We start from the raw sequence: 70,995 nt of genomic DNA on the forward strand, positions 1-70,995 counted from the left end.
GGTTGTAGACAGGCAGAGGTTGGTCTCTTCTCCCAGGCAGCCAGCACCAGAACAAGAGGACACAGTCTCAGGCTGCGCCAGGGGAAGTTCAGGCTGGAGGTCAGGAGGAAGTTTTACACGGAGAGAGTGATTGCCCATTGGAATGGGCTGCCTGGGGAGGTGGTGGAGTCGCCGTCACTGGAGGTGTTCAGGAGGAGACTTTACAGGGTGCTTGGTGCCATGGGTTAGTTGATTGGGTGGTGTTGGGTGATAGGTTGGACGTGATGATCTTGAAGGTCTCTTCCAACCTGGTTTATTCTATTCTACTCTAATATTTGGAAACCTTTTGGATGTGTCTGGAGCAGTGAACCTGAATATACGTGGTACAATGTGCATCAGTCCTCCAGATCTACAATAGCTTCTTCCTGGGGACTCCCCACTGCCAGCTCATTTCTGGGTCAGGCTTGGTATTCCAAGACCTGCAGCTGTTTTCCACCCATCAGGTTTCTCTGGAATATCTTCTAGTTTAAGCTGGTGTTAACTGTTGCTCTGGCATGCTGAATGCTTTCCTTCAACATTTATCACAGTATTACAGTATAACTTAGGTTGGAAAGGACCTCGAGGATCATCGAGTCCAACCTATCAACACAGACCCCATGACTAGACCATGGCACCAAGTGCCACGTCCAATCTCCTCTTGAACGTCTCCAGGGACGGTGACCCCACCACCTCCCTGGGCAGCACATTCCAATGACAAACGACTCACTCGGTGAAGAACTTTCTCCTCACCTCGAGTCTAAACCTCCCCTGGCACAGCTTGAGACTGTGTCCCCTTGTTCTGGTGCTGGTTGCCTGGGAGAAGAGACCAACCCCTTCCTGGCTACAACCACTTTCCAGGTAGTTGTAGAGGGCAATGAGGTCACCCCTGAGCCTCCTCTTCTCCAGGCTAAACAATCCCAGCTCCCTCAGCCTCTCCTCATAGGGCTTGTGTTCAAGGCCTCTCCCCAGCCTTGTTGCCCTTCTCTGGACACGTTAAAGTGTCTCAATGTCCTTCTTAAACTGAAGGGCCCAGAACTGGACACAGTACTCAAGGTGTGGCCTAACCAGTGCTGAGCACAGGGGCACAATGACTTCCCTGCTCCTGCTGGCCACACTATTCCTAATGCAGACCAGGATACCATTGGCCCTCTTGGCCACCTGGACACACTGCTGGCTCATATTCAGGTGGCTGTTGATCAGCACCCCCAGGTCCCTCTCTGTTTGGGAGCTCTCCAGCCACTCTGACCCCAGCCTATAGCTCTGCATGGGATTGCCGTAGCCAAAGTGCAGCACCCAGCACTTGGACTTGTTGAATGCCATCCCATTGGACTCTGCCCATCTGTCCAGTCGGTCGAGGTCCCTCTGCAGAGCCTTTCAACCCTCTAACTGACTAACATCTGCCCCTAACTTGGTGTCTTCTGCAAACTTGCTGAAGACTGACTCAACCCCCTCATCCAGATCATCAATGAAGATGTTAAACAGGACGGGGCCCAACACTGATCCCTGGGGGATGCCACTGGTGACCGGCTGCCAGCTGGATGTGGCACCATTCACCACCACTCTCTGGGCTCGGCCCTCCAGCCAGTTCCTAACCCAGCTCAGAGTGTTGTGGTCCAAGCCACAAGCTGACAGCTTAGACAGCAGTTTGTTGTGGGGGACGGTGTCAAAGGCCTTGCTGCAGTCCAGGCAGACCACATCCACAGGCCTCCCCACGTCCACCAGATGGGTCACCTGATCATAGAAGGAGATCAGGTTGAAGAGGCAGGACCTGTCCTTCCTAAATCCATGTTGGCTGGACCTGAGCCCTTGGCCATCCCTCAGGTGCGCAGTTATTGCCGCCAGGATAATCTGCTCCATCACTTTCCCTGGCACTGAGGTCAGGCTGACTGGCCTGCTCACAGTCACTTTCTTCAAATTGTTTCTCAGCCTGTCCACTTTTTCTTGTAGGCCAACTTCTTTTTTCCCTTTTTTATTTTTTCCCTTCAGAATGTGTGGCAGAACATGCGCTTTCCATAAACTGTTTAAATCTCCTGGCAGTACTAATGCAAGTCCAGGATGGCGCAGGCAGTACAAGGGCTTGGTGCTGTACCAGAGCAGCAGCTCAACCATGTGCTTAAGACAAACCCTCCTTGTTTTGGCTTCTTGACCAGTAATAGATTCCAAAGCATAAGTTTGATTCTACATCAAATTTCTACAGGTGAACATCACCAAACCTGGACAACATTTGGATACTGGTTCTTCTTTGGATCCAGCTGCTTCCATCTCAGTAGAGAATTCTCCCAGACCATGGGAACACAAAATGGAAAACTTTGAGATGTAAGTGCACATCAGGCCAACCATCCCATCATTTCTTTGTAATTCTGTATTTAGTGAGGAGCCACGTGCCCTTCCCGAGAGTTTAACTGTCCCTGGACACACCATTCCATTCAACAATATTTACATCCCACATGGCCTCTGTCAGGGTCACCTGTGTCTCCTGGCTAATCACAGAATTGTCAGGGCTGGAAGGGACCTCAGGGATCATCTAGTTCCAGCCCCCCTGCCATGAGCAGAGACACTTTATACTAGATTACTAGATTATCTGAAAACAGTCTCCTCAAGGGATTTTTTTTCTTATTATTATGACAGCCTATTCCTTAGCTGTGAAATCAGTTCCTGGACTACTTCACCAAACAAAACATTATTTTCCACACCATTCAGGGAGGGCAGCAAGGGGAGCATATAAACACAAATATAGATATATGTGTAAGCAAACATCTGTAAAAAGAGACCCACCTTGTGGCAAAATCTGACTGCTAAGGCTTGTCAAAGGCCATTTCAGATCTTTCTGAGCTTAATTGCTCTTGTCTGTACCAAGAGGTGGTTTCATTAATACCTTCAGATCCTGCATTGCTACTGAATGGCTGCTGTTGTTGCCTTGATGCATCACAAATGTTTTGTTACTCTATATACTTGTCTACCCAGCTCTACAGTCTACTCCTTGTCTGCTGCTTCCATCCTTGTCAGCTGCAAAGGGGGTTTCTACCTTTAAATTGTGACCAGTTCTCAGCTCTGGCAGCTGTGGTTCCATTCCTTGATCACAGCCTGGTTTTATTTTGCAGGTGTCTCCAATTCTCTGGTTCATCTAATAGTATGCTAACAGACATCATGATTAGTGGGCAGGTATTCAGGTTAGCTGTTGCTCAGAGGCGCTGGTGATGCCTTTGGTTGGGTCACATTGCTGGGTCTCTGCAGACTTCCAAGTACAGCTATTTATACTCTTGCTTTTGTTCATTTTTCCTGGCCGTTCTGACTGCTAGCTTTCCGAGAAGTGGCTATAAGGTAGTGCAGTGTTACATTCTCTCTGTGTCACTGACATGAACAGAAACCAACTAGAAAGTTTTCCAAGTGTCTGAATCCCAGGATTCCCTTATTTTAGGCAGCTGAGTGCCATTTGTTTCTTTCTTTGTTTTGTTGTGGTTTTTCTGTTGTTGAGGTTTGGGTTTTTTTCTTTTTGTTTGTTGGTTTGTTTGGTTCTTGGTTTTGTTTGTTTTTCAGTTGTTTGGGTTTTTTTTAATTAATATTCTGCTTACTCTGTAGTTAAGTCACATAATGACAGATTTCCTTCCACAGCTTTCCCCCTCCCCGTTATCCTAGCCTCTTATGCAATATAACCCAGCAAGTGGGAATGCCCTGGAGAGCTATGGCAGCAATCTACCACTGTGGGAGAAATGATTTGCTGTAGGAGCAACAGACCTCCAGTAGAAATGAATCCACATGCTTGAGTGACGATAGCTGAAGATATTTTCAGCTGTTTTTTTCTCACATTACCTCTTTGCTGTTTTGCCGTCAGGGGGAAGCCAGCCAGTCAGAGCCACAGCATCCTCTTAAGGCTGTTATGAAAACAGCAAATGCCACCACTGGTTTTGCACTGGGAGCAAATTAAGTGTTCAGTAAACAGAATGGTCCTACCTCAGGCAAGGTTTATATTATATTGGGAGGTAAATGCCTTTCCCTCACTGTCTTTCATCAGTTCACAGCACACGGAACAGGGAAGCTGGTAACAATTTACCTAACACCTTTCATCTTCAGGCATCCCAAAGGCTTTGCTGGGATCATTTTCCTACTGTTAAACCACCATAATCTCTAGCACCTGGTCACACTACACAGGAAATTGAACACTAACCAAAATCCCATGCCCAGATTACATTTGAAGGTATTTAGCTATATCCTGAGCAGATTTTAGCAGTTAGCAAAAGTTTACAAACTTAGAGAAATAAACTTGAACAACCCAAGAGAGCTGTCTTACCCACAAACTTCAGAATTGCTCTTGAGACACCTACACCTTGGAATATAGAATGGTCTGGGTTGGAAGGGACCTCCAAAGGTCATCTAGTCCAACCCCCTCTGCAGTAAGCAGGGACATCCTCAACTCAATCAGGCTGCCCAGAGCCCTGTCAAGCTTCACCTTGAATATTTCCAGGGATGGGGCCCCAACCATCTCCCTGGGCAACCCGTTCCAGTGTTCCGCTACCCTCATAGTAAAGAACTTGTTCCTAACATTCAAATCAAATGCACATCCAATCTTCACAGACCATACTTACCTAGGCTGCCAGTACACTATTTCATACTGCATCTTTTTTGGATGAAGCACAGTATAAGCACAGAGTTCAAGTAATCCTAGTGAAGACAGTAGCCTCTTCCTTGAAGAGAGAGAATCACAGAATCAATAAGGTTGGAAAAGACCTCAGAGATCATCAAGTCCAACCTCTCACCCAACACCTCAGGACTAACTATACCATGGCACCAAGTGCCCTTCTCTGGACATGTTCAAGTGTCTCAATGTCCTTCTTAAATTGAGTGGCCCAGAATTTCTAGTGCATTTGTTTCATACACTGATTTCTCTCTGGAAATGCAGTGACTGAAGGATGAAGTGCCTTTCATCTGACTGGAAAAAAGTGCTGACTCAAAACTGCACATGGAGTTTTGGGCTTTAGTGCAAGATCTGCAAGAGAAAACGTAGAAGCAGGTCTTCCATGGCTACATTCCAGCAGTTCCAATCCTTTGTTGCTCAGCTCACAATGGAAGACCTCCATTTACACCTCCATCAACTCCACACTTGTCCGGCAAGCTGCTGTTCTGCTCAAGGATGTCTCCCTTACTTATACCACAGTCAGCTGTACTCTGGGGTTTGCCCTGCAGGGCAATAGATCCTCCATTTGAGTTAAGTTTTTCTGGGCTTTTCACACAAGACGGACAGCAGCCTTTTTTGTGTAGGAATATTGATACTCCTATGACTGTTAAAAGCATTAGAACCACATAGAATGCGGTAAGATCAGGTCTGCGGGCTCCTTCTTCAGCTTGCAAGCACAGATCCAGACTGATTTGAGCACTCTTTTCTTGTCCAGACAAAACACTGAAACATGTAAATACTGTGGAAGGAGGGAGATTCTTAGAGATGGGAACTTCTGAGCCCTGACCAGGTAGTGTCTCACTACCAATCATGCACGTGCAATCCACAGGCAGATGGGAATCTGTTGTACATGTTATCTTAGCATTATCAGTGCTGTTGCAATTAATTTCAAGTTCTAAATGGAACTCTGCAACAATTCAGTTTTCTTTCCTTCAATTTTTTTTCCCTTTACTTTACAGGGGGAAGGGAGGAGGCTTTTTGGCCTTACCCTTCCAACCCTACGACAGTACAGTGCTTGACTCGTGAGATCCCTTAGTATCCGTCCACTCCAACATATATGTGCCTGAATCATTCTTTTCCAGCTGAGATGCAGTGACAGTCCCATTTTCCATGTTCAGTGACATTCTGTTCTCAAAAGGAGGATAATATTGCTCCACATTGCTTGAGCTGTCCCATTCAGCCAGTTTATCCTTGCCTTTCTTCAAAATAATTTCAGACATTTCTCCTTGGTGTTTTGCTTCAAAAGTACGACATCCTCCTATGAAGGCGAATTGCTGCTCACAGCAGAAGGAACAGCCAAAATACTGAAGTGAAGTACAAAGACAATGGGGACTATAAAGTTAGGTTTACCTTCATAAGGTTGCCATTGATCATTATTCTTCTGGATTTGTTTCTATCTTAGTGAAACTCAATGTTAGCAACTGCAAAGGGGCGATGAAGATGTAAACACGGGAAACAAATTACAAGATGGATTAGCATTAGTGAGAAAAGGAGGAAAAAGAGATAAAAGCATTCATTTGAGCAAGGAAGAAACAGCCTGTGCAGCATGACAGGCTCAAATCAGCTTAGGTCAACAGAGCTAGTAAAAGGAAGGGAAACAATAGTTCATATTCAAGTGGATTAGCAGGGATATCTTTTCAGGTATTTGGACCCATCTGTTTATCCTCTTTCTTATGTGGTATCTTTAGAGCTAGGTATTTGCCACTATTTTGCTACAGCTGAGCTGGCTATTACAGAGGGATCAGTGTGCTGTGCTGCTCCAAGCCAGCAAGATCAAATTCCTGCTAGAAGCCTGAAGGATGCAAAGTGTTCTGGAAAAAAAAAGGCCACCTGCAATATTTGAAACAGAGGGGTAAGAGGTGTCTGCATTGGGAACTCAGGAGGATTCCACAAGGCTCAAACTCATCCCTCTGCTACTTGACAAGTATTAAACCTATCCTCTTTAAACTGGGAAGAAAAAATAAAAAAGAAAAGAAAAAAAGAAAGAAAGAAAAAAAAAAGAAAGGGGAAAAAAGCATCAGTAACATGCTGACTAGCAGCAAAACGCATCACTGCAGCAGCCTCTGGAAATCGGTTAAGTGTCTTCGCTGGGGCTTCTGGCTCAGGCTGTACCAAGCTGAAATTTAAAGCACTGCTGCCATCTGCAGGGCTTATCCTTGAGGTCACCTCAGATGCGGTGAGTCTGTGGGAATCCAAATGCTCTCTGGAAACTGCCTCACAGAGCATTACGTGGTGGACTATATGTCACATTCCGCCATGGCTTTTTAATGGTGTCCTGTGAAAGGAAAGGGGCAATGAATACAAAGTAGAACACAGGAAGTTCTACCTCAGCATGAAGAGAGGTTTTTCTACTGTAAGGGTGACAAAGCCCTGGGACAGGCTGCCCAGAGAGGTTGTGAAGTCTCCTCTAGTGACTTTCAAGACCCATCTGGATGCATTCCTGTGTGACCTGCTCTAAGTGCTCCTGTTTTGGCAGGGGGGTTAGACTCCATGATTTCCAGAGGTCACTCAAACCCTTGTCCTTCTATGATTCTGTGACTCTGCTTTTGCTTACACCACCCTTACCTGAACACAAAAAAGCAAAATACTTTCAATGTTAAGCTTCAAAGACGTCAAAGGTAAGTTTGGTCTACACTTGGCAATTTCAGCACAATTGCCCTTTTTAGCCTACACCCTTCCTGTGAGATTGTTTCTGGTACTGCATGAGATCATACCAGCCTATGAAGATAAACTTTATCAAAACATAAATTACCTGAACTCCTGTCTGGCATTTGGACTTGTTAAATTTTATTCCATAATCACTTCTCAATGCTCCAATCTATCTAGATCCCTCTGCAAGGGATCTTTCTCTTGTCCCTTGAGTCAAGATGATTCTCCTCTAAGTGTGGGATCATCAGCCAACCTGCTAACGGTCCAGTCCAACCCTGTATCCAGATCATGGATCAAACTATCAAATAGGGCTGGCCCTAGGATTAGCACATGAGGAACACATCTGCAGAATTAACTGAAGCTTATTAAAGCCTATTAATATTTATTGTTGTAGGTAATAAAGCTGCTGCTCATGGTCAACGTTTACAGCACCTGTACTGCATTCCTGTTAGCCACTTTGGTCTTGATTATCTCAAAGCACTTGATGAACTTAAGCTTCCCAGCACCTTGAAATGAAGGAGGTTTAAAATGTACAGCCAAGGACACAGTTCTGCTAAGACTAAATGCCTAAATACCACCACTTGAATTTGCACTGACTTCAATAAGTGTTAAATGTTTTTGTCACTAACGTGAAAGGAACCAGAAGTCAAGCTAGTGTTTAAAAAACCCATTTCTGTTCACTCATATGAATACAGACAAATATACATCCAGAAATGCCTCATTTTGAGCAATACATACCCAGATTAAAGGGAGGTTGATTGTCATCTTTAGAAAGCATATGGAAAAAATCTCCCATCTTGAGTACCTTTCATCACAGTATTCCAAAGTGCTTCTCTGGATAAAGAGATTTCACTGGAATGAAGATACCTGCAGTGTACTGTAACAAATCCTTCCCTGTCCACAAGAACTTTTCATGATAGTCTAAAAGATGAAGAGAAAAGGCTGTCCTTAATTGAAACTGCTGAAACTGCAGGGAAAATCTAGGGCAGCAAAATTCCTAGAGCTGAGTAAACAAGGGGAGAGAATCCACTAATATTCATTAGAATGAAAAAAAAAAACCCACCATGCCTTACTTTAATTTGCACAACTAAATTTAAATGTGAAAGCTTAAATAGGCACAAAATAGATGTGAAAATTATTATTCACATTTTATATTCTAAATGGGAAATGTGTGGATAAGCTGCACAAGTCTCAATGACAGTGCAGAACCCACAGGACTTGGGCACCCTACCATTCCAGCACCAAATTAATGCCCTCATTTGCATCACCCATATCCACCACGAACTGCTCATAAAATATTCACTCAGGGAAAACATTTCCTTACAGGCTCAGGCAACAAAGTTATGTGAGCATTTTGTGAAGAAGGAATTATCCATCACCCATCAGAAATAGCCTTTTGTGATTACCAACTAAGATTAGTGAGAGTAACAAAAGGTTTCATGGAACCAACTACCAGCATCTCATTGCACACCTGATTGCAGTGGAAACATGCAGATTTTAGAAGTCCTTTAACCTGTGAGTCTACCTAATTTTACACAGCTGAGGTGGACCTATTGCTACCACCCTGGGATAGTTTCATAGTTTCATTCAGGGTTGGAAGGGACCACAAGGATCATCTAGTTCCAACCCCCCTGCCATGGGCAGGGACACCCCACATTAGATCAGGCTGGACAGAGCCTCATCCAGCCTGCTCTTAAACACCCCCAGGGACGGGGCCTCGACCACCTCCCTGGACAACCCATTCCAGGGTTTCACCACTCTCATGGTGAAGAACCTCCTCCTCACATCCAGCCTGAATCTCCCCACCTCCAGCTTCATTCCATTCCCCCTAGTCCTATCACTGCCTGATATCCTGAGAAGTCCTTCCCCAGCCTTCCTGTAGGCCCCCTTCAGATACTGGAAGGCGACAATTAGGTCTCCTCGGAGCCTTCTCTTCTGCAGACTGAACAGCCCCAACTCCTTCAGTCTGTCCTCATAGGAGAGGTGCTCCAGCCCTCTGATCATCCTTGTGGCCCTTCTCTGGACACGCTCCAGCACCTCCACATCCCTCTTGTAATAGGGGCTCCAGAACTGGACACAGTACTCCAGGTGGGGTCTCACCAGGGCTGAGTAGAGGGGGAGGATCACCTCCCTCGACCTGCTGGCCACACTTCTCCTGATACAGCCCAGGATCTGATTGGCTTTGCGGGCTGCAAGTGCACACTGAGAGCTCCTGTTGAGCTTTTTGTCCACCAGCGCCCCCAAGTCTCTCTCCTCAGGGCTACCCTCCAGCCAGTCACTGCCCAGCCTGTATTAGCACTCTCCTAAATACTGTTCTAGGGGGAGAAGAACTGCATGTCCTGCAAGGAAGAGTTGGTTTTAAGCATTACTAGCAGGTGCATTCTGTGGAACATGTTGAACTGGAGTGCTGCCCATTGGCTGAGAGCTGTGTATGGCTTAGGTACAGCTCCAAATTTGTGCTAAAAATTGCACATATTTGAGCTAAAAATAATAATGTCTTCTTCTGGAATTAAGTCAATGAGGAGCCTGAATCTTACTGTGCTGGTGTTACATCTGTCAAAATATCTTGCCAAGTCCTGTGAAGAGAGGCAGGATTAAAAACAGATCACATTTGATGGGCTACTTATTTTGGTTTTAAAACATACCGACAACATTACTGCTGGTGAAAATCAAAACTAGGTTTTATACAGGAAGGGGTAGTTTAAGCTTTCTTGCACATCTGCATTCCTACCAACAGCTATTTTAGTTCCATGACCTTAAAAGTATTACATTTGGAAGTTCAAATGTAACCACAACACCCATTCTTTCTCACTTTGGGTCATTCTACATTGCACTGCTACAAACAAGTCATATTTCAGATTACAGAAACATGTCTCAAGCCTCACCTGCAATAGCTTGCATGGTTTGAGGCTTGTGGTCTCATGCAGCTTTGTGTGTTCATGTGAACAGCTTCTCCTTTTATTCATCTTACAAAATATAATCCTGTGTTTACAGTGTTGAATGTGGGTTTCCGCAAGTCCAGTCCATCAGCCACCTCTAACTTCACACCTGTACTCAACAGGTCAACATCATCATCCCATTTTACTGTAATCAGTAACTTATGAATGTGATAAATTACACCTAATATGTCAGGAAATCTAATTAGCAACATTCATAAGTACATCTGACAGGTGGATCTATACAAGCTAGTGAAGGAAAAAGAATAGGACAATAAATATCCACTGATATTTAGAAGCTGAGGGCTTTCAGGCAGTTTTGCATTGTTTTCTGCTACAAAATGACTTCTGAATTTCCATAATAAGATGATCATGCATCTTCCTAAAATGCCTAAGATTCATAGCTCCTTTTGGCTAAACCAAATAGATAAGCATCTCCAAGACTGCCATATACAAGAAGGACAATTAACTATATTGCAAATGGAAGCTTAAAAAGTCAACAGAAGATAATTGTAAACATGAATCTCCCTGAATGCATGCTCTCTTCAACTGCATTTCTTTCAATTTAAAAAGATTATACACAGGCAAGTATGACTGAATTCAATCATTACAATCCCATAACACAGTAATGTAAAAGGAAACAGCTATACATTAAAATCATGAGAAAAGATGCTCTAGAAGACAACTGTGTAACAGTTATAGAAATCATCAAAATACATCAAGGCAAAGGACTGGAAAGAAAAGCAAAAGCTTCTTCTGTCAAGTGGCTTAATATACAAGAGTCAAAACAAGATTGATAGCCACACAAAATGCCATCAGGACAAGGTAGCAGAACATCACAGAAGGATCAGGCATGGCCTGATGATGTTCACAGGTTAGCTTTCAATACTGGTATAGCACTCAGCTGTCATAAAAAATAACTCCTGTCATATAGCTACTGCTTAAAACAAAACCTCACAGCTCTGGTCTGTAATGCAGGCTGCACTTTGAGAGAGATGGAAAGCATTAGAATTAATCAAACAGCCACCTAAGCATTCTTGTGTCAAAAGCTCTTATTTCGCTGCTAGAATAGCACTTCCATTAATCAATGTAGCACTTGCTGTCTGGTCACCCTGGTACCCAGCTGCAGAACCAGCCTAAGCCTCTCCCAAACCACCCTGCTATCTCAGGAACAACCACCCCAGCACCATTTATCCCCTTCTCACAGGTCCTTGACTGCACTAACAGACTTGAATTGTCCTGATCAGCCTGACCTGGGACCTGAAAACCTTCTGCTTATGGCCCCTTACTTAGCTCAAACTAACACCTTCAGGCACTGGCTAAGCTCTCATGTGCTGTAACAGCTGTGCCTCTCTTTGACTATGAACTCTATTCTGAGCTGTGATTGACTTGCCGGCTTGATCTCAGACCTGCCTTGTCACTGTGAACTTGTTTGTGACAGTGTCTGACTATAGTTGTGGCGACCATACTTGATCCTGGTGTGCTGACTTGCATTCCTGGCTTGATCATGGCATCTGCCTCATCACCATGACCCTGTCTAATGCCATGGGCTCTTGGTTGAGCTTGGCCAACATTTCTAGTCTGTTCTCCTTGTATCATCCAAGTACCATGGGTCTGGACCCTGTCAGCACAAGGCTGCACTCTGCTGCCTTCACAATCAGCTCAGGGAGTTGGAACAGTCTAGAACTTTCTCTGTCTCTCTAGGTGCCAAGTCAGAACTTTAAGGAATGAGCAAGTTACACTTTGCTAGAGCAAAAATGAGCCTCAAAGCCCAGTGATTAAATGTGAAAGGCTGGAGTTGGACTGAAAGTCTCAGTGAAATATAGGATTTTTTCCACAAATGCATCATTTTGCCTTAAAACTTTAGTTTCCCAAACGTGCAAGGGCTACTGCCCCTCGCCCCTCCCTGACTAAGATGGCACCGAGAGGGGCTAGAGGACGTCGAGGTGTGCTATTAATGGCAAGGGGACGATAGTGGGTTGACCGCAAGGGCCAAGTCTCAGCCCAGGATTTGAGCGTAGGAGGGGAGCTGCCCCTAAGGGGATGGCCAGCATGCAGCGACCCTCCCATGAGGGAGAAGGGAGAAAGGCCATGCAGTGGCAGCACCCGAACTCCATCTGGTTGGGGAGGCTTGCGTCGGGTTTCGCGCTCGCTGTGAGACGTCTGTGGGACTGAGAGCCGATAGGGAGGCTGGAGTGGTGGAAGAAGGAAGAAAAAGGAGAGCGTGAGATTGTGTGGGTGAGGATGGGAAGGTTTGGGGTTTGGGGTGAGGATGGGAAGGTTTGGGGTTTGGGGTGAGGACTGATCAGTGTGAGGGTGGATGGAGTCCTTTACGGCCCGCAGAAGCCCAGAGAAGCAGAGAAGTATCCGTCTGGAAAAGGATTAAAATCTGCCTAACCTCCCCCCCATCACGCAATGGTTTTTTTTTGCCGCTTCCAGTGTGAATTGTTTAGATACGGGGTTAAAATTGGGTACCATATGGTTAATGTTACAGAAGTTAAGGATCAGAGGCTCGTGTCAGGAGGGGAATTAAAGTTGATTTTTGAAGGAGGTTTTATGTGGTTGGGAACGAAGCTGTCAGTGACTTGGGCACAAGAGGGTCATCAGAAGCTATTAATGGCTCGGGTGCAAGAAAACCATCAGAAAGAGCAGACTGCTTTAGAGGAGAATATTGTGATGTGTACGTGTGTAATGCATGTGCTGGTAAAGAACAGAAACCTGCCAAGGCACAGGTGGCATGCAGAATGCCATCATGCTGGTGTGAATGGAAAAAGGTTGCAAAGATGATGGCTATTCTTAGGCCTATCCTAAAGCCAGCTAAATGGGGTTTTGCATAAGTGGCCATCAGTGTGGAAGTATTGTTTGCTGGTGTATTGGCATGCCTATAGCTGGTTAATTTTTACTTGTATCTTTTTAGGCAAATAACACTCTATCCATAAATAGACAGCTGTTCTCTCTCCACAAATAGCACTTTATATGATTTTATTATTCAAGGTGACATTGAATGTGTGCATTGGTCCATATTCCTCCTATTATCATCTCCTCATACCCCCTAGAAAACAAGAAAAGGATTTTACTTCTTGTCTGCTGCTAGTACCCAGGAAGCCAAATATTCAGGTTATTCAAAACAATAAATGCAGAAAGGAATAAAAACAATACTCTCCAGAAGAATCTTTTGTATACAGGATGGCTCTTCCATGTTCACAGCTTTTTAAGAACCCACTTGTCATTGTTGTCATTGTCAGTTTCACTGGACTTGCCTTTTAATTATTGGGCCACAGTTAAGATACTGCACAATTACAGTACCTTGACTGAACAGTAAAAGTAATATATGTCAAATATAACGGAATTAGGTCAGTAACTTCAAAATGTATGATTTTCTGCATGCTTGCCCCAGGAGTTTATAAATAAAAATGAAGTTTACACTCATAAAATACTTCTCAGCTGTAGGTTGTGGATTGCTTCTGGATTAGAGCACTTGCTGGTCACATAATTCTAGTTGTGTTTCCAGGTGTAAGCACGCAGGCGAAGTTTCTTTAAGTGATTTCAGGAGCAGCAGTCACTCAAAAATAGTGACTCGTGCTTAATCTGCAATATGTTCTGCCAAATTGAATGCTTCTGTCTCCTATTATCAATGCTGAAATGAATTAAGAATAAGAGAATTAAAATGTTCGGGGTTTCTCTAAGAAAGGAAAACATACTCAAACAAAACAACAATAAAAAACAACAACACAAAAAGGGTATTCCTTCTAATACTGGCTTTCAGGCAACATCTGTTTTGCCCATTAATGCTTAATTTTGATTTCCACTGTCAAGTGTCACACTCATCTGTCCATCAGGTATTCATTAAAGCTGTAGCGTGACGTTATTGTTTAATGAAGTTCTGGACATGCTTTGAGCTGTAGCTATTTTCCTAGATTCTCCTGGCAGAGGAGAGTTTTTTTTTCACCTCCAGTACTGTGTCCAGTTCTGGGCCCCTCAGTTTAGGAAGGAGGTTGACTTGCTGGAGCGAGTCCAGAGAAGAGCAACAAAGTTGGTGAGGGGTTTGGAACACAGCCCTGTGAGGAAAGACTGAGGGAGCTGAGGTTGCTCAGCCTGGAGAAGAGGAGACTCAGGGGTGACCTTATCACTCTCTACAACTACCTGAAGGGAGGTTGTAGACAGGCGGATAATGGTCTCTTCTCCCAGGCAGCCAGTACCAGAACAAGAGGACACAGTCTCAGGCTGTGCCAGGGGAGGTTCAGGTTGGATATTAGGAAGAAGTTCTATACAGAGAGAGCGATTGCCCATTGGAATGGGCTGCCTGGGGAGGTGGTGGAGTCGCCGTCATTGGAGGTGTTCAGGAGGAGACTTGATGGGGTGCTTGGTGCCATGGGTTAGCTGTTTGGGTGGGTTGGATTGGTTGATGGGTTGGACGCGATGATCTTGAAGGTCTCTTCCAACCTGGTTTGGTTTATTCTAAATAAAGGTTTATTCTGATACCAATTGCTCTGAAGCTAGAATGAAAGGCAGAAAGGCAGAGTAAAGACTTAAAATGTTTTCTAGAGAGAAAAAAAAAAAAAAAGAAAAGAAAGAAAAAAAAAGTTTATTCTCCACGTAATCATTATAAAGGAATTTTCTTCCCTGGCATAGGAGGAAGCCTGCAAGGCAGTAAAAGAACCTCCTCTTGATGACCATTCTAAATTTTTTTTCAGATGTATTGCCCTGCATCAGTATGTACCAGCGAGAAAAAAAATCAAGGAGAAGATTACAGAGAAAGTGGAGTATAACCTCAAAGGAAAATGCAATCTGTATATGTAGAATTGATCTTAATTTGTGCTGTGAAATCCAGATTGTTACGGTTCTCTTTTTATTTAGGGCTCTATACCAGAGCTGTTTACAGGGCTTCTTTATCCCTTGGGCAGTTAGATGGATTAGAATAGTGTTTGTTCTTCCCTAGTTCAGTTAGCTTTAAGAGGTTTATCGAAAGGTTAGCCTTTGATCTGTAGGACAGAACTTTCTGGGTTCTGTGGAATTACTCTGCATATTGATGCTAAGGTACAGAGCGCTCCACTACCTTTCCAGAAAGCAGTATTTCAGTTTTCCCTTTCAAGCACTGTGCCTTAACCCAGGTGGCAGCTGCTTAAGAACAATTGGCTTTCAATAAGGTAACAATTTCCACAGAAATGGATAGTTCAATGAAGACGTTAGCTTAACTGAATGGAAAGGAGAATTGCAAATAGTGCTGTTGCTGAGAGGGCTTGGCCCATCTACTCCTGGGGAAAGGGCCGAGGGGATCTCGATAGCTGATTGGGACCGCTGCTTCGGGACCGCTCCGCTTGGATTGTGAACTTTCTGCTCGGCTTTTCGCCTTGCTTTCGGGGTTTCGCGGGTGGGGAGGACTCCTGGTAGGCAGGGGCTCCGGCAGGATCGTGCTCTCAGGAGCGTGCGTGGGAGCGGGAGCCTGACGTCAGCTGCGGGAGGTTTAAATACCGCCCGGCCTGTGCGTGCGGCACCATTTTGGTTTGAGAGCCTATTGGCTGCTTAAAAACAAAAACCAACAAAATAATATATATATATATATTTTGTTTTGTTTTGTTTTCACTCAAACGTTGCACCATGGTCGTCCCTCAGATGAGGGGTAGAAAAACAGCATCTACCTAGACAGAGTTGCTTCACCAGCATGCTGGAGTCCAGGCTGCCAGCTGCAGAGAGTGCTTCAACCTGGCACTTGGAATAGAGGGAGAGGGAGAGGACACCTGTGTCAGGTGTGACCAGGTGAACTTTCTCCTCAGCCTGGTGGCAGAGCTGAAGGACGAAGTGGCTGAGCTGAAGGAGGAGGTATCTAGGCTAAGAACAATAAGGGAAAGTGAAAAGGAGTTAGGTTTGTGGGAGAAAGCTCTGCAGATCTCCCCTGCTGAGGGAAGGGTCCCTGGAAACTCAGAGGGATGGATACAGGTCCCTGCCAGGGGTGGCAAGAGAAATCCACCCTGGCCCTCTCCTCCTCCTCCACTGCCCTTCCATAATAAGTATGAGGCCCTGCAGGCTGAGGGCAGTGGGGATGAGAGGGCTCAGGAGCAGCCATCCAGAGGGGAGCCTGAGGCCAAGCGGTCCCCACCAACTATAACAACCAGTTCCAGGAAGAAGCCTAAGGCCAAGCGGTCCCCACCAGCTATAACGACCAGCTCCACAAAGAGAAGGAGAAGGGTTATAGTTGTTGGGGACTCTCTCCTGGGGGCTACTGAGGGACCCATATGTCGTCCCAACCCATCCCACAGGGAGGCCTGCTCCCTACCAGGGGCACGGGTTAGGGACATCACAAGGAGACTCCCTAAATTAATCCAGCCCACTGACTATTACCCTCTGCTGGTAATACAGGCTGGGAGTGATGAGATTGACAAGAAGGGCACCAGGGCAATTAAAAAAGAATTCAAGGCCCTCGGACAATGGATTGATGGGGCAGGAGCTCAAGTGGTGTTCTGCTCAGTTCCCTCAGTGGCAGGGGTGTACACTGAGAGGAATGGGAAAACCCACACCATCAACAATTGGCTCAGGGGATGGTGCCAGCAGCGGAACTTTGGTTTCTTCCATCATGGGGCAACTTTTATTGCACCCAACCTGCTGGGTCCTGAGGGGGTGCATTTATCTAGAAGGGGTAAGAGAGTCCTTGCACTAGAGTTGTCAGGGCTCGTTAGGAGGGCTTTAAACTAGGTCTGAAGGGGGTGGGTGAGGATATTGGTCTCTCTGCAGAGGAAAGAGTAGGGCACAAATTAGGGTCAATTGAGAAGTCGAGAGCCCAGCTGAAGTGCATGTACACCAATGCACACAGCATGGACAATGAGCAAGAGAAGCTGGAAGTCCTGGTCCTCCAGGGTGACTATGATGTAGTCACCATCTCAGAAACATGGTGGGATAACACACATGATTGGAGTGCTGCACTGGAGGGTTACAGGCTCTTTAGGAGAGACAGGTGAAAGAGAAGAGGAGGAGGGGTGGCTCTGTATATTAGGGAGTCACTCTCTGCCACACAACTTGAGGTGGAAAAAGAAGGGATTGAGAGCCTGTGGGTTAAAATCAGAGGGCAGCCTAACAAATCCGACATCCTGGTTGGAGTCTGTTGCAGACCACCCAACCAGGATGAGGAGGCTGATGAATTATTCTACAAACAACTGGAGGCTGTCTCAAGATCATCAGATCTTGTCCTTGTGGGCGACTTCAACCTGCCAGATATCTGCTGGGAACTTAATTCAGCAGAGAGGAGGCAGTCCAGAAGATTCCTGGAGTGAATGGAGGACTGCTTCCTGATGCAGCTGTTAAGTGAGCCTGCCAGGGGTCAGGCTCTGCTTGACCTGCTGTTCTGCAATAGTGAAGGGCTGGTGGGAGATGTGATCGTGGGAGGCTGCCTAGGGTGCAGTGACCACGAGACAGTGAAGTTTTCAATATGCAGGGAGATAGGGAGGAGCACCAACAGAACCTTCACCTTGGACTGCAGGAGGGCAAACTTCAGCCTGTTTAAGAAACTTCTTTGTAAAGTTCCCTGGGTAGCAGCCCTCGTGAACTGAGGGGTCCAGGAGGGTTGGACCTACTTCAAAGAGGAGCTCTTGAAGGCACAGGAACTGGCAGTTCCCATGTGCCAAAAGACGAGCCGGCGGGGAAGGCGACCGGCCTGGATGAGCAAGCAGCTCCTGGAGGATTTAAGGGGCAAAAAAGAGGCTGTATCACTTTTGGAAGGAGGGGAAGGCTTTTCAAGGTATGTTCAAGGAAGTTGTTAGATTATGTAGGAAAAAAAATAGAGAGGCAAAGGCCCAGTTGGAACTGAAGCTGGCCACCTCTGTGAGAGACAAGAAAAAGCCTTGTAACAAATATATTAACACTAAAAAGAAGGGCAAGAAGAACCTGCACTCCTTATTGGACCTGGAGTGGAACACTGTGACTAAAGACGAGGAAAAGGCTGAGGTCCTGAACACCTTCTTTGCCTCAATTTTTAACAGCAAGGCAGGAGGAGTTCAGGAGGAGTGGCCTCCTGAGCTGGGTGACGGGGTCAGGGAGTAGTGTAATGCCTCAGTAATCCATGAGGAATTAGTTCAGGACCTGCTGAGCCACTTGGACACTCACAAGTCCATGGGACCAGATGGGATCCATCCTAGGGTGCTGAGGGAGCTGGCAGATGAGCTGCCAAGCCACTCCATCATTTTCCTCCAGTCCAGGCTCACTGGAGAGGTCCCAGATGACTGGAAACTGGCCAACGTGGTCCCCATCCACAAGAAGGGTCAGATGGAGGAACCTGGAAACTCCAGGCCAGTCAGCCTGACCTCAGTGCCAGGGAAAGTGATGGAGCAGATTATCCTGGCGGCAGTAACTGCACACCTGAAGTATGGCCAAGGGCTCAGGTCCAGCCAGCATGGATTTAGGAGGGGCAGGTCTTGCCTCTCCAACCTGATCTCCTTCTAAGATCAGGTGACCCATCTGGTGGATGTGGGGAGGCCTGTGGATGTGGTCTACCTGGACTGCAGCAAGGCCTTTGGCACCGTCCCCCACAGCAAACTGCTGTCTAAGCTGTCAGCTCGTGGCTTGGACCACTACACTCTGTGCTGGGTTAGGAACTGGCTGGAGGGCCAAGTCCAGAGAGTGGTGGTGAATGGTGCCACATCCAGCTGGTGGCCAGGCACCAGTGGTGTGCCCCAGGGATCGATACTGGGCTCTGTCCTCTTTAACATTTTTATTGATGATCTGGATGAGGGGATTGAGTCAGTCATCAGCAAGTTTGCAGATAATACCAAGTTAGGAGCAGATGTTAGTCAGTTAGAGGGTGGAAAGGCTCTGCAGAGGGACCTTGACCGACTGGGCAGATGGGCAGAGTCCAATGGGATGGCATTCAACAAGTCCAAGTGCCGAGTGCTGCACTTTGGCCACGGCAATCCCATGCAGAGCTACAGGCTGGGGTCAGAGTGGCTGGAGAGCTCTCAAACATAGAGGGACCTGGGGGTGCTGATTGACACCCACCTAAACATTAGCCAGCAGTGTGCCCAGGTGGCCAAGAAGGCCAATGGTATCCTGGCCTGCATTAGGAATAGTGTGGCCAGCAGGAGCAGGGAAGTCATTGTGCCCTGTACTCCGCATTGGTTAGGCCACACCTTGAGTCCTGTGTCCAGTTCTGGGCCTCTCAGTTTAAGAAGGACATCGAGACACTTGAATGTGTCCAGAGAAGGGCAACAAGGCTGGGGAGAGGCCTTGAGCACAGCCCTGTGAGGAGAGGCTGAGGGAGCTGGGATTGTTTAGCCTGGAGAAGAGGAGGCTCTGGGGTGACCTCATTGCCCTCTACAACTACCTGAGGGGTGGTTGTAGCCGGGAAGGGGTTGGTCTCTTCTGCCAGGCAACCAGCACCAGAACAAGGGGACACAGTCTCAAGCTGTGCCAGGGGAGGTTTAGACTCGAGGTTAGGAGAAAGTTCTTCACCGAGCGAGTCATTCGTCATTGGAATGTGCTGCCCAGGGAAGTGGTGGAGTCACCTTCCCCTGGAGGTGTTCAAGAGGAGATTGGACGTGGCACTTGGTGCCATGGTCTAGTTGTGAGGTCTGTGAAGACAGGTTGGACTCGATGATCCTCAAGGTCTCTTCCAACCCTAGTTATACTGTGATACTGTGATCTGGTTGAGGCTGATCCCCTCACTCTGGGGAGTCCTATGTGTGTTTAAGGCCTGATCTGAACACAGCTCTGTGTCCTGCAACCAGCAGAGCTGGCACTGGGGAGCCAGAACTTCTCTTCATGCATCCCCCTACTCTGTGAAGACCCCAGAAATAGCTCAGTGGAAAGGAGGGTGGGAGTGAACCAAGGGCAAGGCAGTGAAATAGAGCACTCCAGGTGGGAAAGGAATTGAGGGTGTAGATGACGGATCCCCAGCTCTCTGTATAAAGAGCACAACTCTGAACACAAAGACCCCAGTGAGGGGTTCTGGGCCACTCACTTTAGGAGGGGTGCTGGAGCAGGTCCAGAGGAGAGCAATGAGACTGGTGAGGGGGCTGGAGGGAAAGTCTGATGAGGAAAGGCTGAGGGAGCTGGGGGTGTTCATCCTGGAGAAGAGGAGATTGAGGAGGGACCTTATCACTCTCTACAACTATCTAAAAGGAAGCTGTAGTCAGGTGGGAGTCAGGCTCTTCTCCCAGGCAACCAGTGACAGGACAAGAGGGCATGGTATGAAGCTGTGCCAGGGGAGGTTTAGGTTGGATCTTAAGAAGCACTTCCTCACAGAAAGCCTGATTAGGCACTGGGATGGGCTGCCTGGGAAGGTGGTGGAGTAGCCATCACTGGAGGTCTTAAAGAAAAGATTGGATGTGGCACTTGGTGGCAGGATTTAGTGGATATAGTGGTGTTAGGTCATAGGCTGGACTTGATGATCTCAGAGGTCTTTTCCAGCCTCAATAATTCTGTGATTCTGTGATTCAAGGTGACAATACAATTGTCCTATGTCTGCATGGTGCCTGGTAAAGAAGAGTCCAGACCATGAGTGGGAACCATTGCTGAAACAAGTGTGGGAAATTACAGCTTTGTGCCTCCCCAAAGAAGAGCCTCTAGTGTTGAAACAACCTGTTTGTCATTGCTGGAAGGTTATGTCTGTTTTCCTGCTGGCCTATCAGGAAAAAGGAATGGCACATGCAGTAGCTGCAAACTGGCTTGCACGTGAGTGCAGGATCTTCCACTGACAGGTGTCTATGCTGTTGCCTGAATGGAGTCTAGACCCTCTGGTCATGCCCTAAACAATGCATTCCTCTGTGATCCTCCTAGGTGCAGTATCATGGGAGCAGTGTCATGGGAGTGGTGTGCCTTGTTATCGATACAGGCTGTTCTGGTAGCCCTTGTTCAGCTGCTTCTTCCCATGCTTTCTCACACGTGCATGTTTCCATCCCTGCAGCATTCCTGCCAATCTTTTTATTTCTGTTAAGAATCTCTCCAGAGGGGCTGGCTTGGCTGGATTGCACTGGATGTAGTTTGGGGCAAGAGCTGGTTTCCTAAAAGAGGTGTTCTGTCACATCCCTGGGGGCTTTGTGTAGGTGAACGTCTCCATGTGCCCAGAGTAGATCTTACCCAGCACCAAAAGTCCCAGCTTCACCCCTCTGGGGCAGCATCTCAGAAACAGAAACCTGCCTCCCAGTATGCTGGGTGCTCTGTCTTGCTGGAAGTTTCCACACTAGGATTGCTTGAGGGAGATACTCACTGATGATGACATGGATTGTCCGGAATACCCCTGGCTGTTGTTTATATCGCTGCTCTCCCTTGCCCAGCAGGCATTTTCTATGGCAAGATGGTGTCTGTGGAGGTGATGTTCTGCATTATCTGCTGCTGCTTCTGGAGATAAAGTGTGTTTGGATCCACAGCTGGACCCACTCAGTAGTAAGTAGTCTTATGAAGCCATTCCTAGGCTGAGTTACTCAGTAGTAGTCCTGTGGCCCTGTCTGTAGCCTAATGCATGTTGGTGAGAGAAAGATTATGTTGTGCTGTAGGATAATAGGTGGAGATGTTATCCCTCTGAGCAGAGTGGCTTCTCCCCTCAGATTGAAATTGGGGTGGTCTCATCTCGGATTGAAATGGCCACAGCAAGGGGATGTGAAACTCCTTAGGCTTGAAAGCATTTCCAGACACAGCCAGGTTGCCCAGTCTTGCTGCCCCTGTACACTCCTATGTACTACCCAGGCTAGGTGGGTTTGGTCCTGGGCTGCTTGGTATCTGTGGAGAGTTGTCCTGGAGAAAGAGAGTGGCCATGTGTTCAGGCTGAAACTTAATGCAGTCTTTACCCCTGTCCAGCTTTACCTCTATCCTGTGCAACAGGGATCAGAGCAACAGAGGCCTAAACTCTGCTGGTTGCTTCTTGGCAGGGAAGTGGCAGACGAGTTAGAAAGGAAATTAAAGTCTTAACATGCACTAACTCTGGGGTTTTTTTCAACACAGATTAATTTCCCTTACAAAGAAAATCTCCTAATTATTTTAGCAATACATGGATAGTCACAGCTTAGTAAATTCTTAGGCATTACCAGCATTATTTTAGAGCTCTTTTCACAAAGCTCATCTATTGAAATCACTGTCCTTCCTTCAAGGATATGATCCTAGATCACCTGGAACCAGTTTATCATCACTCTCTGGAAAAGCTGAATCCCATCTGAAATTTCTCTCCAAAAAAACCTGTCTTGGATGTTGGTCTTCATAGATCCATCACCAGATTCTAGCTTTGCAGTATTATTTCCTCCTGTTTTGTTTTGCAAGAGATCAGGCATCACAACAGTCAAATATTTTTCTCTCAACTCAGTATCTAAGACCTTTTCATGCTCTAGACTGTGAAGATCATGAAATGAATTTGTGAAGTTTGGAGGTGGTCTCCTCAGCCGACTAACCAAACCCATGACGACATCAGTGGTATACTTAAGAGAGACATACTCCTGTGGCTAAGTCAGGGTGGGGGGGACTAAGAAGTGATAGTGCAGTGGTCATGTGTATGGAAGAGACAGCACTGGTTAGGCCACACCTGGAGTACTGTGTCCAGTTCTGGGCCCCACAATATAAGATGGACATTGAGACTCTTGAAGGTGTCCAGAGAAGGGCAACAAAGCTGGGCAGGGGTCTGGAGCACAGCCCTGTGAGGAAAGGCTGAGGGAGCTGGGGTTGCTTAGCCTGGAGAAGAGGAGGCTCAGGGGAGATCTTCTTGCTCTCTACAACTACCTGAAGGGAGGTTGTAGCCAGGTGGGGGTTGGTCTCTTCTCCCAGGCAACCAGCACCAGAACAAGAGGACACAGTCTCAAGCTGTACCAGGGGAGGCTTAGGCTTGAGGTGAGGAGAAAGTTCTTCACAGAGAGAGTTGTTAGCCATTGGAATGTGCTGCCCAGGGAGGTGGTGGAGTCCCCATCCCTGGAGATGTTCAAGAGGGGATTGGACGTGGCACCTGGTGCCATGGTTTAGTAGTCATGAGGTGTTGGGTGACAGATTGGAATTGATGACCTTGAGGTCTTTTCCAACCTTATTGATTCTGTGATGATTCTACGAAAACAGAAATGGAAACCATGGAAACCTTTTGTTTTTTAATATGAAGCTTTTTATTCAGTTGTTAAATAGAAAGAGGCAATAACTTAACTGTGCAGGCAAAAAGAGGAGCACATTCAATGTAGAGAATTCATACATTTATATGGCTTGGGCAGTAAACCTTCAGGGAGATGAAAACTTTGATTCTTATTAGAACTAAATTTTGTACCAATCCAAGCCAGGATATGAGCAAAGTAGGAAACACATCATTTTGATCTTCACAGAATTGGTTCTTCTTCATCAAGTCAGTTGCGGGTGCTGGGTTTTCTTTGGATCCTCACTGCAAGTGAAAGTAGAGAATATTTAGCTGTCAGAGCTCCTGAAGAAACTGTAGTATCTCTAAAATATGTAAATGTTAAATGACATTTTATCTGACAACTGAGATTGCTTTGTAGTTGCTAACATAACTAGTTAACAACGGATCATTAACACAAACTGGTACAGAGATGTAAGGCTCTTTCCTTCCATAGCTGCAGTGGACAGGATATATACTACACTGAGGCAATGCAAAATTGCTGCTTGGGTATAGAGTTAAGTCACTGGACTTTGTTGGATTTATTTAAACTCTGTGCTTGTTTTTGTCCCATGGCAAGTACGATGTCCTGTAGCTGATGAATACTGACTGGGAATCTTGTGGTAACTTGTGTGGTTGTCGCCTCAGTTATTGATTAAATAGGACTGAAGGGAATGTATTTTGAGTAATCATGAGGATCCTGACCATTGAAATGCTGGCATAGAGCTGAGTGACCTGGTTCACCCTCTGAACTGTGTCTTGACAAACCACATCTTTTCCAGAGGAGCAGTCCCTTTAAGCATCAGCACAGCAGAAATAAGTCCAAATGCAGCATCACTAGCAGCCACATTAAACTGCTGCTATCCTCAGTAGCCTATGCTTTGCCATGGCATATATCTGAGAGGCAAGGCAAACAGAATCACCTGGCTAATGCCCTTGTCCTGAGCATGGCCCCACCTGTCTGCATGAATAAATGATCTCGCTGCAGATCTGATCCTTTATGTTGAAAGGTAGGAAGAGATGGAGTCTTGTGTAGAGGAGGAGTTCCTCAAACTGTGGTTTTTCCTCTGTGAAGAGGAGGGTTGATGTGACACAGATTGTTTTTCTGAGCCACTCTTGTTCTCAGACCTACCGGAAGTAAAGGTGGCTTTGAAACCAGAAGCTGTTTTGGCGCCATCTGTGACGAACTCTACAAGCATGAGATTGCTTGAAGCAACTAGCTCCTTGGGTATGTTTGATCCACAGGTCTTGTCCATGAGAACTGGAGAAGACTTGCTAGATCCATCATAAACTTTAACATAATCACCCTGACAGTCTGTGGTTTTCTGCAGATCAAAGGCCTGAAATTGCAGAGAAATCTGGAAGGGAAGAGGAAAATCAGCCTTTAAGACATATGTATATGACTTTTTTCATGGAGCATTCTTTAAGAGAGACTGAATCCAAGCTGCAGCCCGTCCCAAACTAGAACTGTTTGCGCAGCCTTGCTTGAGGGGTTCAGATCTAAGTGGCCTGTGACTAAATGCTCCCAATCTCAGGTTTCTTTGACTTGATTTTGCAAACCTGAAGTCCAACACAGGGAGGTTTTCCAATTCACAGCTCTGCAGCTGTCTTTGCCCATATCTGGCTTAAGGACATGAAGTAGGGACTGATCAGAAATCTCTCCCATGGAAAAGATCTTATCTGGCAACTGGCATGCAAAGTGCTTTACATAGAAAGAAGTAAGTTGAGCCATATCCTAGGAGCAATGTTAGCCTGTGTTTACCTTTTTGGACCGGGTTCGGAGGAGCCAGACGCAGTTGGTGTTATCTGAGTAATTACTTGGGTAGTTGGCAGAGCTTAGTGAACCAGATGCTGCATCGAGAATAGTGCTGCAGCGATCTGAGGAAGAAACAAGGTTTGATTCAGCAGCCAGGCTTACAGAAGCTCCCACTCATATGATTGCAGTCTCTTGAGAATGGGCTGGTCTTGATTCACTGATCTGCTAGCATCTGTGCCAGAGTACTGGTACATCTTGGTAAGCATGAAGAGCAGTGTTGTCCTCTTTTTTGCATGATGCATAAAGGAGGCAAGAGGTTTCAGTTCATTGCAAATGGTGACAAGTGTTTGTGACTGAGATGGGAAAATCAAGTGGTGTTTGAAGAGTGAGGTGCAAATGTGATGTCACTGTGGTGTTTTAGGCTGAAGAGGACTTGGGCTTTCCTCTGTGCAAGGGCTAATAGTGATTCATCCTATTTTTTTCCCTGTTGACCAAATAAACCCCTTGCAATTGTATGGTAGAGCTTCTTCTAGCAGAGGTTAAAGAGTTAAAAATAAATACAAATTTAGAACATTAGCTTCAACGTTTGAAAACAGGACAAGGCATCAGGAGACTTCCAGCTCAGAAGAGCCTACAGCTGGTTTGGCTTAGGCCTTAAGTACAAACTGCAATGAGGAACAGGGATGTCCAGCTCTGTGGAGTTTATAGTTGTCTTCTGAGCTGTAAGAAATCAGATTACTGCAGTGAAGTGTACAACATGGTATGCAGCTAGGCCTGTTGCACAGCAGCCATTTGGGCCAATGGTGAATGTGTTTGGTTTAGCCTGGAAGCAGAAAACATTTTCTCACAGAGCACAATGTGCCTCCAGCTTCACCTTTGCATTCTCTCCCACAGTAACCCTAGCAGCACCATGAATTTAGGAGAATAATCTCACAGTTTTGGGTTAGAAACTACTGCCTTCAGAGTGTGTCCAAAGTTCCCTGTGAAGGATCTGAGTAGAACACAGAAGGATGACTTTGAGATACTTACGGCAGCTGTAAAGTTTGTTGATTTTAGCCACATCCAAGTTGCTCAGTCCCTGCCTTTGTCCAATGTGGACTGATTGGTCAGGAATTGGGACAATAGTTGCTTTTCCAGTGGTATTAGAGAATGTATATCTGCACACACACACACAAAAATGATGTTCTTTCAATACAATAATTTCTTTTAGGGTTTAATGTTATGCTTTCAATGGAGAACAGGAGTAGCACTTGAGTTTTGGCTAACAGTGCTGTTCAGATAGGTTTGATTAAGATCATAGAATGGTCTGGGTTGTAAGGGGTCTCCAAAGGTCATGTAGTCCAACCCCCTCTGCAGTAAGCAGTTGACATTGTCAACTAGATCAGGTTGCCCAGAGACCTGTCGAGCCTCACCTTGAGCATCTCCAGGGCTGGGACCCCAACCACCCTGGGCAATCTGCTCCAGTGTTCCACTACCCTCATGGTAAAGATCTTGTTCCGAACATCGAATCTAAACCTACTTTTCTCTAGTTTGAAGCCACTACCCTTCATCCTATCACTACAGGCCTTTGTAAAACAGTCTTTCTCCATCCTTGTAGGCCCCTTCAGGTACTAGAAGTGGACTCAATCTCAAGATGCCTTCTGCATCCGAGCTCCAAGTGGAAGGCTAAAGGATAATGAGTTAACCTTAGGGAGCACCTTGTCTGAACTACCTTGGTGTTTTTCTCAGAAGGGGAAAGAGGGAAGCTGGGAATTAGGGAGCTAGAGAAACTGATTCTAACATGGGATTTGAGTTCCAACACAAGCCTTATGTGCTGCTACTTACGGGCCATAGTGCATTACTGAGGAATAGTCATATGGAAGATCCAGGTTTTTGGAGTTTTCAAATTTCTTGAAGTCTGGTCTGTCTTCTGCAATATATAACATTGTACTTAGAACATGTTTCCTGTCTTCTCCCTTCAGGGAAGAAGTAAGAGCTGGCAACAGCAGGATGTTTCTACACTGAGGAGTTCAGAGGTACTTACGTGGACTGATGTAATCCCACATGATCTTCACGTAGTTATCCCTGTCGCTTCGAGAATGTTCATGCAAAAAGCCCAGAGCATGTTCTAGTTCATGCTGAATCACTCCCTTCCATGTGCACCCTCCTTTCATCACAGACACAATCTGTCCACCTCCTACTTTCCCATAGTTGGACCAGCAGCTGAGGGAGATATTGCACACCAAGAGAAGACTTAGGGGATATTTATTGCCAGGAAGGCAAAGGAGCAGTACAGAGGACCTTGCTTCACATATCTTGTGGAAGTAGGAGGTCTCCTTCCTGCCTACTCTGGTTGAGTCTACAGAAGGGCAAAAGTGACTATATCATAAAGAACCACAAACAATATTGTTATGACTAAAGCTTCCTGGCATGGAAACTCCTGATTCTGTCTTTACTCAAACAGTGACTTTGACTCTCTAGAAATAATCTCTTCCTTCCTCCCCCCCACCCCCCCAATACTGAACACTGTAGCAGAGCTGGATCTACAATGAATAGCACTTTTGATGCAATAGGTTTTGAACATTTTTCTCAAAGGCTTTAATTCTGCCCTTGACAGCCAGTGTGATGCAGAGAACTGCTTATTTCACAAGTTGAACTTGGGTTTGCCTGCCCAAGTAAGACTCACAGTTATCTGTGAATACAAGACCTTAGATAAATCTTCCACCTTAATGGTGCTTTTCTTGCATCACTTTGGTGTCTTTGCTGATTCTCTGATGTCATTCCTGAGTCCTGGCACTAGCAAGGTACCCAAGGCACTGTGATAAAGTTTCACCTCCAAATGCATTCTGCTTCCCACTCTGAGGTCTCAGAGAATGAATGAAGAACAGAAAAGCAGCGTAGAGAGAGCTCATTGATTTATCATTCAACTCACCCATCAGCAGATTGAATGTTGAGGTAGTCACGCTCTTCGTTGCGCTTCACAAAACTTATGCAAGTCAGTGCTTCAAATTCTGCCATGGCATCCTGGATCCCTTTGATGTGGCTCTCCTCTGGAAAATAAAGGGTTCATTTTGGGGGTCACACAAGGACAATGGCAGCTGTCGTTAAAATCTCTCATACGTGCTCAAAACCAGGGTAAATGAGGGATAGCAACATTAGTCTAGGCTCTGTCACTCATGTCAATTCATTGCAGAGCTTTTGCTCAGTAATGACTTTCATTTAAGATATCAATAGCCTGGCACAAGGTCCCTTTTATCCAGATATTTGTCCAAATGGATTCAAATGGGAGCATTCTTTTTCTTCAACTTCCTGTTTTAAGGTGAAGTGGTGATTGGTGATGCATCTTCTGACTGGACACTGGAGACAGCTACGGGAAGTTAACTTGCTAATTAAGTCCATTGGAACCACACTGCTATAGACAAGACAAAGGCAGGGAATCTGTCAGGTACCAGTAAAGGGAATGACTTGTCTTAGTCCAAGAGACCAGACCCAAAACATCGTGGATGCACACTTCAAAGTAATTGAACCTCTTCTTTTTCCTGTCCAGGTCTTTGTAAATTGTTACTCTCAGGTGCTTGCACAAGGAACTCCTAAGAGTTGATTTAACCAACTATTTGTGTGGCCTCTAGAAGTAGGTTTCTACCTGAAGTAAGTTTCTACCTAAAGCTTATTGGATAAAATCCATTCTGAAAAGAAAAATTAATTGAGATTTACACCTACCGTAGGTCGGATCCAAGACATAGGGGATACGAACAATCCCATCGCTGGACTTGGGCCAGTTGCACTGGCGACAGCTGAAGGCACTCCGTACCCTTTGTGGAACTATGTCACCTTCTAACAAGTACCTAGAGCTGTCTGTGGTGAGAGAGAAAGAAGAGAAGTGTCTGAGCTATAGATTGCTCGGTGCCTGCTAAGCACCCTTGGAGAAGTGTCACTCTCTATTCATCCTTCTCTTCAGTTTGTCCCTCATCATCTGCTCCTGGCTAGCATTATAAATGGTCTTTTGGGCTAGGTCATCATTATCTGCTTCTCCACCTTTGCGGCTGTGTCCTTAGCTAAGAGGAGAGATGGGAAGCTCCAGCTCTGTTGGATGGAGTTGAAGGAAGATAGGGAGCAATTGAAAGCAATTGCAGTAGTGAGAGGGATGCTGTATCTTGGTACTGTTTCATTGTCCATTAGATGACACTGAACAAATGGCATCAAATATCTGCCCAGGAAGGGTGCTGGGCAAAGGCAGCAGGTGCCAAGAAGGCAAAGTAAGAAGGCAAGCAAACTAAAGAGAGGGTGAGTATTGTCTAGAGAAAAATGTAGGAATGCTTGGTGTCCATCTCTACAGACAGTAGTAAAGCTTCCTGAGTGACTGCTGAAGAGGAAAACAGGAAAACATCCAGCTGATTGAGCAGGGAATGTTTGGAAGCATCAAGGAAGAGGAAGTCTGCAGCAGGGCACAGGACTGTACTACACAGTCATGTGACTGGAAATGATGCTTGCAGTCAGAAGAAAGGCAGTTAAATAATAAAGCATCCAGATAACCCAGTTCTCTTTTTATGTCCAAAAGTTGACAGAGATGTCAGGAACTAAAGCTGAAGAAGCTACCTGGATGGTTTAGTTGCTTCAACAGCTGGTATCGTCTTCAGGATTGACACTGTGAGATGGCATGGGGTTTCAGCAGACAACACAGTCCCTGTGGCCTGTTTCTGGTCATCTTTTACGTGGTGGTATGTAAGATGGGCAAAATATTTGCACAGATTGTGGCAGGACATTGTGCCTCCCACATCGCCCCCAAGAAGCAACCAAGAGGCACCCGTTACAAGTAGGGCATTTGTGGTATTACCTTTGTTAACCTCCAGAATCCTGTTAAAAATAACTTCATCCTCCAAGTCAGATTCTGTAGTAGGTGGAGATTCTGTGCAGAAAGACAAGAGTGTCACTTTCTCATTCCCAGAGAAAAGAGGCATCCTATTTTTTAACCTGAGCTTCCTGGAATTCACTTGGATCACATTCTGATCTAAGGTAGAACTTGCAGAGCCTATTTTCAGGGACCGGTGTAGTGTTCAGCCATGTAAACGTGTTGTGAACCTCCTGGCTGCAGTTTTGTCATGAATCCAGTGCCAAGAGCATTCTCTTTCCTTCTCTTCTGTTTTTCACCCTAGACATCCCACTTTAGGGTGAAGATGTCTCTTCTAACTCAGTGGTGTCCCAAATTCCTGCATGGCTCCTTTTGCACACTCAGCACAGTTCTGCCCACACACTTCGCCCCCAAACCCCCAACACAAGTCACTAGGAGCAAGAAAGGATGGAGAGTGTCCTCCTGCTCGCTGCTGGATGTGCTGGGCCTCTTGAAAACCACTTAAAAGCAATTAAATCGGTTTAACTGCATTCCTGTTCCATGGGTTAGACAGATCTCCTCAGCTAGGCCCAGAGTCAGGAGCAGAATCAGCCAGCTCTGAATGTTATGCAGTAAGTCTTGACATCAATAAAGAGCGCAGGCACATGGCCTCTGTGCTTGCCCTAACTTTTGCAAGTGACTTAAGTCAGGACATTATCCAAGCAGAGCTATTTTTGGTAACAGTTAACAGCTGAAGATTTTCAGCAAGTCCAAACAACTGGCCCAAGAGACTGCTTTGCACAAAGTGTTACAGGGAGTGTATTGATCTAGCATGTCTTCTTTAAGATCAATCTGGGTTAAGCATGAGTTATTTTCAGGAGTAACTGGGTGGCTAACAATCACTACATCGACACTGAATAATACATACCATATGCATCCTCTTGTGTAGTTACCTGCAAGAATTATCTTGCATTAGAATTATCTCACAGTTTGCATCAAACATAAATGGTTAATAACATAACATACAAGGGATCCACATTGTGCAGGCTGCCACTGAAAGTATCTTTCACCAGTGCAATCTTGAGCTTTTATATACTGCACCATGTGTAGCCATCTACTGTGGTATCATATCTTGGCAAATATGGATATAATAAAGGGATCATCCTAGGAGACTCTGGAAACATAATCTGAAGTGTGGAGTAAGCTTCAGATCTTTTAGCTTTATTAATGTCCCCACTAGTAGAAGTGAAATGTTAATGAAATGACCAATGGAATCCTCCCAGTATCACCTCACAACACTGTAGTAAATACTTGCCTATGCTTAGCCCATATCTGGGGCTTGACTACAGGAGTTGCTCTATCACCCCATGGCCCCTCCCCAGCAGAGAAGGGGCATCTGGAAAAAGAGAAGAGCCCCCGGGATGAAATTAGAACAGGTTTAATTAAACAGCAAAGCTCACATCAATGCCAGTGTATAAAAGTTGTACTCAGCCCAGCAAAAGTCATGCTAGATGGAAAGGCAGTCCTCAGGAGAGGGAAGAGGAGCAGGGTCAGGATGATCTCAGCAAAATTCCCTTCATTGAATGTGAGGTTTATGGGATGAGATAGACCTAAGAGGCAGCTCGAGTCACCTGTCCTGGTTGACTACAAACTGCCAGTGGCCTATATGCAGCCAATGGCTGGCTTGGGATTCTGTCCCAGCAAAACTGGGACAGTATTGCTTCAAGGGAGCTGTGAGGGTGGGTGTCCAGCTGTGGGAGCCATGGCTGTACAAAACAGATTGCCACACTTCCTTTGCCTTGCAGAAATGAAAAAACAAGTTTTGTCTATGACCCCAGAGAAGGCAAAAGCTTCCTGGGGCATGGGAACTGTGGAGCAATAAATGGAAGATGAATGGAAACTGCTCCTTGTTACATTGTTGATCTGGGAAGACATTCCCGCTCAGGGTGGAGCGTGTGAGTCTTGACCTCAATTTAGATAGTGCTGAACCCCAAAGTGATCAAAAGAGCTGCTGTAGCTGTCCTTACCTCAATAGTAGCTTCTGTTGCTGCAAAATGCAAGGAAGAAGAAGAAAAGAAAAAGGGAAAAATTAGATTTTGAATGCAGCTGCACAGCGTTCGATGGCACAGGTCCCCTCAGCCATGGGAACTCTTTTGGCAGGTCCCTTTGCCTGGAGTAGAGCCTGGTGCAATAACCAATGCATAGGCATAGAAATTAAATTGACATTTATAGCAACAGCTTTGAACACTCCCAGTAGATGGTGCTGAGGGACAGAATCCTTGCCATTTGCTCTCTGAGAATCAGCAAAGCATTTTATCAGCTCCAGTGTGGAAAATGACAAAGGAACCTGGATTTCCTTGCTGCAGTTGAACCAGCTCTACAACCCTCTCTGTTTTCATGGTGTCAAACTGTAAAGCTATAAAATGGGATGAAAGCCCCAATTTAACATAGGGTAAATAACCTCAGCAGTTTGAAACCATTCTGAGTCCTGAGGTCTCTTTCTAGTGCGAGGCCTCTTACTTCTACCAAATGCTGCTTTCTAGATACACAGAAGTGGAAAGTCTGGTCTGATATATAACTTTCTGAGCAGAAACTTCATTGTAACAATTATCACAGACGTTTAGAAGGTTATCTTGTTTGCCTTCCCTAAGGTAGAAACAGTTTTATCTGTGTTATTCTTTGACTACAGTTAATGAGACCTGTTCTGCTGCGTGGTGGATATGCTGCAAGCCTTTCTGGCAATCTCTTCCACCTTGCCACTAATTGCACTCTTCCTTGTCACCGACACAGAAAATGGTTAACCAAAACCAAGTAGTTCTTATTTCTAATCTTTTTTTTTTTCTCAAGGGAAGATGTGGCAAGCTCTATGCCCCCTTGCAGTGCCTTTTCCTTTTCACACTGCTTTATTAACCAGACATACTGAGAGGACCTTCTCCTAGCCATAATCTATCTAGAATACGCAACAGGATCACTTCTGTTGAGCCAAGAAGACTTCAGTCTCTCTGTCCAGACTGTTCTTTGATTACATGGCAATGGAAGTCCACAGCAGTGCTGGTGGTTTGTGGTAGAGAAGCTCAGTTAGTTTCTACCAGCTGCATCAGAGAGATCTGTGGCATTTAAAACACCTCTGGAAGGAAGAAGGTTTTTGGTATGAGTTGACTGGATTCAGAATACATGCACCCAAGAGGCACTGGATTGACTAACTGATCAAAGTCAGTGGAAATTCAGCTCCAGGTTCCAAGCACATATAGCCTGAAACCCTTTTAAAAGCTCAGCTGAGAGCACAGAAGGATCTGCCTTGCTCTTGATCAGACGAACATATGGCATGGTGCACCTTTCAAAATGGCACAGTTCATCTCCTCCCTGCACTGCAAATACTGAGAGCTGTCTCAAAAAGCACAGCAGTTAACAATGGTACATTAAAACTCATTGCATGCCTTTGTCCCAGCAACTACTTTGAACCTGGGCAAGCGTACCCCTCAGTTGGCTCCAGATACAATGAACTATGATTTTTACATCATCCCTCTGCTTTGATGCCATAAGTGACACCTCAAAAGAACTGATCAGTTCTCATTAGCCATTTATTTTCTCTAAGTCAAGCACATTTTTCCAAAGCCTCTTTCTCCCACAAGACATTACACCCAACCTGGCAGTTTCTTGTTGGGGTTCAAGTATACTTTCAGAGGTATCTCTACAGATCTTCTCTGGAGATCTGCAGTTCCCTCTTGCCATTTCCTGAGCGGACAAAATCTGTTTAGCTAAGGCTGTACTACTTGTTTTCTGTCCCAGCACAAAGCCTAGCTTCCTCTTGACACCTTTTACTGCTGCACTGAGGAGGCAAATGAGTAGCAGTCTTTTGTAACACTCAAAGTAAAGGCATCAAAATGGCTTATTAAAAGGTTGTTTTGAAGGCTGTTCAAGCACATCTCAATTAACCTAACAAATCATGCCCCAAAGTATGTGTAAAACACCTCAGTGCTCAGCCCAGGAACAAATCAGGAAGCATGGCCTTACCCAAAAGGCCTGAGAGTGCTTTCACAGGCTGCAGAGCCAGGTCATTCACACCCTGACAAAGAGCATGGTGCACAGGCAAGAATTAACAGTTGTCTTTAGAATACAGGATAAATCCTACTTACTTGCTGTGCTGTTTTCATAGTTGTCCTGCAAAAACCAAGAGGTAAAAGGCATTATTCTTCCATAGGTCATAAATGTAGCAACAAGAGCATCAAAATCAGGCCGAAGAGAAGCACTAAGTTACGAGATTGACTTTATGTTATATTGCTAATAGTTTTCAGAATTTATCAGAATGGGTCTATACTGCTTCATCCCAGGTCAGTTAGAAGACTGCGTGGAAGTGCTCTCACCTGAATGGGGAAGCTCAGGGTAGTGTGCAGCAGAAATGCAGCAAAGACAAGGAACATCTTCAGATCCATTCTCCAGACCTGCAAGAGCCCCAGTTCAGGTCCTTATCTCTGCCCGTGCAGGAGTGCTGCTGCTAGATATACCATCAGATCTGGCTGAGTCACCAGCACTAGCCAATGGCGATCCAGGCAAGAGGAAAATGTCTGCAGCCTCAACTAGTTTAGCCTCTGGGCATCTCCTGATCGTGTGCTGTCGCTGTCACTGTGATCTGCTGGGAGCTACAGCATCCCTTAGCTTCATCCTGTCATCCGTGCTGCCCTCTGGAGCCCGATCAGCCTCATGTTTGTGCTGCTTCTGTTTCTTGGAGAAACTTTCCTAAAGTGATTAGTTTGGCAGCTACCACCTAAGACCACCTTGTTCCTAGATATCTTGCCAGTGTACCATGTTGGTGGATTTCAGATGGTAGGTGGCTTTTTTTTTTTTATGGCACAGAAGAGGCAAGTGTACATTACTATGGAAGACACAATACTCAGTCTGTGTCTTCCCTGAGAGGATACCCTTCATCTGCTCAGCTTATGGTTCTAGAAGTTTTCATTTTCTCCTCTGTGTTTCATATTTTCATGTGTTTTGTAATTTCTGGCAATCTGATGGCTGCAGAGTGTAGAGGAGGGCAATGAAGCTGGTGAAGGGCCTGGAGATAAATCTTATGAGGAGGTAAATCTTATGAGGAGCAACTGAGGGAGCTGTGGCTATTTAGTTTGGAAAAGAGGAGGGTCTGAGGAGACCTCATTGCTCTCTACAGCTACCTGAAAGGACATTGTAGAGAGGCTGCTGCTGGTCTCTTCTCGCAGACAATCAGTGATACAACAAGAGGGAATGGCCTCAAGCTGTGACTGGGTAGGTTTAGACTGGACATTAGGAAACATTTTTTTACATCAAGAGTCATCAGGGATTGGAAAGTGCTGCCCAGGGAGGTGGTGGAGTCCCCAGCCCGGGGTGTGTTTAAAGGTTGTTTGGGTGTGGTGCTTGGGAATATGGCTTAGGGGTGACCCTTGTAGAGTAGGGTTCTGGGTTGGACTCAGTGATCCTGGGGGTCTTTTCCAACCTGAATGTTTTTATGATTCTGTGACTAGTAGTGGAAAAGGAGAAAAAAGCAGCAGCATAAGCAGCAGTTAGCTGACTTTGAGAATGATCAACAGACCTGCTGCTTGCTGGAGGGCCCTTGTCCAGATGTGGATGTGGCAGACAGTGAGCAAGAAATGCTTGTAGGAAGTAAACCAGCCACTGAGGTTCTTGTCACAGCAACCTCTTGTTGAAGCCTCTTCTTGCAGCAAAGCTCTGCTTGGTGAACCCTAAAGGTACCATACCAGGGGAATTTTTTGATGCCTGATAAACACTTGTTTTGTGTCAGAACACTTTTTCCATGCAGGAAGAAGGAAGCTGAATTACAGACTGTCCAGGTTCTCTCTCTAGACCATGCCAGTGTTCAGGTACCTGCAGAGTAAGTTTCAAACCCACTCATGCTGTTATTCCCTCTTTTCTGCATTGAAGAAGATGTTCTAGGAGTTACTCATGTAGGTGGATGAGCCAAGAAACAGCAGAGGGCTCTCCACTTGCCTGTCTCCAAGTCATGCCTAGTTACATGGTACATAACTGGAATTGCAGGATTCTTCTTCATTTCACTGAGGGGAAGTTCACACACTACTGAGTATTTTAGGGAGGTCTGGACCGACAGAGCCCAGTCATCTGTCATTACCCCACAGGGTGGCACCACAGGGGAATGTGCTTCTCCCTCTCTGACCCTGGGTGAAGTATGGTGTGCCCTGGGCACCCGGCAGTGAAACTTAGGGTGGCACATAGTCCTTGTGACCACAAAAAACCAGATCAAGCAGGTGTTTTCAGCCTGCTGACACGGGCTGTTAGTGTTTCCTCTATTTGCAGAAATGCTTGCGCTAGGCGATGCTGAGTACCTTTCTTCCTGCTTGTGTTTCGTAGGGGGGAGCATCTTGTGCAGCTCTGCAGTCCTACAATGGTTCTCCAGATTGCTCACTCAATTCCGAGGCAGAACAAATATCCCTGGTGTCAGGTGTCTTGGTATGCCAAAACCATACCAAAAAGACCCTGCAGAATGGGGTTTGTGTATAATCTGCTCCCATTAGAGTTCATTAGGGTATAATCTGCTCCCATTAGAGTTCATTAGGGTATTATCTGCTCCCATTAGAGTTCATTAGGGTATTATCTGCTTCTATTAGAGTTCAGGGGGGAAAGGAAAGGAAAGTCAGGAAAAAACAGTCCAGGAGCAAAAAGAGGGATCAGAAATAGTGAGGGAATAAAACAAAGTTAAAAGCTTAGGAAAGTTGGTAACCTTAGCATCTTTGCAGCATGTTGTTGGGAAAGTCCTACATCCTCCTGAGTGACTGATTAACTACTTGTGCTCAGGAAAGAGAGAGGGAACTGGGCTGGTGAAAAGGATGATGCCCAGTTTATGCTGGACGTGCTAATACGGTGACAGAGCACTGCATGCCACCTGTTCTATATGCAGACACTCTTGATGACAGGGAATATTGCTGTTAAGATCAAGAATGTGACATAGCACACGCCACCAGAGCAAGAGGGATTCTAGCTCCTGTCAGCAAAAATAGGACAGAGGTTTTACCATGTACAGTGAAGCAGGTACCTCTAGCAGGCAAAGCACCACAGGAATAGTCTTCAACCTTTAGGAACCCAGCTAGGACTTAGCAAAGAGAAGCTGTCTGCATATGTAGGAGAAAAGCACATGGGAAATATAGTCAGGCTCGAGTTCCATCTATATGTTCCAGTTTCTGGTAGACAGTAGGGACCACACACATTTTGCAGCTGGGAACAATAATTGGCAGGTGTCCAAAATGAGCAACAAAACACCAAGAATGACTTGAACAGTAGTATAATGTACAAGAAGTCTATCAGCAAGAAGTACACTGCTCCTGAAAGACCTCTGTGAAACTTGAGTTACTCCTGAGGACATACACTTCCTCTGCAGAGACCTGTGTGCAGAACCCAGAACGGCTTCTGTTCACTTTCGGGCCTCTCACTTATGAGATAAACATTTTGATCCCCGAGGGTGTCCACAGAAGGGCAACAAAGCTGGTGAAAGGTCCAGAGAACAAGACTTATGAGGAGCAGCTGAGGGTCCTGGGGTGATTTAGTCTGGAGAAAAGGAGGCTGAGGGGAGATCTCAATTGCTCTTTACAACTTCCTGAAAGGAGGTTGGAGTGAGGTGGAGGTTGGTCTATTCTCCCTAGTATCAGAGTGAGATAAGAGTGAGAGTAACTGGCCTAAAATTGTGCCAGGTAAGGTTTAGGCTTGATTTTTAGGACAAAGTTCTTTCCTGCAAGAGTGGTCAGCGATTGGAACAGGCTGCCCGTGGAGAGGGTGAAGTCACCATCCCTGGAGGTGTTCAAGAAATGTGTGCACATAGCACTTTGGGGCATAGTTTAATGGCCATAGTGGTGTTGGGTTGATTGTTGGACTCAGTGATCTTAGAGGCCTTTTCCAGCCAAAATAATTCTATGATTCTGTGACATAGCAGTGAAAAAAAGCTGTTTTCTCTTCTGTTGCATATGAGAGTGCTCTGTAGAGTGTTTGCAGCAAAATCCAAAACAACAGATGTCTAAAAGTCACAATGCTTCTGTAGCCATTGTTCAGATTTAGCTCAGGCATGTGCCTTTTAGTCATACGTGTTATGCAATTATTACTCCCTTTGGAGTGTTTCAGTGTAAGCAGCTCCCACAATATAATGTAAAGCATCAAGAGCTAGTTACAAAAAACATAAAATTACTATTACACTTCACTGCTAACCTCTGTAACTACTAGCTGCTAATTGCTGAGCAGTAAAATGCAGGCAAAACCCCACAACCAGACACGTTGCTGTTGAATTTACGCAGTAGTCACCATTCTCAATTCCTAGTAAGATGTCACCAAATCCTAAAGGTGTAAAGGCTTTCCCAAATCAAACCACTGAAGCAGTGGTATGTCCACAAGGCAGAACTGCAACTGCTGTGGATCCACATCACATGGGTGAACACCACACAATTTCATTTAGAGTCCAGGATTTATGGCAAATCTGGACCAGGAATATATTCCTTAGGACAGAACTGCTCAGTATCCTTTCTCAGGAATGTCTGCTTTTGGGGAGCCTCTCAGTGTTTTGGCTGACTTTGATGTGGAAGACAAATTCTGCTTTTGGCTCACCGATTCTGAACCCCAGTTCTCTGGCCAGAGAGTCTGCTCCCACACACTGCTTCCAGCTCAGTGCTTTTTAGCCTCCTTCTCACCAATTCCAGGTGTTGTTAACACTGTTACACAGAGATTGTGTCCTTTTCTCTGCTGTCTTTATTATCAGATACTTCTCAGATATAAATCAATCCTCACATAAGATTTTTCCCTGCTGGCTTGAAAGGACTTTCACCCATTCATTCTTCCTTGTGATTCAAGTTGTCTTGGTTCTACAATCACATATGAGTACCTTCCAGGTTGCCTGTACCTTTTTGGTAATGCAGTGATGATGGGTGGATAATTTCAGATGAACTCATCTCAGCCAGCACTGTGCTCTGAGGGCTGAGGCTCTTCTTGAAGCACTGGCAGCCCTTGAAGGTTTTATAGGTAGGCAGCACAGACTTCAATTGAATGTCAGTCTTCAGTCATAAAAGACTACTCTAGATAAGGCAAAGTGCAGTTAGAAGCTATTTTCCCACACTCAGAGCATACTTGTTGCTTCTATGTATTTACTTGTCCTTCATGCTCCTCTCCACAATTCTTTGGATCCTACCTCCCAGAAAAGATCTGGATTTGCTCAATGTGATTCTTGTTCCATTGTGCTTCTAGTTGCTGAGGGGCTTCTGAGGGATTCCCACGTCCTTGCTACCACCATCCATATTGATGAATGCGCATGGTCCTTGGTAGAGCACTTACACACCGTCTCCATTCATAGTCCTTGCCTGGGCAGTGAGGGAAATCATGTAAATGGTGACCATTGGCACGCTACTGATTAGTCACTGTTGATTTTGATATTGTGGATGTTGATTTCTATTCTAGGAACTCTGATCTTCAGTCTGTCATCAGAAAATAAGCAATTAAAATAAGAAAACAGATTCTGGGGTTGGGTTTTTGTTGTTTGTTTTGGTTTGGTGGGGGGTTTTGTTTGCTAGTTTGTGGGGGTTTTTTTTGTGGTAGATTGTGCTTCACCAAAGAAAACTAAGTAGTTAGCAAGACCAGTGCCTAGTACGGTAACAAATTGGGGAAGTTAAAATGTTGTCACTTCTAAAGTAAATGTTGAAACAGAGATGATTTTGATTTCAAAATCAGCTTTCAAGGCCAAATGGAATGAAACAAAATTTATCAATTAAGGTAGCGTTTGTAATGATCCAGTGATTATGTAGGTTGGAGGGGGGGGGGGGGAGTGGAGGTGATGAAACTGGGACTTGAACAACTCTAGTAATGATTTTCTGATTGTCTTGAAAGAAACAGCAAATTCCTTTCTGCTATCAGAAGAAGCCATCTCATTTGTCTGCTGCCCTTAGGTGAAGAATGGAGGGATCAAAGGTTTTGGCTGATGTTTCCAGCCAAATGCTATGCTGATTGCAAAGGAATCCCTGTGATGGGGTAAGGTGCGAGCTGCAGGAGCAGTGCCTGGGGTTATCTCTGGTCCCTCTGCCCAGGGAAGGGAGACATGCCATCACACCCAGCTGCACACGTACAGCTCTGGGGAGGCCTCCTGGCCCTGCTTCTGTGTGACAGGTTGTGCAATGCCAGCCAGGTCTTGGGCTTGGTTTTATCTTCTGTGAGAAAGTCAGCTTTTAGTCACACTAAGTGTGCCATGAAAGTTACCTTGGAGAACACTGCTTTGGTGATATAACTAGGGGAATCAAAACTCATGGGTGCCTCATGGGTGCTTCTAAGATGATGCACTGGAGCCGACTGTATGTGAAAAGCCCACCTCTGCCTTCCTGGTACACAGATCTGCTTGATAAAGAGTCCACTGGTAATTCTAGCCATTGTCTCTTACCCTGCAGCACATATGCTCCCGTACTCTTATCATCACCACCAGCTAGCCACAATCCACTGACTGGTTTCCCCTTTGTACCTCATCAGAGAGGCTGGCTGTGCTGCCTGTCTCTTTCCCCTTGCTTTTTATTCACTCTCTGGCTTCCCAACTGTCCTATGCAGTTTTGAGTGTTTCAAAGAGGATCTCCAGGAGACGCTTCCAGTCTGACTGTGCAATTATGAATGCCAGGTCTGTGGGCACTGTGAGACTCCTGTGAATTACACCTGTTGACCATGTTAGCATATGGCTTTGCTTCCTCATCTGGGAGGATAAGCTGTAGCTCCTCTCAAGCCTCCTGGGCAGGTGAACTTGCACACCTTCCTTTGCTACTTCCGACTTTAGCTGGATCCAGAGAAATGCACTTTAGGAAAGGTTAAAGCATGGCCTATGCAGCCCCTGCCTTGTTCTAAGAGATCTGCTATCCAGGCAGACAGCAGTCACTAAATAATTGACATTGGAAAGATGGCAGCATGGGTTCCTGCATGTCACAGGACAGCCAACAACTTTGTTTTGCTTGTTGTCTGAGTATGTTAACAAAACCCAGTGGGTCTCAGACAGCCAGGCTGGGGGGATAGGGGCCAGGGGTCCTGAGCTGGACCTACAGGTTCTGGCAAAGGTTCTGCAGTGGAACTGGGGACAAAGGGCAAGTGAGTGGACTAGCAGGTTTGCAAGTGAGCAGCACTGGCAGAGCTGGACTGGGCTGTTGGGAAGCCGAAGGTTTCCCTGCACCATGATGCAGAGAAGCCCTGGGGTGGTTTGCACAGTGCAGCACTGTCCTGGGCTGAACACCTCTCATGCCTCTCTTTGCAGCAGTATAGCTTTTACAGGGAAATAACTCATATTTTAAAAGCTCTAACTTCAACTCAAGATTTACCAGTGTCATCTGTCACAGGAAAACCCCTCTTCATCCTCTCACAATTTCTGATGGCTGCCTTGTTCCTTGAGGACCCTCTTCCTTTGTACCATGCTAGGGCTCCTGCTACCCACATGTAAAAATGCACCATAAATTGTCATGGATTCACCCTTCCAGCACTCCCCTCTGGAAAGGAAATAAGGGTTGAATGAGTAATGAGTACACACATGTGCACACACCCCCCCCACACACACCCCCTTGCCCCTACTGGTTTGCTCCAGCTCACCCAGAAATTGTAGGAGGAAGGATCCTGGAGGAGGTGGGTGCCAGTCTGGTGCCTTCATTATTCCCTTGGGGCAGAAGGGACCTAATAGGGCATGGAGCATGACTGCTACCTGAGCCATGGCCAGTCTATCCCTGATGCTTCCCAGGGGAGCTGTGCCTGCATTAAACTTGGCCTGCAGCTGTGATTACATTAAAGAAAAAGCTTCCAAGGGGTCTCTCTTTCCACTCATCTGCAGTAACTCTGCCATCAGATTCTGAACATGTTAATGGGACATGGCCACATTACCCACCATTACCATTTGTCAAGCACTTAATGTTCTCTCTGTTGCTCAGTGAAGATGTACCTCTCTTTAGAGAACTTGCAGTGGAAATATATTAGAGAGGCTGTCTTGAGGCCTGCTGCAGGAGAGGAAAGCCTAGCTATGTTTGCATAGGTAATTTTTTTTTGGTTTAAGTAATTTAGAAGTGTGCATGGCCAAACTTTGATCTGAGGGCTTTCAGGTCTAGCCTTTTCGCTTCAGGTTGGGCTTTGCTGTAGTTTCAGTTGTCAGTAGACTCAACTTTGGCCTTCAGTTCACAGGCTTGAATGCAGGAAAACCATCTATTTGTACTGGGAGATTTGAGGTGCAGTTCTGGTTTCTTGCAGGGATGGTTCTGTTACGGATGTGCAGATGATACAGTGTGAGTTGAACAACAGCTCAAGGTTGAGACACTCTGAGAAAGCTTCTGCTTAGAGGTCTGCTCCCATCCTTTCTGCATGTATCTGCCTTCTATCCCTGATAAGCAATGTCATAAATGGGAGGATATTTGTATTATTCCTCTAAATAAGTAAATTCTTTGTGTAGAAAATTGAAGAAGTTGATCATGTGGAATATTCAAAGCTGTTGGTTTCTGGAGAGAAGAGAAGGGTGGAGTATTTATCACTTTATTCTGATAATCTTTGCTGATCTAGGAGAGAGAGAGGCCCATGTGTTACTCATTTTGGACCATCATCAAAAGGAGAAGAGAATGCAGAGTTCATCTCTCCAAGAATTTATGAGGGCCATAGAGACAGTCTTTGTGGCCTGTCATTAGATGAATTATGGCTCTACCCTCAGACCTCTGCTGTTCTGGTATCTCGAGGTTAGGCAAAGAAACAAAAACTAAGGGGGGTCACATAGCTTGAAAAACAACAGTAAAGTGCAAACAGGAAAAAAAAAAAAGTATCAAGTGATCAAGTCAACCTTTTTGCCTGATTAACCAGGAAAACTCTCTCACCTTTTGCCTGATTGTGCAACTAACTGGACAGCAGTGGTGATGACCTGCAGGTCAGACCCACATGCATCTATGCTGATGGATGTACTTGACTAAAGCCCTCCCAGATGGAAACTAATGGGGATGTTCTTTGCTGGCAGGGAAGGCAGTTGGCCCAAATTAGGAGCTGTTATGAGACAATGATAGCTTTTGCACACTCCAGTGTATTATTGCTGTAGCAGATGGTTTAACTGCTGTCCTAGGGTGATCTAGAATAGCCTTTCATTAAGCAGTGTTTTCACTTAAATTCCTCACTCTGCTGCTTACACACACATCTTTCCTATCAGCTGTTTGCTGGGGGTTACAAACCAAGCCCAGGAAAGGGAAGCCATGGTGTTTCTCCCGTGATAGACCGGCACTGTCACACTTACAGATCATTTCCTCTGGGATCACATCAGAATGGGTCATTTCTCCCCAGGCAACTCTCCTGTCCCAGCCCAAGTTCCTGCTGGTGGTCAAGGGGCTGCTTCACTTCTCTCCAGAGCTTCTCCTGCCCTGTGCCATTGAAGCCACCAAGGACTTACAGCTCTTCTTCCTGGTATTGGGAACTGAAGCAGGGAATGAAGATCTCAGTACATTTGAAGCCTGTATGGTGGTTGTGTGCTCCTCTCTTAAGTAAAATTGTGGAGGCTGATCACTGTAGTATACAACTGTCTAGGTCCACAACCCTCCACTTATGTCTGAATGTGCTCACCTGGTCAGGTCTGGAAAGGAAAAACCTGGGGAGAAAATAAGACACTGCCATCTCTACCTTCAGTTTTGGAGTAGCTGCTTCTCATCTGCCTTCCTTGCCCCTCACCTTTCCTTACGTTGTCAGGTATGGGGAAGGAGGCCTTCTTCTAAATGAGGTCTGCCCTACCCAACAACGGTGCCACCAGAGGCAGTGGTGACAAGCTGTCCTGTGCTTGTAGTGCAGCATGGCAGAATTTGCTGCCTGGTAGCTGTAGCAGCATTTAGCACTATGATCATTCTAGGAGCTCAATGTCTGATTTTGCAAAGAGACAAAGATGATTGCCATGTTTTGAAGTGACCCTGTTCTGTGGAAACAGAGGCAAGAGGGTTTTTAACTTTCTCATGAGGTGCCAGAGATCTGGTTTAGAAAATCAAGCTATAAGCTTTGTACCTTTAGGTGAAGGAAGTCCATGTGAGCTCCTTCTCACCTAGCAGACTGTAGAGCATACCATTAGGAGGGGTGTGTGTGGCACCACACTGTGCAGAGACTGATGTCTTTTTGCCTTATCTTTTCTCTGCCTGTGACATGAGAGGAAGGGGGTTGAGGAGCTTCCAGAAGGCACTGTATATTCTACTGTGAATGGAACAAGCCTTCCCAGATTTTCAGACTGTTTAGGCCACCTACATTGTTTTAAGTAAAGAAGTAGCCTTTGAATTGTGTAGTTGCTGTGCCCTGATCTGTGCAGAACTAGCCAGACTAGGAAAAGAAGCTGTAGGCAACTGTCTCTCCCTACACACTTTGCCACCCAACCCTTGAAGATTACACAGCTGTTTCTGTTCCAGAGACAGGAGCCAACCTTTCTTTCCAAGTGTCTACTACCAAGCATGACTCAACTTTGGACAGAAATTTTGACATAAGAGTAATGTGTTTTGCCACAATTTAGGTGAAATGCAAAGCTTACACTTTGCTGGAACAACAACAAAAAAGTAGTTCTCTCTTCAATTATAGCTCTGTGGTGAGCTAATCTTAACTGTGTATTTTCATCTGATAATCCCAGGAAACATCTTTAGTGGATTTGGTACCTCTGAGGAGTTTAGTTGCATGGACAGCAAGAAGAGCCTGGCACTGAGCAAGGAGATGCAGCCTGCTGCTGAGATGGGGACACCTGAGATTTATGGGCATAAGCAATGAGGGCATTTGATATGTTACTAGTGGTGTGGCAGAAGGTGTTGAATGGTGAAGGCAAGTTGGATGGGGAAATCATGAGGTTTAATATGACTGTGTTATGCTTAAGCTCATATGAAGTCTCTTGAGAGAAGACATGAGTGTCAACTTCAGATTTCACATTTGAGGATCAGTAAGATATTGCTATGGGCTCTGTAAGCTGTGAAATAGGACAGTGGGAATGGCAAAAATAAAGTGTAGAGATCCCTGTTCTCAACAGATAATTGATTCTCATATTCTGAGAGCAAGAGAAGACCTCCAAACTGAACATACAGAAGAAGTAAAAGGATAAAGAGGAGGGAAGGGTTTATGAAAATAGAGGGAGGATATAACTGGCTTCAAAAGTCACAGATGTATCCAGGAAAAAAGGACAGATTGATCTGGCCAGTGTAAGCACAGCAATGGACTAGGGACTGGGGAAACCAGAGTGAAACAGCTGGCTCAGGTAAGGGAATTTGCCATAAGAGTTTCACTCTTTGCTGCAACTGTGCCAGATTTCATCAAGTTTTACCTTGGCAAGGCCCCTGTGGAGAGTGAAACACCTGAGTCAAGTAAGGGAACTTGCATTAAGAGTTTCACTCTTCACCATGAGTGCATCAGGCTTCCTCCTGTTTTACCTTGGCAAGGCCCCTGTGGAGAGTGAAACACCTGAGTCAAGTAAGGGAACTTGCATTAAGAGTTTCACTCTTCACCATGAGTGCATCAGGCTTCCTCCTGTTTTACCTTGGCAAGGCCCCTGTGCTCTTCCCCATGGAAGTGCCAAAATGCTGAAGGTGGTGGCTATTTCGAGATGATTATGATTAGACCTGACTGTAAAGCTGTCAGCCATGGTGCTTGCTGGAGTGCAAACTGTGACAGACCTGTTGCTCTATTCCATGCTGGACACCATTGATTCTGGATAGCAATTATGTGTCAAACTTGATCAGGATGAGTTCAGATCTCACTGCGATCTTGATCTGAAAAGCTAAGAATAGCACAGATTTCTGCAGACAGCAAAACCTATTCCTGTTCTCAGTTATTTCAGAGGAAGGCACAGAGGTCACAGCAGTGGAGCAGTAAGAGTATCATGAGCATGAACCTATGGCACTCTTTGCGCTTAACTGTTTGTCAACAAACTTGATGGAAGACATTTGTCCTGATAGCTGGAGGCTCTTTGCTGAGAATGCTATTTTTGTAGAGGGTGTTTGTAAGGTCTGAAATGTGTATCCTGGCATTTCTCAACTTCAGGACTAGAAATTGCAAGTCTCTCTTATCTGTGATGATTTCCTCTGTTCTTTCCTCTGTCTCTATGTCAAGGAACAGGTTTGAGCAATATTGTCTTAGGGAAAATTGTTCGTGTGCTGTTCTTGATTTGGTAAACAGTACAAAAATCCCTGCAGCCATATCTCAAATACTGGGTTCAGTTTTGGGACCCTCACTACAGAAGGACATTGTGGTGCTAGAACATGTCCAGACAAGGGCAACAAAGCTGGTGAAGGGTCTGGAGCACAGCCCTGTGAGGAGAGGCTGAGGGAGCTGAAGAACTTCATAGGGGACTGAGGGAACTAGGATTGTTAAGCTTGGAGAAAAGGAGGTTGAGCGGAGACCTTCTTGTTGTCTAGAACTCTGAAAGGAGGTTGGAGCCAGGTGGGGGTTGGTCTCATCTGCCTAATAAAAAGTAACAGGATGAGAAGAAACAGTCTCAAGTTGTACCAGGGGAAGCTTAGTTTGGATGTGAGGAATAATTTCTTCACTACAAGTCAAGACCTGGAGCAGGCTGATCAAGACAGTGTGTGGAGTCTCCATTCCTGGAAGTATTGAAAGGCTGTGTAGATGTCTTTCTGAGGGACATGGTTTAGCAATGGAATTGGCAGTGCTGGTTAGACTTGATCTTAAAGGCCTTTTCTGGCCTAAACTATTTGGTGATTCTATATTTGGCACTAAGACTTATCACTGCTGAAGGACTTGTAGATGCTGCTGATGGGGATATCTGTGTTGGAGAGTGGACTGGTTCCTGATTTTTGCCTCAAGTTGATGCACAGACTAGTGACTGACACCATCACCATGACCACATAGCGTGGGGGCAGGAGTTTTCCTGTTCTCCAACCGCAGGACTGGGCGCTTCCTGTTTCCTGAACATGGAGCCAATTATGAGAAACCAGATCTAGCCCCTGGGAGACAGAGGGGCTCGAAGACCCTTGGAGACCCCCAGTGATGGTACTGATCACACACATCACCACTGGATGGTAGGTGTGGCTAAGCAAAACTGTTCTTGTAGTATGCTAAGTGGTGACATGAGTATACAACAAGGCAGCCAGATAAAAGGAGAGAGACTGTCAGCTTTGGAGGGAACATTCCCCCGCTGTGCTGGAAGAGGAATTGGCCTTTGGGATGCTGAAGGTCTGTGGTGGTGGTAGCTATTGCACCTGAACTTTTTTTTTCTTCCTTTTTTGCCAAAGGTGGAGATTTTGCAGTGGCATGGGTACCCTCCCCACCAGGAAGGGGGCACTCCGGTGGGTGAATGGAGCAATAGGGGGGATGAGCTAGCTAGGGATAGGCTCTTGAAATGGCTGCATGTTAAATGTGGCCATACAGGATCTAATGATTTATACAAGGAGGCACAGGCCAGAGGCTGGCCTGTCACCCAGGAAACTTGCAAGACTTGTATTTCAGCTTGTGAACAATGCGGGCATCGACTGGAGCGACAGCCCATGGGGGAATCTTCCCTTCAATTAAGAGATAAGGGAGCCTCTGGGAAACCTGGCAGGTTGATTACCCTGGGCCTTTTCGGAAATGGGAAGGGAAACAGTATGTATTGGGGGCACGAAAGTGATCCTGGGCCCAGTCCAAGCCAAAGCACTTCCACGAGCACTTAGGGAAAATACAGTGCAGACCCTGACAATCTGGTTTATCTTTCTCCCAAAACCTTATTCCATTCAGTCAGGTAATGGCAGGTATTTCACCGCTGCCAAAGTGCAGGAATGGGCAAGGCAATTAAGTGGGTATTCCACACCCCATATTATCCCCAACTAATAGGATAGTAGAACGAAACAATGGGCTCTTAAAATGATTTCTGAAACCTCATGGACAGAATGCCTCTGGGATGCAGTTACTTGGGTCAGTGATTGCAGTGGAATAGGTGGAGGTCCCCACCTAAATACCTTTTGTCCTAAACCCCTGACTTTAACCCCAAAGCCTCTGTTTTTGAGCTCTTCTGAAGAACCAGTTTTTCCCCCTGAACAGATGGTATTGGTAGAACCACCAACCATTGGCACTGCTCCTCTCATGCTCGCTGAACCCCTTAATAAATAGGCTTTAGTGGCAATGGTTTAGCAGTAGTGGTGGGGTTCTGAGCTCTAGGCAAGCATTTGGACTTGATCTCAAAGGTCTCATCCAACCTTGGCATTCTATGAAAGAAGCACAAGATTAACTCTCTCCTCGTTTTAGTGTCAGTTCTGCCGAGGGCTACACAAGTGTCTGTTTTGTCTTTCAGATCACCAGACAGACCTCACTGAGGAAAAATATATGCAAGAATTATATGTTGCACTGGGCCTAGCCAGTGTTCTTATAGGCCTTTTGTTCTGTTAATAGGGCTTTAAACTAGATTTGAAGGGGGAAGAGGCTGGAACCAGTCCCCCCAGACAGGAGTCTGGGGGTGGTAAGCTGGAGTCAGGGGTGGTAAGCTGGAGTCAGGGGTGAAACCAGCAGCCCGGCTGAAGTGCATGTACAATAATGAACACTAATGCATGAAGTATGGGTAACAAACAGGAGGAGCTGGAAGCCTTGCTGCAGCAGGAAAGTTATGATGTAGTTGCTCTCACAGAGATGTGATGGGATGACTCACATGACTGGAGTGCTGCAATTGATGGCTACAGGCTCTTCAGGAGAGACAGGCAAGGAAGAAGGGGTGGAGGGGTGGCCCTGTACATCAGGAAGGCACTAGATGCCATTGAGACGGAGATCAGGGATGATCGGGTTGAGGGCTTGTGGGTGAGAATTAGAGGGAAGACCAGCAGGGCAGACAGCCTGGTTGGAATCTGTTATAGACCACCCAACCAGGAGGAAGATGTTGATGATATAGGCAGCTTAAGGCTGTCTCAAGATCACCTGACCTTGTTCTCATGGGTGACTTCAACCTGCCTGACATCTGCTGGGATCTCAACACAGCAGAGAGGAGACAGTCTAGGAAGTTCTTAGAGTGCATGGAGAACAGTTTCTTATCCCAGGTGCTGCGTGAGCCTACCAGGGGTAAAGCTATGCTTGACCTCCTCTTCACCAACAGAGAAGGGCTGGTGGGTGATGTGGTGGTTGGAGGATGTTTAGGGGCCAGTGACCGCGAGATAATTGAATTTTCAGTATTCAGTCAAGCTAAGAGGGGCAGCAAGAAGACCTCCACTCTGGACTTCTGGAGGGCAGACTTCAGGTTACTCAAGGAACTAACTCAGAAGGTTCTTTGGGAAACAGCCCTTAAAAAAAAAGGGGTCCAAGAGAGCTGGACCTGCTTCAAGGAAGAACTCTTGAAGGCGCAGGGACAGGCTGTGCCAATGTGCCGGAAGATGAGCTGCTGGGGCAGACGGCCAGTCTGGATGGGCAAGGAACTTCTAAAAGAACTAAGGGAAAAAAAGAGGGTGTATCATCTTTGGAAGAAAGGTGAGGCAACCCATGGAATGTTTAAGGATGTTGCTAGGTCTTGTAGGAAGAAAATTAGGGAGGCAAAAGCGCATTTGGAGCTTAGCCTGGCCTCTGCTGTGAAGGACAACAAAAAGTCCTTCTATAAATATATTGATAGCAAGAGGAAGGGCAAGGACAACCTCCACTCCTTGGTGGACACGGAGGGCAACGTTGTAACAAAGGATGGGGAAAAGGCAGAGATACTTAACACCTTCTTTGCCTCAATTTTTACTAGCAGGACAGAACGTCTTCCAGACAGCTGGCCTCCAGAGCTGGCAGAAGGAGCCAGGGAGCAGCATAGTTTTCCTCTGCTCCAGAATGGGGTAGTTGGTGATCTGCTCAGCCGCTTGGATCCCCACAAGTCCATGGGACCAGATGGGATCCATCGTAGGGTGCTGAGAGAGCTGGCAGATGAGCTGGACAAGCTGCTCTCCATCATTTTCCTCCAGTCCTGGCTCACTGGAGAGGTCCCAGAGGACTGGAAGCTGGCCAACGTGGTGCCCATCCACAAGAAGGGCTGGTAGGATGAACCAGGGAATTATAGGCCTGTCAGCCTCAGTGCCAGGCAAGATTATGGAACAGATTATCCTGAGTGCAATCACACAGCACTTACAGGATGGCCAGGGGATCAGGCCCAGCCAGCATGGATTGAGGAAGGGCAGGTCCTGCCTGACCAACCTGATCTCCTTCTATGATCAGGTGACTGCCTGGTGGATGTGGTCTACCTGGACTTCAGCAAGGCCTTTGACACTGTCTCCCACAGCAAACTCCTGGCCAAGCTGTCAGCCCTTGGCCTGGATGGGAGCACACTGCATTGGGTTAGGAACTGGCTGGAGGGCCGAGCCCAGAAAGTGGTGGTGAATGGTGCCACAGCCAGATGGTGGCCAGTCACTAGTGGTGTGCCCCAGGGATCAGTGGTGGCCCCCATCCTGTTCAACATCTTTATTGATGATCTGGAGGAGGGCATTGAGTCCATCATCAGTAAATTTATGGACGACACCAAGCTGGGGGCAGGAGTTGATCTGCTGGAGGGTAGAGAGGCTTTGCAGAGGGACCTCGACAGGCTGGACAGATGGGCAGAATCCAACGGCATGAGGTTTAACACATCCAAGTGCCGGGTTCTGCACATTGGCCACAACAACCCCAGGCAGTGCTACAGGCTGGGGTCAGAGTGACTGGAGAGCGACCAGGCTAAAAGGGACCTGGGGGTGCTGGTTGATGGCAGGCTGAACATGAGCCTGCAGTGTGCCCAGGTGGCCAGGAGGGCCAATGGCATCCTGGCCTGCATCAGGAACAGTATGGCCAGCAGGAGCAGGGAGGTCATTCTGTCCCTGTACACTGCACTGGTTAGGCCACACCTCGAGTACTGTGTCCAGTTCTGGGCTCCTCAGTTTAGGAAGGAGGTTGACTTGCTGGAGTGTGTCCAGAGAAGGGCAACAAAGCTGGGGAGGGGTTTGGAACACAGCCCTGTGAGGAAAGACTGAGGGAGCTGGGGTTGCTTAGTCTGGAAAAGAGGAGACTCAGGGGTGACCTTATTGTTCTTTACAACTACCTTCAGGGAGGTTGTAGACAGGCAGAGGTTGGTCTCTTCTCCCAGGCAAGCAGCACCAGAACAAGAGGACACAGTCTCAGGCTGCACCAGGGGAGGTTTAGGCTGGAGGTTAGGAGGAAGTTCTACAGAGAGAGAGTGATTGCCCATTGGAATGGGCTGCCTGGGGAGGTAGTGGAGTCACCATCACTGGAGGTGTTCAGGAGGAGACTTGATAGGGTGCTTGGTGCCATGGTTTAATTGGTTGGGTGGTGTTGGATTATAGGTTGGATACGATGATCTTGAGGATCTCTTCCAACCTGGTCTATTCTATTCTATTCTATTCTATTCTATTCTATTCTATTCTATTCTATTCTATTCTATTCTATTCTATTCTATTCTATTCTATTCTATTCTATATGTGTGTGGCTATGTATGCTGTGTGTGTCTCACATCCAGCCAGCCCCAACAACCTCCACCACTGCACCTAAGAGTGCTCAAAACCTCATGTGGGAACTGATCATGGGCTTTGTAAGGGTATGAAATTGCACGGGTCAAGGGCTGTGCATAGCATTGCCTCAGTCTGCAGAGCAAGCCTGATGAGCAAGCTCTGGTGAGACCTCACCTGGAGTACTGTGTACAGCTCTGGAGCCCTCAATATGGGAAGAACATGGACCTGATGGAGCACGTCGAGAGGAGGGCCACGAAAATGATCATGGGGTTGGAGCACCTCTGCTGCAAGGACAGGCTGAGGGAACTGGGGTTGTTCAGTCTGGAGAAGAGGAGAGTCCAGAGAGACCTAACAGCAGCCTTCCAGTACCTGAAGGGGGCCTACAAGAAGGGTGAGAGTCTGTTTGCAAAGGCCTGCAGTGACGGAACAAGGGGCAATGGCTTTAAGCTGGAGAAGAGCAGATTTAGATTGGATGTTAGGAACAAGTTCTATACTATGAGGGTGGTGGAACACTGAAAGAGGTTGCCCAGGGAGATGGTTGAGGCATCAGCCCTGGAGATATTCAGGGTGAGACTCGATGAGGCCCTGGGCAGCCTGATCTAGTTGGGGATGTCCCTGCTGACTGCGGGGAGGTTGTACTAGATGACGTTTGGAGGTCCCTTCTGGCCCAGACCATTCTATGATTCTGTGATTCTTTGTGACACCCACAGCTGTAAGCTTTGTGTTTGAACTTTACAGAAACCAGGCTGTCAGTTCCTGATCATCAGGAAGGTGCTTGGTATCACCGAGAACCAGACACATTGCTTGAACTGATGGTCCTTGGGGAGTCAGTTGACCCTGAGGGAGTCAACACCATCTGGCATCCCAGCCATCTGAATATTTGGAACATAACAGGGCCAGAACTTGGCCAGAGTAATTGTCCCATCACAGAACCCCCCTGGAACCTAACTATACCGGACTAAGGAATATTGGCATGGCCCAGATTTTTCTATATTAAAGGGAGCCAGGCAGGGGATGTAATAATATTTTTGAGGAGGTGCATAGCAACCAGACCTGTTTTTCATATCCCTTTGATCCTGGCTTTAACCTGGTATTGTTTCCTGACTATTATGAAGTCTCTGTATCCCTTGACTTTGTGGTTCCCTGGTGTATCCACATTCCCTTGGGAACTGGGACTCACAAACCCAATTTTGACTTAAAGATGTGGAGATGGTCACAATTGAAAAGAAGCTTTATTCCACTTTCTGTCAGGAAGCCACAAAAGCAAGGGGATTCCTCTCTTTCCCATTGTCATGAGGTAATTAATTGTTCTGCTGGAATCAGGGCTAATACATGAGAACTCTGGCACCTGGAAACATTGAGAGCTTTGGTCTGGGATATGTGTACATGTAATTGCTTTCCCTGGCTCGGGTAGGAGATGAATGACACCATCAACTGTAATACTGCTTTTACTTCTAAAAACCTATCTTAAGCAAAGAAATGTGGGTTACCCAGAATACATTATCCCATGAAGTTTTTAAGGAATGCTCTAAGCTCCCCACCTTTACAATTCCATAACAATATAGGACAGGAAGAATTGCCACACTGTGATGTACCCAGCTCCTTTGGGACTGGCATGGGGTTGCTCTGATGGGAACTTTCGATCCATGACCAACTTGGTGGATCATGCAGGGCTGAAGCGTGCTGTTGTATTACCATCCTTATGTCCTAATAGGATAATTAATTGATCTATCAAAGCCATGAGCAAACAAGATGCCACTCCTGTGTCACAAGCATCCATGAGTTACCCTGACCAGTTTACAGGGGGGCAAAAATGGGGACTCGTCTTGCAATCCATTTTTGTTCTTGGTTCTGTAGTTTTTCAAAGTCAACTTGGTCTTTTAAATTTGACTGGCCAGGTTCATGTTCTGTCCAACTGGACTGAAAATGAGGTGAGACTCAACTACAACATGTGAGCAAGAAGGCACTGCAAAACCAACTTGCCCTTGTTATGTCATTGGCAAGGGATAATGGTGTTCACAGAACTTTAAACCTGTCAGCATGTGAATGTTGTGTTGTTAACCACAATCCAAGTACCACCATTGAGGAAGCAACAGCCAAATGCCTGAGGAGGTGGTGGAGTCACCATCACCGGATGTGTTTAGGAGGAGACTTGATGGGGTGCTTGGTGCCATGGTTTAGTTGATTAGAAGGTGTTGGATGATGGGTTGGACATGATGATCTCGAAGGTCTCTTCCAACCTGGTCTGGTCTATTCTATTCTATTCTATTCTATTCTATTCTATTCTATTCTACTCTACTCTACTCTACTCTACTCTATTCTATTCTATTCTACTTCTATTCTATTCTATTCTATTCTATTCTATTCTATTCTATTCTATTCTATTCTATTCTATTCTATTCTATAGGTTTCCAACCACACAGGTGGACTCCTTCACGTCCTGGCACCTGTGGACTTGTCTGACCAAGGCTTTCTGTCTGGACTCTTCAACACTGGGACTGACAGGGTGGGGAGAATGATTCACTCAGATTGTAGCAATGATATTAGTTGGATTTTTATTTGCAGTGGTTGGCATTGCAGTAGTGAAATGTATGATCAGGCATTTACTGAGGTCAGTTTCTCCCTCTGTATGTTATATTCCAGTTGCCACCAGGGAAGAAGACTATGTTGATATGCCCTGGGACAGCGGTGACTGACAGCGGTAGGAAAGGTGATTGGCACAAACAAAAATTGTAATACTAACCAACAGCCAATTTACAGCATTATTGTTTACTCACCTTTGTTCAAACCTGAAAGAGAAGCTTCTAGGCCCAGAGGACATGTGTACTAGGCTAGAGGGGGAGTAGAAATTGATACTCCCGCTGCTGATTCCAACTCCAATTCCTGCTGATCCTGACTCTGGCAGAACATGACAGCAGGCTGCGTGAAGCACGAGGACCTCACCCCCTTAGCTTTTTTCCATAATTCCATGGTTTGGTATCATTAAAATGGTAGATATGTATGTGCTTGTTGCTGTATTTTATGTATCTACAGCTTTGTTTTTTATTACTTTGAGTTTTTTGGGAGTTCTTGGTTGTTTTTTTTGTCCCAATCTATGTTACCGATCTATGTTCCATGCGTAACCAATCACCCTCTTCCTCCTCTGATCCTCCTGTTTCTTCTCCCCATCCTGCTCCCCCACCTCAAGTAAGTAAGTTTAAGTAAGTTAGCTCTTAGCTAATGTTTAACAAATGTTATTCACTGTTATGTTGTTAACACAGAACTGTTTAGACTGTTAATGAATGCTAACATAGAACAGTAATTGTAATGGTTTTTTGTAGCGTTAACTGAGTTATTGTGCACCCCCCTATGCCCCCCTGCCTCCCCTTTTACCTGTCAAATAGAATAGAATAGAATAGAATAGAATAGAATAGAATAGAATAGAATAGAATAGAATAGAATCAATAAAGTTGGAAAAGACCTCAGAGATCGTCAAGTCCAACCTCTCACCCAACACCTCATGACTACTAAACCATGGCACCAAGTGCCACATCCAATACCCTCTTGAACACCTCAAGGGATGGTGACTCCACAACCTCTCTGTGTAGTACATTGCAATGGCTAACAACTCTCTCTGTGAAGAACTTTCTCCTCACCTCAAGCCTAAACTTCCCCTGGCGCAGCTTGAGACTGTGTCGTCTTGTTCTGGTGCTGGTTGCCTGGGACAAGAGTCCAACTCCCAACCCCCACCTGGCTACAACCTCCCTTCAGGTAGTTGTAGAGAGCAATAAGGTCTCCCCTGAGCCTTCTCTTCTCCAGGCTAAAACAACCCCAGCTCCCTCAGCCTCTCCTCACAGAGCTTGTGCTCAAGGCCTCTCCCCAGCCTTGATGCCTTTCTCTGGACATGTTCAAGAGTCTTAATGTCCTTCTGAAATTGAGGGGCCCAGAACTGGACACAGGACTCAAGGTGTGGCCTAACCAGTGCTGAGCACAGGGCAGAATGACTTTCCTCTCCTGCTGGCCACACTATTCTTGATGCAGGCCAGGATGCCATTGTCCTTCTTGGCCACCTGGGCACACTGATGGCTCATATTCAGCCTACTATCATCCAGTACCCTTAGGTCCCTCTCTGCCTGGCTGCTCTCCAGCCACTCTGACTCCTGCCTGTATCACTGCATGGGGTTGTTGTGGCCAAAGTGCAGCACCTGGCACTTGGACTTGTTGAATGCCATCCTGTTGGACTCTGCCCATCTGTCCAGTCTGGCAAGGTCCCTCTGCAGAGCCCTTCTGTCCTCTAAAACAGATCAACACCTTCTCCCAACTTGGTGTCATCTGCAAATTTACTTATGACTGACTCAATCCCTTCCTCCAGATCATCAGTAAAGATGTTGAACAGGATGGGTGCCACCACTGATCCCTGGGGGACACCACTGGTGCCTGGCTGCCAGCTGGATGTGGCACCATTCACCACCACTCTCTGGGTTCAGCCCTCCAGCCAGTTCTTAACCCAGCACAGAGTATCAGAGTATCACAGTATCACTTAGGTTGGAAAGGACCTCAAAGATCATCGAGTCCAACCTATCAACACAGACCCCATGACTAGACCATGGCACCAAGTGCCATGTCCAATCCCCTCTTGAATGCCTCCAGGGACGATGACTCAACCACCTCGCTGGGCAACCCGTTCCAATGACAAACGACTCGCTCAGTGAAGAATATCCTTCTCACCTCGAGTCTAAACCTCCCCTGGCACAGCTTGAGACTGTCTCCCCTTGTTCTGGTGCTGGTTGCCTGGGAGAAGAGGCCAACCCCTTCCTGGCTACAACCACCTTTCAGGTAGTTGTAGAGGGCAATGAGGTCACCCCTGAGCCTCCTCTTCTCCAGGCTAAACAATCCCAGCTCCCTCAGTCTCTCCTCACAGGGCTTGTGTTCAAGGCCTCTCCCCAGCCTTGTTGCCCTTCTCTGGACACGTTAAAGTATTTCGATGTCCTTCTTAAACTGAGGGGCCCAGAACTGGACACAGGACTCAAGGTGCAGCCTAACCAATGCAGAGTACAGGGGCACTATGACCTCCCTGCTCCTGCTGGCCACACTATTCCTAATGCAGGCCAGGATGCCATTGGCCCTCCTGGCCACCTGGGCACACTGCTGGCTCATATTCAGGTGGCTGTCGATCAGCACCCCCAGGTCCCTCTCTGCCTGGCTGCTCTCAGCCACTCTGACCCCAGCCTGTAGCTCTGCATGGGATTGCTGTAGCCAAAGTGCAGCCCCTGGCACTTGGACTTGTTGAATGCCATCCTGTTGGACTCTGCCCATCTGTCCAGTCAGTCGAGGTCCCTTTGCAGAGCCTTTCCACCCTCTAACTGACTAACATCTGCCCCTAACTTGGTGTCATCTGCAAACTTGCTGATGACTGACTCAATCCCCTCATCCAGATCATCGATGAATATGTTGAAGGGGACGGGGCCCAGCACTGATCCCTGGGGGACGCCACTGGTGACTGGCTGCCAGCTGGATGTGGCACCATTCACCACCACTCTCTGGGCTCGGCCCTCCAGCCAGTTCCTAACCCAGCACAGAGTGTAGTGGTCCAAGCCACGAGCTGACAGCTTAGGCAGCAGTTTGCTGTGGGGGACGGTGTCAAAGGCCTTGCTGAAGTCCAGGTAGACCACATCCACAGGCCTCCCCACGTCCACCAGATGGGTCACCTGATCTTAGAAGGAGATCAGGTTGGAGAGGCAGGACCTGCCCTTCCTAAATCCATGTTGGCTGGACCTGAGCCCTTGGCCATCCTTCAGGTGCGCAGTTATTGCCACCAAGATGATCTGCTCCATCACTTTCCCTGGCACTGAGGTCAGGCTGACTGGCCTGGAGTTTCCAGGTTCCTCCATCCGACCCTTCTTGTGGATGGGAACCTCACTGGCCAGTTTCCAGTCACCTGGGACCTCACCAGTGAGCCAGGACTGGAGGAAAATGATGGAGAGGGGCTTGGCCAGCTCATCTACCAGCTCTCTCAGCACCCTAGGATGGATCCCATCTGGTCCCATGGACTTGTGGGGATCCATGCAGCTAAGGATGTGTGATCTTTCTTGTTTCTCTCTTCCTCTTATCTGTCTCATTACTCTGCCACTACAGGCAGCCTCCTACAAGGCAGCAATATCAGTCCACAGGGTGCATGTAAGAGACTGGACTGGTTCCTGATTTTTGTCTCGAGTTGATGCACAGACCAGTGACTGATACCATCACCATGACCACAGAACTCATTTCAACTAGGCAGTGAGGTGGGAAGTTTCCTGTTCTCCAACCACAGGACTGGGCGCTTCCTGTTTCCTGAACATGGAGCCAATTATGAGAAACCAGATCTAGCCCCTGGGAGACAGAGGGGCTCAAAGACCCTTGAAGACCCCCAGTGATGGTACTGATCATGCACATCACCACTGGATGGTAGGTGTGGCTAAGCAAAACTGTTCCCGTAGTATGCTAAGTGGTGACATGAGTATACAACAAGGCAGCCTGATAAAAGGAGAGAGACTGTCAGCTTTGGAGGGAACATTCCCCTGCTGTGCTGGAAGAGGAATTGGCCTTTGGAATGCTGAAGGTCTGTAGTGGTGGTAGCTATTGCACCTGAACTTTTTTTTTCTTCCTTTTTTTTTTCAGCCCCTCTTTCTCCCTCTCCTTCATGTTTGTGTATTTGTTGGCAGGAAAATAGAGTTCTTCAGTGCTTGACTCTGTTTTGAGTCTTAATTCTGTTCCTGAGAACACCAACAGAAGCATTGCCCTGGGTGGCTGGAGTGTGACACCTGGCAAAAGACCCCAGTAAACACAGTGAGGGTCTAGGCAGAGCAGATCAGCTCTCAGACTTTTTTTGCTATGATTTCCTGCTTGTGCCCCTTTGACAAAAGCTGCTGCTTTTAGGCTTTTACCTAAAAGCTGTGGGAAACAAAATTCATACAGGATGTGATGTCTACTGCAAGAGCCATCCAGGATTAGACCACAGCCCCCTCAGACTGAGTCCTCGCTCTGACAGGGGCCAACTGTGCCTTCCTAGAAAAGCACACTAGAACAGGATGTATATGATACTTCCCCTTTGTTTGTTTTGAACTTCACAGAATCACAGGATGTAAGGGACCTCAAAAGATCATCCAGTCCAATCCCCCCGCCAGAGCAGGATCACCTATACCATAGCACACAGGAATGCACCCAGGCAGGTCTTGAATATCTCCAGAGAGGGAGACTCCTCAACCTCCCTGGGCAGCCTGTTTCAGTGTTCTGTCACCCTCACAGGGAAATCATTCTTCCTCCTGTTTCCATGGAATTTCCTATGTCTCAACTTCCTCCCAGTGCCCCTTGTGCTGGCATTGGGCATCACTGAGCAGAGCCTGGCTCCATCCTCTTGGCACTCACTCTTTACATCTTTATCAATGTGAATGGCGTCTGCCCTTAGTCTCCTCCTCTCCAAGCTAAAGAGCGCCAGCTCCCTCAGTCTCTCCTTGCAAGGAAGACGTTCCACTTCCTTAATCATTTTTGTGGCTCTGTTCTGGAGTCTTTCAAGCAGTTCCCCAAGGTCTTTCCTGAACTGAGGGTCCCAGAACTGGACACAATTCTCCAGATGCAGCCTCACCAGGGCAGAGTAGAGGGGGGTGCTCTCCAGCAGGTCAGTCCCCAACTTGTCCTGCTCTATGGGGTTGTTCTTTCCCAGGTGAAAGACTCTGTCCTTGCCCTTGTTGAATTTCATTCAGTTTCTCCCTGCCCAGCTCTCCAGCCTGTCTAAGTCTGGCTGAATGACAGCACAACCTTCCACTGTGTCAGCCACTCCACCCAGTTTGGTGTCATTGCAAACTTGCTGACAGTGCACTGTGTGCCCTCACTCAGGTCATTGATGAGTATACTGAATAGCACTGGTCCCAGTACTGACCCCTAAGGGACTCCAATAGATACAGGTCTCCAACTAGACTCCATCCCATTGACCACAACTCTCTGACTTCTTTCCAACAACCAGTTCCCATCCACCTCACTCCCTGATCATCCAGACCACGCTGCCTCAGTTTAAGCTGCAAGGATGCTGTGGGAGATGGTGTCAAATGCTTTACTGAAATCAAGATAAACCACATCCCTTGCTCTACCATCATCTATCCACCTGGTTATATCCTCATAAAAGGCTATCATGTTGGTCAGACATGATACCCCCTTGGTAAAGCCATGTTGACTGCTCCTAATGACCCTCTTGTCCTTGATGTGCTTAAGGATAGTGCCAAAGGTCAGTTGCTCTATTACCTTTCCAGGGATGGAAGTGAGGCTGCCTGGTCTGTGGTTACCTGGGTGCTCCTTCTTACCCTTTTTGAAGATTGCAGTGACATTTGCCTTCCTCCAGTCCTCAGGGACCTATCCTGCTCCCCACAACTTACCAAAGATAGTGGAGAGTGGTCTGGCAAAGACCTCTGCCAGCTCCCTCAGCACCCATGGGTTCAAGCCATCAGGACCCATGGGCTTATGGATGTTCAGGTTGCTTAACTGTTCCTTAACCCTGTCCTCATCAACCAAGGAAAACTCCTCCTTTGTCACGCCTTCCTCTAATGCCTCAGGGTCTGGGGCTCCTGAGGACAGTCTGCAGCAGTACAGATGGAGATGAAGATTGTTTAGTAACTCTGCCTTGAGTCCTTTGTCACCAAGGCACCCACTTCATTCAGCAGTGGGCCCTACATTGCTTCTGGTGTTAGCTTTTCCTGCAATGTATTTGAAGAAGCCCTTTCTGACCTCCCTTGCAAGGTTGAGTTCCAATAAGGCCTTAGCTTTCCCAGTTGCCTCCCTACATCCTCTGACAACAGTCTTATACTGTTGGCCAAGTGGCCAACCCTTCCTTCCACGATCTGTAAATTCTCTTCTTCCACTTGAGTTTGCTCATCAATTTCCTACTTAACCATGCAGGTCTCCTGGTTCCCTTTCTCAATTTTCTGCTTGTTGGGATGCTCTGATCTTGAGCTTGGAAGAAGCAGTCCTTGAATATTAGCCAACTGTCATGGGCCGCTTTGCCTTCTAGCACCCTGTCCCATGAGATTTCCCCTAGCAATTGCTTGAAGCCGCCTAGTGGTTGCGAGGCTGCTGCCAGCTGCCTGTAGAAGGCCTCATCAACTTCCTTGTCCTGATCAGATCAGGTAGTCTGTAATAAACACCCACAGCTCTATAGGTCATGCTAGCCTGCCCCTTAATTTGCACCTTGAACCTTCCTTGCAGTTCTTAGGCTGGAACTGGGGAATTGATCCCTAGTCAGTTTCCCCAGCACGCTCAGGATTTCAGAGTCCTTCCCTCGCAGTCTCTCTTTTGCAGACAGGAATTGTCACTTGCTTGTATGTTCCTTATGCAGAAGCTGTTCCACTCCTTCAGTCACCCTTTCTAATCCATCTATGAACTTTTTCCCAATTTAGTGACATCCTTTTTTACACTGGAGAGACAAGAACTGCACAAAACGCTTGAGGGAAAGGCAGTCTGCTCCCAGAATCAGCTCATGCAAAAGCAGATGCTGCTTTGGCCGTTCTGCTGCTAGTTTGCTGCTTGCATTTCAGTTAAAACCACAACAGCGTGGTTTATGTGTCTTCCCTTCCTTTCTCTGAAAGTTTCTCCTGCAGTGAGAGTGGTACCTGCAGTCTGAGAGGCAGTGGGATGAGTGATGCAGCAGGGTAGAAGACACAGCTTCCAAGTCCTGCTGCAAATTCCTGCTTGCCTCCTTGGGCTTTCTGCCATAGTGCTACCTCCCACAGACCTGATGTAGCTTATTTTTTCAGAATGCTTACATCACAGAGTGCAGGCACTCAGCTCCTGTACAAATCAGACCACAAGGTACCAGGCTGAGTGTAGAGAAAATGAGAAAGAAACGTGTAATTATTGTGTATCCTCTCAGCTCCTTAAACATAAGTTCAGCCAGCAACCTGTACTCTTATTTTTCTTTATCTACTCCTTCGTTGGAGGGGGATACACATAAAAGCCAGCTGGTTTCAGTATATAATCCTGATTCATTCCTCAAAAGAGTCCATTTTATCAGCAAACTATTCAGAGTTCATTTGGAAACAAAACAGTGTGTCATCCTGGACTTGGAGCTATAAAGATAAGGCTGACATGGAAGTGGGTAGAACTAAAGCTGGAGCCATAGAACCATAGTTCTTGAATTTCCTGGCTTTGCAGCCTTAACGCAGCCAGAGTGAGAATTTTGCTGCAAATATCTGATCTCCAAGCTTCTCTTTGCAAAAAAAATAGAAACCAGCAACTCTGGCTGCTCTTTGGGAAGGACATGGTCACCTCTGGGAGGCAGCATTTTATTGCAAATACACAGTGTATGATTTGGTGTTTGAGGCTTCTCGAATCAGCAGTGATTATATGAAGAGTCTAGCAGAAAAGAGATGAATGTACACTTGCCCGTGCAAAAACAAGATCTGCTTGCTTGCTCAGCAAGAACCAGTTCTCAGGTGGAATGGAGGTAGGTGCAAAATCCACCCTCTTTTCCGGTGTTTGCTATAATGAGGTAGCAGAGTTTGATAGAAAAGCAGAATATCTGAGCTGTTCATCTGCTCTCAGCAAAACACTCCTCTCCAATTAGGAAAAGACTCGCACATTTGCTTAGCTTCACTTGCTAATTGGGAGCGTGCTTCACCTTGTGCTTGCCACTTTACTGCCTATCACTTGCCTTTCAGTTGCATATGCAGTGATTTGTTTTTCTTTCTTGCACCCAGCTCTGTCCTGAGCTGGAACCGGCATTTTACTTCCTGAATGTCCATCACCGAGGTGCTTAGACCTCACACTAAAGCATAGCCATTGTTTTTCTTCTGGGCTTTGTGGTGTGACCCGCTAACTCCTGAACACAGCTGCCCTTCCCTTGGCAGGTGGCCCTTCGGTGCTCTCAGGGGAGTTGTGAATTTTGAAATACACTCTTAGAAAGAACATCCCGATCGGGCCCTGTGTAAACATGAAACAACAGAGGGTACCACACTGGTGGTGCAATGGGGATTAAACCCCAGTTTAACGTGTGACTGAATGAGAATAGATCCCATCAAAATAAGCTGCACAACACAAGCCTTGATTAGTCTGGAGAGTGACTTGTTTACAAAGACCTGCAGTGACAAGTGCTTTACCATAAGGGTGGCTGGGTGCTGGACCAGGTTGCCCAGAGAGGTGGTTAAGGGCCCATCCCTGGAGATATTCAAGGTGGGGCTCAACAGAGTTCTGGACAACCTGATTTAGTGGAGGAGGGCCCTGCTCACTACAGGGGAGTTGGACTAGTAGATCACCTTTAGAGGTCTCTTCCAATCTATGTGATTCTATGATTTCAAGGCTCCCCATGATGATGAACTCTACACAATCCCTTGGAAAATGGTCCCACCAGAATTATGCCTGGTGTTGGAAATCTGCAACATGTTGCTGTTCTGAGGTTCTCTGGCATCAGCTCTGGCCATTATCTCCTGTGTTGCCACAAGGGATGCAAGAACCATGCCACAGCCAGGTTTACAGTGGTTGCTGGCCACAGAGGGTACATGGCAGCTCCCTGAAACAGGTACACAGCCAGATCTCCTGGATCCCACAGATCTCGGTCCCAGCACGTGTAGTGCCCTAGTCCAGAACCACCTACCAGGAGCCCTGCGCACAAGCAAATAGCTGTACCCTCTTGCATGTGTGCTAAATCCTCCTCCTGCAGGCAGCAGAGCGGCAAAAGGCTGCAGAGGCAGCTGGCAGGTACTTTCTGCCAGTCTGGAGCTTTCAGGAGCTCTATATCCAGTAACACCAGCTGAAACACCACAGCTTGAAGCTCATTTTCATGAGGTATATCATCATATATCTCCCTTTCAGAAAATGATTCTTTGTTCTTTTCTTAATTACTTCATGTATTTGATTTATATCAGTTTCAGTGACAGTGATGGAGAGGCCAAGCCCACATTCCTCTCACAAATCTTCCTCTTTTTTTTGGCATATAAATATCTGGGGGCAACTGTAATACTTCACCATCTGGAATACTTCACCCCTTGAAGGGAGGCAAAAATCCCTTTCTTAAAGCATATACAACCTGAGGCAACAGCATACAAAAGCATAAGGGGGTGGAGGTAGGCATTGTAAGCACAAGCACTTTCACCTTCACTTTTGTTTTCACCATGCTTCATTTTCTGCTTGAAAAGCAGTGCATGATGTGAAGAGCCGTGTGTGCTCTTCTGTCATTAGCTTGCTATTGCGTTGCCCGAAGCTGGGCGGTGTAAACACCTTGCTGTGTGATGCAGCAAGCTATTTTAAACTATCATCCTGTTCAAATCCTGTCCCAGTTCTGTAGCAGACCATCTCAGAATCTCATCACAAGTCTATACAAGTGAAAATAGCAGCCTACAGCTTCCGGCTAAACCTGGCTGGCACAAGGATTTCCCTGCAGAAAAAAAACACCTCTTCTGCCGTTCTTGTCTGTTGGCTCACGCCTGGTGAAATGCCTCGGTGAGAATCAGAGTATCTCTGACAAACACCAGCCCCTGACAGAGTGGGCTGAGTCAGAGAGTGTAGTCTGCTACCATCTTTCATTCAGACATTTGTTGGCTTTTCCTTGTGCTAGTGAGGGATTCCAGAGCTTTAATTCCTGTTGTCTAATGCTGGAATAAAAGTGGCAAATCCCTGTCCTGCTTCTTCAAACGGTTGGCAATTGCATTAAAAGGCTTCATTTTTCTGGTAAGGCATCAGCTCCAGCCAGGCAATACAAAAGCCCTTGTAATTCTCCATCTGATCTCTACTAACAATTCTTCATTCACATAAAGCCTCTTTCATATAGCCAACAGACAGAAAGGCCCAGAATAGCAGTGGCAAAGCTCAAATCAGGAACAAAGAATCCATAAGCACCAAAGATTGTCCAGTGCCTTATATTTTGTCAGAATATTGACATCTGAAGTACCAGGACTTGAAAACCATGTAAAGGCTTTTGCCATATATATGTGTACCTTGTATCAGAACCTGGAGAAAATCCATGGAGTGACTGTAAAATATGTTGTCAGGCCTGAACCTGCCCATAGAGTTTAGCTTGCAGAACCAGGCTTTCATCTGTCTGCCTTGGCAAGTCTCTTTGCAGTGGCAGAGGTGGCAGATACAAAAGCTGTGTGGTTCTGGATGCAATCAGTGTGACTGACCACTGGGAAAGGTCACTAACCTGGCCCCATTTGAGCTTGCTGCTGCTTTGGAGAAAAGGGAAACTATTTTATTACTGGGTATTAATGCAAGCAAGGATAAAGCTGGTTTTGAAATACATTCATGGTCCAAGTTTCTTAGACCAGGGTGGTTAAAAATAAGGGACCGCAATAGATAGGCTCAGTGACTGTGTGCACCAAAGCCCAAAGCTGCAGTTAAATCATAGACTCACAGAATGATAGGGGCTGATCAAAAAGATCAAGCAGTCCAACCCCCCTGCCAGGGCAGGATCACCTACAGGTCACACAGGAATGCATCCAGATAGGTCTTGAAAGTCACTGGAGAAGGAGACTCCACATACTCTCTGGGCAGCCTGCTCCAGGGATCTGTCACCCATGCAGTGAGAAAGTTTTCCCTTCTGTTGCTGTGGCACCTCCTCTGCTCCAGCTTGCACCCATTGTCCTATGATTTGACATCACTGAGCAGAGCCTGGCTCTGTCCTGCACATCTTTATCAACAGCAATGAGGACACCCCTCCAAGCTAAAGAGCCCCAGCCTTTCCTCAGCAGGGAGATGTTCCACTCCCTTCAGCATCTTTGTGGCTCTGCACTGGACTCTTTCAAGCAGTTCCCCGAGGTCCTTCTTGAACTGAAGGGCCCAGGACTGGACACAGTATTTCAGATGTGGCCTCACCAGCATAGAGGAGAGAAGGAGGAGAACCTCTCTTGACCTAATATCCACATCCCTTCTAATACACTGTATGTGTACCAGTTACAGGCATTGGTGCTCCCAGACATTTCCAGTCTGTGGCCTGTCACTGGTAGAAGCTCACATCCTGCCAGTGTTCAGTGATTAGCAAGGGCTGGTGTGCTTCCTAGCAAGAGCAGCACAAGGCTGCTCTGTGGCTAGTCTTATTAAAACATGGTATCTGATGGTGATTCCAAACATCTTACCTTTCACTTTCTGGCAAGCAGCTAGGAAACAACTTGAAGAGGTATAATATTAAATTAGTGTCTTGCAGAGAGATTTCAATGTGACCTTGCCAAGTCCCTTGTCAAATCCCTCCTTCTTCCTCTTCATCTATTTCCCAAATCCCAGGGGCCTCTGATCTAGCTAGTAGATTTCATTAGCACCTTGAGGAAGAGTTCATCCTGTGGAGGAAACTGAAAGCATCTGAACAGTGTGTCCATCCTTTTAGTCCTCTTCCAGACTCTCTCCTCCTTGTCTTGAGTGCTGATGGAAGTCCATAATGATACAGTACAGTCTTGAAATTCAAGATAAGATTTGATGGCCCTGTGATGATGATGCTACTTGTTGAACTAGGGGCTGGATAAAGTATTTGTTGGGTAAATCAGCAAATGGTTGCCATGGCCCACATAGCAGAGAAAGTTCAGATCAGGAGCTGTAGGTGCGAGGATGTTACTCAAGGTTTCAGAAGCTCCTGAGACATGAAGAGCAGGAAGCAAATGGAGCATTTAGCCAGAGTTCTCAATCCCTTCTGTGGGATGCTCTTCTTTCTACTGACCATAGTGAGAGATGTAGCAGACACACCGGAGGGAAGGGAGGCCATCCAGAGGGACCTTGACAGGCTGGAGAGGTGGGCACAAGCCAACCTCATGAAGTTCAATAAAAGCAAGTGCAGGGTCCTGCAGCTGGGTCGAGGCAATCCCAGGCACAAATCCAGGCTGGGCAGGGACTGGCTGGAAAGTAGCCCTGAGGAGAGAGACTTGGGGGTGCTGGGGGACAAAAAGCTCAACATGAGCTCTCAATGTGCACTTGCAGCCCGCAAAGCCAAGCAGATCCTGGGCTGCATCAGGACAAGTGTGGCTAGCAGGTCGAGGGAGGTGATCCTCCCCCTCTACTCAGCCCTGGTGAGACCCCACCTGGAGTACTGTGTCCAGTTCTGGAGCCCCTATTACAAGAGGGATCTGGAGGTGCTGGAAGGTGTCCAGAGAAGGGCCACAAGGATGATCAGAGGGCTGGAGCACCTCTCCTGTGAGGACAGACTGAAGGAGTTGGGGCTGTTCAGTCTGCAGAAGAGAAGGCTCCGAGGTGACCTCATTGTGGCCTTCCAGTATCTAAAGGGGGGCTACAGGAAGGCTGGGGAAGGACTTCTCAGGATCTCAGGTAGTGACAGGACTAGGGGGAATGGAATGAAGCTGGAGGTGGGGAGATTGAGGCTGGATGTGAGGAGGAAGTTCTTCCCCATGAGAGTGGTGAAACCCTGGAGTGGGTTGTCCAGGGAGGTGGTCGAGGCCCCATCCCTGGAGGTGTTTAAGGCCAGGCTGGATGAGGCTCTGGCCAGGCTGATCTAGTGTAGGGTGTCCCTGCCCATGGCAGGAGGGTTGGAACTAGATGATCATTGTGGTCCCTTTCAACCCTGAATGAAACTATGAAACTATGAAACTATGTGCCAGTGTTTCAGCCTGGTGTGGCTGTTCTCAAATAGACAGAAGACAAAGCTAAAGGTTTTCCTTCTGTGGGCTGAGCTGCAAAGGCCAATTTCCAAAGGCTCAGCAGTGTACTGGGGGATTGCTTCTGCTTAAGTAGTCTGTTGTGATTCTCTTCTTGATAGGTAAGGTCAAGAAGGTTGTAAGTATGGGGAAGGCATATGTCTGACAAGTCTGGTAGGGTGAAGAGAAGGCAAGATGATGGAACGTGCACTGTATCCCTAAGGATGCTGCTGTGCTAAAGAGGAATCTGCAACAATTAAAGCAGGAGCTGGATACATGAGGGAGGTGAATATGTCATCTGTATTGGTACAAAGCTGAGTGAGTCCTCATGAGTAAGATGGGAAATGTACCAAAAAGTAAAAGTCAGGAAAAATTCCATGGCAAAACTTGAGCTGCAGAAACTAAACCCCCCCTGAATTTCTACATACTTCCCTGCCCAGAGCTCATTTTGTTCCTGATCCACAGACATAATCTCTATTCCCAAACAGAAAGACAATGGCTCTCCCAGTAAAATTGCATTTTTTTCCAGACCCTTATAAGGAATATTTTGCTTCTTGCTCACTAGTTCCACTCTGGCCCACATATATAGTGACCCAAACTTGTAATCATTTGCTGGCCATGTGGTCCTCCTTGGAAACTGACCTGGAACACAGTTGCATGGTCACAAGAGGTGTCATTTAATCCCCTCTTCCCCAAGCTGGACAGCCTGAGACATTAGGCAAAAATAAATGAGTCAGAGAAAGTTAATCACTCCCTCAGCTCAAGAGGAAGCTGAGAGGGAGGTGTAGCCCTCCAGGTCCGTTCATGCAGGTTCTTGCACAGCCCACCACCTGACGCCAGGGTGGTGAGCAGTGTGACTAATCCCCAGCATACATGGTTTGCTCTCTCATCCTCTCCTGAGGATATATGCCACTGCCTCCTGTTTGGTAGGACTTCCTGCTGCCTTTGGAAAGACAAGTGCTGCTCTGCAGCACAGAAAGCAGCCCCAGAAGGTTCAGACCCTATGCTTTTGAGGGCCAGCCGGTGAGGTGCTCAGTTCTGGTCTGTGTTTTGTTTCCCAGCCTCTGGAGCACGAGGAATTTTTGCCTGGCTTACACACAGGCTTTATTCTGACTGCAGTGCTGTTATGCAGCGCTACCTTAACAGGGCTGCTCAGGCCAGCACCTTTTGGCCAGCACTGTCTTTGCCTTAAGACAGAAAAATTCAACTTCTTGAGCAAATCAGCCAGCTAGCCCTCAGAACTATTGCTAGAGCTGATCCAACATTTGGATGCACTTTTCTGTGAGTTAGCCAGCAAGGCCCAGCCCCTTCTGCTGACGTCTTTCCTCTCTATCACACATCAGACTTTTCCCAGTGGAGCTGGAGAATAGGCTTCAATGAAAACTGCCTGTTTGCAGCCATATGAAGACTGCAGGTGCCACGGGCACTGTTTCTTCCACCTGACCTGGAGCAGAAACTCCACCATAAGGGTGGGAAGGTATCCTTGTTGCCTAGCAAAGGTGGGATGATTTATCTCTGTCTCTAGATTGGTCCCTCTGCTGCACAAGAGAATTGTTTTCAGACTTCCAAGGAGAATGAAGCCAGGCTAGAAATCGGAGTGGATGTGTGAGAGCTGCTCTCCCAGGGAGGAGAAGGATTCCCAGGGTTTCCGTGCTTTCTGCTCCCTTGTACCACAGGACCATGGTTTTATCAGCCCCTGTGATAGCCCTGGGGGCTACCTTAGGGACTGCAACCAGCATCCTTGCCCTCTGCGGGCTCACCTGCTTCTGCAAATGCAAGCAACCTGAGAAAGGACTCTCAGAAAAGGACCAAGAGGACGACACAGAAAACACTAAGCCCAGTGTGCTTCAGCCAGTCCAGCAAGTAAGACACAGTCTCTCTAATTTACTGAGTGTTTTTAGTTTAAATTCAAAGGGTGGGAAAGTAACTTCTGTCAGGCTGCTCAGCCTGTGATATTTTCTGCCTGTTTATCTGCTTACTGTGCTCAGGATGTAACAACATGTTAGTGGGAGGAGGAGGAAGAGTAAGAGGGAAAATCAGGGTGACCCACAGAATTACCAGAGCAGGAGACAGCTGCCACACTGACAAATAGAAAGATGATTATAGCAAAAATAAGGGAGGAGGACTGGAAAGGAAATGCTGCTTAGCTGTCAAGCTGAATCATGAGGGGAATGGTTTCCTGAGGAGAAAAGATTGGACTTCACCAGGTGGCATGCAGGATTATAGAGAGGAGATGACTCCTGCTGGGGTCTCCTGTAGCAGCTATTTCTCTAATTCTAAGCATGCTATTTTATGGCTCCTGCAGGTTAGTTCCCTGTCAAACAGCTGGTTTCTGGTGAAAGCCATATCTCCTCCTCCCTCAGCCTCTGTAAGAGAGGGGGATTAATTATGTGTGAAGTTAAAACAAGACATTGAAATGATAATCAAAGGCAAGTGAGAATCTAGATTGTGATGCCTGGACAATCTCACCACACTGTGAGTTGCTGTTTCACTTACTACAAGAGCAATGTGGAGTATGGTTAATGTCAGGCATCCCTGGGTTGCTGATGGTCCTTCTTTCATGTTAGAATCCAACCCCCTGAGTTACTCCTGAGCTCAGTGCAAAGGAGAGCAAGGGAAGATAAGGGACCCTTCTAATATCCCCACTAACAGGGAGCTCTCCTTCAAAGGGAAATGTTTGGCTGATTTCCTTGGCTGCCCATGGCCTGCAGCATGAGCTGTAGCACTGGGCAGGTATCACCTGTTGGCTGTTCATATTTGTGCCTGTGTTTCTTTCACTTCCCTGCAGCTATTCAGCCAGATGTACAGCCACAGCAACCAGTTCCAAGGGCCAGTGATCTACTCTCCAACAGCCTTTGCATGCATTTCAGTTATCTGAGCTGGCTCTTATTTTTGTGTTCCTGAAGAGTGCAGCAGGAGTCCTAATTGAACTTCTCTGTAGTGTTTGTGATTACACATTCAGTCTCTCTCTGCTTGCCACTCTTAGGCTCTTCACAGAAACAAGCCCTGGCATCCTCATGCTCCCATTGCAGTTTGGTCTGAGGAAGGATGACCAAATCCACTAGTTCTATTGTAAGACCTGCTGCAGATACACAGAACTGCCCTTGCCAGGGCTTCTGGTTGTTGAGGGGTGGGAGGATAGTTCCACTGCCCATGGATGAACATCTGCACTTAGCTCAGGGATCCTCAAGAGGTTGCTGCTAACTGAGTGTTCATCCATGAGCATGGTGAACAGCTCCCAGTACCTGTTTGCATTTCCCTAGTATGAATTTCACCTGTTCTTTTGTTTGATAGCTATGTTATGTCATGTCATGTCCTTCCCAGGCTCCTGTCTTGCCTTTGCTAACCTGTACAGGAGATTGGAGAACTTCTGCATTTGAGGATGTGCTGTAACACTGAGATTTTCCAAGTTTACATTTCAAAGGAATGAGAAAAGTCTAACTCTGACAGACACATCACTTTGCATAGCATTTTTCTCACTGTTCTCTGCAATAACATTACCCACAGATATCTTTACCATCAGTCTCTTTCCACAAAAGACTTTTTGGTGTTGCCACCTTCTAGCTCAGAAACCTCTCATCACTTTAACTCCATCCTAGGACTGGACACTTTTATACAGCCTTTTGGGAAACATCTTGGGCAAGTGTTCATCTGTCCTGCAGCTTGTCCTTTAAGGTTGTCATCCTGGTTGCATGCTTCAAGTAAGCACTAGGTGATGGTAAGTTCCACTTAACCCTCCAGTACCCAGGACTTTCACAACACTACTACTGTCATCCAGTCACTAGTGGTGTCCCCCAAGGATCAGTACTGGGCCCCATGCTCTTTAATATCTTCATTGATGATCTGGATGAGGGCATTGAGTCCATCATCAGTAAATTTGGGATGACACCAAGCTGGGGGCAGGAGTTGATTTGCAGAGGGACCTCGACAGGCTGGACAGATGGGCAGAGTCCAAGGGCAGGAGATTGAACACATCCAAGTGCCAGGTTCTGCACATTGGCCACAACAACCCCATGCAGAGCTACAGGCTGGGGTCAGAGTGGCTGAGAGCAGCCAGGCAGAGAGGGACCTGGGGGTACTGGTCGATGGTAGGCTGAACATGAGCCTGCAGTGTGCCCAGTCAGCCAGGA

General features: G+C 46.6%; 2 protein-coding genes across 4 annotated transcripts in view; one reads left to right on the top strand and one right to left on the bottom strand.

Annotated features, from left to right (window-relative positions):
- Positions 1-23,552: 23,552 nt before the first annotated feature.
- Positions 23,553-34,328, bottom strand: LOC137452724 (astacin-like metalloendopeptidase). The gene is made up of 13 exons (XM_068161373.1): positions 34,260-34,328; positions 34,032-34,056; positions 31,923-31,942; positions 30,824-30,848; positions 29,902-29,973; positions 28,788-28,922; positions 28,000-28,117; positions 27,112-27,290; positions 26,913-26,997; positions 26,118-26,245; positions 25,095-25,210; positions 24,465-24,690; positions 23,553-23,599 (listed from the first exon to the last, which is right to left on the bottom strand). The coding sequence occupies exons 1-13, from the start codon at positions 34,326-34,328 to the stop codon at positions 23,565-23,567; spliced, it is 1,233 nt and encodes a 410-aa protein (XP_068017474.1). The 3' UTR covers positions 23,553-23,564.
- A 27,343-nt stretch (positions 34,329-61,671) lies between these two features.
- Positions 61,672-70,995, top strand: part of SYT13 (synaptotagmin 13) — a 32,391-nt gene continuing 23,067 nt past the window's right edge. For 2 of the 3 annotated variants that reach the window (XM_068161592.1, XM_068161593.1), the window contains exon 1: positions 68,254-68,728. In XM_068161592.1, the coding sequence (XP_068017693.1) occupies positions 68,546-68,728 (183 nt within the window). In that variant the 5' untranslated portion in view covers positions 68,254-68,545. Of the gene's footprint in view, positions 61,744-68,253; positions 68,729-70,995 lie in introns of those variants that run through there. The other variant, XM_068161594.1, reaches the window with a different exon arrangement.

Source organism: Melanerpes formicivorus, unplaced genomic scaffold (genome assembly GCF_026170545.1).
Source record: "Melanerpes formicivorus ecotype bairdi unplaced genomic scaffold, bMelFor1.0.p_v2 SCAF_58, whole genome shotgun sequence".
NCBI lineage: Eukaryota > Metazoa > Chordata > Aves > Piciformes > Picidae > Melanerpes > Melanerpes formicivorus.

What these genes read in the sequence shown, in the direction of transcription:
- LOC137452724 (XM_068161373.1), bottom strand. Translation starts at nt 34,328, where the DNA reads ATGGATCTGAAGATGTTCCTTGTCTTTGCTGCATTTCTGCTGCACACT. An exon ending in CAACAGAAGCTACTATTGAG is followed by an intron (nt 30,849 to 31,922) that starts GTAAGGACAGCT and finishes TAATTCTTGCAG; the next exon opens with GTAACTACACAAGAGGATGC. An exon ending in TACACAAGAGGATGCATATG is followed by an intron (nt 29,974 to 30,823) that starts GTATGTATTATT and finishes CTTTCTGCACAG; the next exon opens with AATCTCCACCTACTACAGAA.